At 42.2% G+C, this 72089-nt stretch overlaps 1 long non-coding RNA gene across 2 annotated transcripts; it reads left to right on the forward strand.

Moving 5' to 3' along the window:
• Positions 1 to 11950: 11950 nt before the first annotated feature.
• Positions 11951 to 40393, forward strand: LOC136336363 (uncharacterized). 2 transcript variants are annotated; one of them, XR_010731434.1, is made up of 4 exons: positions 11951 to 12142; positions 34749 to 35147; positions 35811 to 35887; positions 40140 to 40393. It is a non-coding gene; the product is annotated as an uncharacterized lncRNA (long non-coding RNA). The 2 variants fall into 2 exon arrangements; XR_010731435.1 differs by having other exon boundaries at positions 34749 to 35068.
• Positions 40394 to 72089: the final 31696 nt, after the last annotated feature.

Here is a 72089-nt window from a genome sequence, read left to right on the forward strand (position 1 = left end):
ACCCACTTACTCATCAGGCATGGCTCCAAATATATTTGGACAGTCTTTCAAATCCAAACATACCCTCAAAGCATGAAAAATCACTGTTAACATTCTTTTGAATGTTTAGGAACTAAGGAAAACGCCTGATAAGGCCACCCTAACGATGAAGCCAGGATACTAGAGCCAGCCTTCACCAGATTGGTATTGATTATGCAAGAAGGACATTTCAAAGCTAATCAAGATACCCTCTCCCTTACACACACACACACACACACACACACACACACACACACACACACAAGTCAAGGCCCTCCAAACATGAATACTGTCCTATGGTAGAAGCTAGTAGAAAAGGGGGGAAAATCCCCAAAGTCAGTTCTTTGGTGGGAAATTATTTGACTTTCCAATTTGCTTTTCATTCTCTAATGGCTGTAATTCCAAGCCCCACAAATGTTAAAAAGTGTGTGCCTTCTTTTTACATCTTATTCCTGGATCTTTACACAGACCAATCGCCCAAATGATGAGAAATCTATCCACAGCCCTTTCTAATTTTCTCTTGTGCATATGGTGTTATTTCAGGAACAAGAGTGTAAGGAATGTTCCTGTTAATTAAAAAAAAGAATGTTTCATGCCATCTAGCTTATGGATTCTGCAACAGATCGAGGAATCTATTTCAAATGGTTGGGTTTTTGCTCCCATTAACAAATGATAAGGTGATGCCCTGTAGATTCTTCAGCATGAGGAATCACAGTCCAGAGGGAAAATAAAGGGCAGGATATATGAACCTTGACTCTTGAATGAGCTGAGGTGCTGGAGTCACCGACACCCTGGACCGTGGAGTTGAAGAATGGTATTTCTTAGGTAATTATGATCTCAGCCAGGTCTAATGGAGCGATAATAGTTTGGCAGATCCTGTGGGTGGTGTGCATTTCAGAGCCCTCACAAGTTCCAAAGAAAGTTATTCTTTTTCCTCAGGAAAAATAGAATAATTGACCTATTGGGATGAAGGAGAAAATTGACTACAGTTCCTTTGGCACTAGGGTCCCTAGTCATTTAGAAAATAGTGATTGGATTATAGAGTGGATTAGCATAATTTAGTGGCAAAAGCACTTGTAACCATTTATCTTCTGGACAAATGGCTACTGATATTTTCTACAAATATCAGTACAATATCAGCTACAAATATTTCTTCAATTCCTTCCCTTCTACCTAAGTGTAGTAGAAATTTAATGGGATGGGAGACTAAGGGAGGATATAATGTAACTCTAAAACACTAAAAACATCAAACCACCTAGAACAGTAAACGTCACACTGTGAGTGAAGATGGCAAGTGAGGCGTATAGTATTATTAGAAACAAAAAGTAGAAATGGAAGTGTTAGAATTGCAATTAAGCAAGACTTGTGGAGACAAAATACCTCGGCAAGGCAATTTTTAGTAACTTCTACAGAAGGTTGTGCTGCCACTAGCGAAAGCTGGCCAGCGAGCACACAGGTAGGGGGGTGGGTTCTGTTTCTATTCCTAAAGCAGGCCCTCGGCTGGGTTTTGCCTCATTGGCTGCGGTGTTGACTGTACAATCTTACTCTTTCCCGATTGGCTAATTTAAATGGCCACATGAGTGGGGAAATGGAGAGGTGGGGATAGTGTTAACTTCATGAAACTGAATGAGGGTTTTGGGGAATGGTGGGAAAAACCAGATGAAGGGGGTTGAGGAATGGTTGAAGGAAAGAACATGAAATAAACAAGTTGTTTTTCCTTCAAAAGCACTTATTGGATCTATGGCTTTTATATAGCAAAGGGTAGTCATTTTGTGGTGTGTGTTTTTTGGGGGGTTTTTTGGTTTATTTATTTATTTATTTATTTTCCTGAAGTGAGAAACAGGGGGCAGCAGACAGGCTCCCACATGTGCCCTACCTGGATCCACCTGGCATGCCCACTAGGGGGCGATGCTCTGCCCATCTGGGCCATTGCTGCACTGCAACTGGAGGCATTCTAGCACCTGAGGCAGAGGTCACAGAACCATCCTCTGTGCCCTAGCCAACTTTGCTCCAGTGGAGCCTTGGCTGCGGGAGGGGAAGAGAGAGACAAGAGAAAGGAGAGGGGGAAGGGTGGAGCAGATGGGCACTTCTCCTGTGTGCCCTGGTCAGGAATCGAACCCCGGACTTCCACACACCGAGCCAACACTGTACTGCTGAGCCAACTAGCCAGGGCCTAAGAGTAGTCATTTTGAATAATTATGATTCTGTCCATTGAACTAATTTAATAAACTTTTAAAGGAACTAAAATTCTGTCATCTTGAAACTGTTTTTTGGGATATTGAATTAAGCTGTTTATTAAGAAACAAGATTCAGAAAAAAACTTTGACACCCCCTCCCCTTTCCTGCCCAAGAGATTCAGATGGAAACCTGATTAAGGAAGGAGATTCTAGGATGCTGTTGCAGTCTAATTTGAATTGAGTACAGTATGGTAAATAGAGTGCTTCAGGCCACAGCCTGATAGCTATACACCCGTTGTGGCTCACTGTTTCTGATTCACCTAGCCCTGTGCATTCTGCTCTTCCTCAACTACCTATAAATCACAGGTCCTCACTTCTGAAATCTAATATCCCATTCTTCCACCTTTCTCCTTTGTCAAAAAGGCCCTTATACACCCACTGTTGCTTTACTGTCTAGAATTTTCACGGATTTATCATGTCTATGTGAACTCCCCATGTGCATATATTAAACTTTGGTTTTCTCCTGTTAATCTGTCTCTATTAATTTGGTTATTAGCTCAGCCACAAGAACTTACAATAGTGATTTTTTCAACTGATGCTGCAAGAATTTTTAAAACATGCAATATCTGACTATTTAGTCAGGGTCACTGGCCTCTTTTTTCTCAATTGTCAAATAAAAAAATGACAACAGCCAACACAATAGCCATTGGTCTGAATAAATCAAAATGATACCTATTTTTTTGTCAGAATGGCAAAAACATCTATTTTTTTTGTGTGTCACAGAATTTTAGTAATTAGCTAATGTGTGCCATGAGATGAAAAAATTTGAAAATTGCTGACTTAGAAGATGAGAGGAAAAGTGTTAATATTTGTTTAGCCCCATGTTTTTTATATGTTAGAATTTTACTGAGTCCTTTCTTTAAAAAGCATAGTAACACATAAACATTGCTTAATACTGTCAAATACTAGAGAATAAGTTTTAAATTTTTAAAAGTTGTCCTTATCCCCATTTCTTTCCACCCCAGGGTCCTACTTCCCAGAGACAATGACCTAAATAAATATGTTAAACAAACATTATTGATTTTCTAGGGACATTCTCTTTCAGTTTGAAGGTGAGAATTTAGCTAGGTGAAGACTGAAAACCAACCAAAGTGTTTGGGTAAATATGACATGCAAAATAGTGTCCACCGCAGAGCTAAGGAGGGTACCAGGATTACACTTCTTTCTTTATAGGTCCAAAGTCATGACTTTTGTGCCATCAAAAAAAGATCAAGTGCACGGAGTACTCAGCCAAATGAACGACCTTTTGTTAAAAATCATTAAGTACCAGAAATCATTTCATATTTGAGTTTGTTTCTTATTTGGACCATTTTCTCTTGTAACACCTCTGTTGTTTTTGTTTTTGCTATATTCTTTCCTGGGAAAGAATTTTTAAAGGGAAAATTTTTAAAAAACTCACGTACTTCTTTATCCATAAAACATCACCTTCTCTGTGAAGTCTTCTTGTCTCCCCCTTGTGAGGTCAGTAATTCCCACCTTTCAGCTCCTATAGCATATAATTTCATCATAGTTCTAATTTAGTCAAAGACTGTCTAGAAACAAGGTGCTTATTTTATTGTATTCTAATTATACATTAGGTCTATGTCTACTGGAATAGGCTATAAGTTCTTGAAAAAGAAAAATACATTATTACTTTTCACACTCTACCTCTTGCACACAGCCCAGCACATAGTAGGTATTCATTGCCTTTGTTGTATGATTAAGTGAACATGGTCTGTAAATAAATTTCTCTCAAGGGACTAATGCCCACTCAGCCTGAAGAAAATGTTTAACTCAGGCTCTTTTCTTTAACTATTTCCCAATCCCCTTCATTCGGATTCCTCCGACTGGGGAATAAAATGAGAAATAGCTAACTCATTTACCAATTCTCCCTGCCCCCTATGTCTGGTCATCCAACCATTCCTCAACCCCCTTACCTAGTTAATGATATCCCCATCTGTCCCTCCCACCTTGATACAGCCATTTAAACTAGCCTATTGGGAAAAAATAAAATTGTACAGTCAACACTCCAACCAATGGAGTAAGACCCAGCATCCTAGGGCCTGCATTAGGGATAAAAACAGAACTTGTCCTCTGCCCTTGCAATTTGCTGACTGTTTTTTGTTTGTTTGTTTGTTTTGTGGCAGAGACAGAGAGAGTCAGAGAGAGAGACAGATAGGGACAGACAGATAGGAAGGGGGAGAGATGAGAAACATCAATTATTCGTTGTGGTTCCTTAGTTGTTCATTGATTGATTCTTATATGTGCCTTGACCAGGGGGCTACAGCAGAGCAAGTGACCCCTTGCTTGAGCCAGCAACCTTGGGTCCAAGCTGGTGAGCTTCTGCTTAAACCAGATGAGCCCGCGCTCAAGCTGGCAACCTCAGGGTCCCGAACCTGGATCCTCCGCATCTCAGTTTGATGCTCTACCCACTGCACCACCGCCTGGTCAGGCTGCTGGCTGGCTTTGAAGAGCAGCAGCACAGCCTTCTGCAGAAGTTATTAAAGTTGCCTTGCCAAGGTATTTTGTCTCCATGAGTCTTGCTTAATTTCATCTCTAACAACCTCAACCTCTATTTCCATCCTCCTTTTTTCTAGGTTCATTTAGGAACATCTAAAATTAGAAAACAATGTAAGTTTTAAGTTGTTTTCTTAAAAATTCTGGAAAAGTATAGCTATATGTTATCCTTTGACCTTAAAAATAAAACAAGAACCATTCCAAAGATGTTGGCATTCTCCAGCTTTTGACCCTCTGTTATGTTTTGTTTTTTCAATACAATTTAACCCTGGCCAGGTAACTCAGTTAGTTAGAGTGTTGTCCCAACACACCAAGGTTGTGGGTTTGATCCCTGGTCAGGGCACATACAAGAGTCAACAATTGAATGCATAAATAAGTGAAACAACAAATCAGTCTCTCTCTCTCCCTCCCTTCCTTCCTCTCTTAAATCAGTAAGTGAAAAAAAATTTTAATACAGTATATTAGGAACTTGAAGACAGAAAGCATCAAAAATATTTGAACTCATCTAAGTTATTTTCTATTGCATTTAAAGCCCATTTATAAAATACATGTAATATAAATATAAAATATAGAAACTTAAATATATAGACTATGAAAATGTAAAGACACAGACCAACTCCTATGCTAGGTAAATGGGATTGATTGCTTCTTTGCCATGACAATCACGTTTCTCTAAAAATAACCTGTGATTACAAATTTCCAAGGGGTTTTCTAAAAATTTGTCTTATCCCATGTTATCACAATATTTCCTGCGATGGCAGAACATTTTAGGATAATAGTCACAAAGCTTATATTATTAGACTTTGAAAATGTCCTCACATTTGTTGGAAGTGGTTTGGTTTTTAGTTTCCGGCTAAATGTCAATTAGAGGTCAGATCATTTTGAGCTACTATCAATCATCTTGGCAGAAGTTTGACAACAGCAAAAGCATCTTAACTTCAGCCACCCACATCCAGAATATCAGTTCCTTTTAGCTGACATATCACCTTGACAGTGAGAGTTTCCTGACCCCCTATGATAGAATTCACACACTCTTTGTAGCCCCTCTAAATCCTCTCCAGACCATCAGAGTATCAGAGTACGTGCTATGCCTGGTTACATTCATTTTCTTTTTTTCTTTTTTTACATCTTAATCATCCCCATCTGAGCCTTAAAGGGATGGCTGTGGTTTATATCCCAGAGCCACAGCACAGTAGGCATCAAATATATATCTGCAGAATAAAGTAAGAAATCTTTCATAGATAATTCTCTTTTAAAATAGTTACCGAAAAAAAATTCCTTATACAAAATCTCAAAGTTATTGCTTTTGGGCCCTAATTCTTTGCCTTTAATTACACAATTACTTCTATTAATAATTTTTTAACAACTCAAAGTATGAGATTTCACAGAGTTGGGGAGATGGCAAGACTAAGAGCCCCCCCTGCCTCATGCTGGCCTTCAGACGTGTCTGGATTGTTTGATGGATGGCAAAAGCAGAGCAAGTGAAGCTTGCTGGGGTTATACTGAGGACGAAAACATGATCCCAGGAGAAAAAGAAACATTTAAACTTGCCTCCTAGAAATGTGTTTTATTAAAGAAAGAGAGAGAGAGAGAAAGAAAAGGAAAGAGACAGAAGTTGTAGGTAAACACTGACAAAACTGTTTCTCTAAACCTCACAGCTCTGAGGATCCTCTTACAAATTGACACAGGAGAAGAAGCAAGCCGTTCCTCTTAGTGCGCAGCCGCCAACGACTGCCCAATCCTGGCCCCGTGCTCGGAGCGTGCAGTGCGGCAGTCTCTGTGATCAGTAATGCCACTGGCAGGGAACAGGGTGCTTGATAGAGGAGCAGGGGCCACCACGGAGCCTGGAGTTGAAGAGCAGCACAAAGTGGTAATGCAACTGCCAGAAGTCAAGATGTCCAACAGAGCTCTGGCATTGTCAGCTAAAAAAGCATGTTTGTGGTCATGTGTGAAATGAACCTGACTCCCAACTATACTTGGGGAGAGTTAATTTTTAGAAGATGAGTCAGTCATCAGTGAAATTTGGACGATATTCAGTCAAGCACTATTTGTTGAGTACTGACTATGTTCTAGGCATTGTGCTGGGCACGGGTTATTGCTGGTAAAGTGCCTCCATCTGCACCCCCAGATGGGATGGTCTGAGAAAATCTGGTTGCAATAAAATTTAGAGTGGCTGCTCACAACAGCAAAAGATTACACTGAAGTGGGAAAAATATAACCGCTATGCATATGAAGATATGCGGATTCAAACAATAGGATATAGAGCTTTTTTTCTCATCCAGTTGGCAAAAATTTTAAACCTCAATAACATCACGTCTTGACAAAAGGGAAATATGTGCTCTCATGCAATCAATATAGGCTTGAAATGAAAATGATTCCAGCTTTTTGAATGCAAGTTGGCAATATATATTATATCATATTGTGGTAAACAATTAGTCATGAGCAGAGCAAGGACTATAGGGCAGGCCCAGAGGCCACTAGGGCAAAAGCCCCAGGTGCCTAGCAATGGGAAAAACTGGGAAAATAAGGACCTCACCCCCCAGAGTGACATTTCCTCCCTTAGCTGGTCATGCAACTTAGACTCCCTGATTCCATACTTCTGTCCATGGAATTTGAACCCTCCCCTCACCTTTCCTCCACGGCATATCGCTAGTCATGTGGTTTTAGACCCCCTTAGAGAAGGGACAAACAAGAAAGCTGGAGGATAGCACTTAAGCATTAACCCCTAGAGATAACATCTAGGCCTCAGTTGTGTTTCAGCTCCAAAGCCAGAAAAGCAGCAAAACCAGACAAAAGAAAGCCACAGCTGACATCAGGATGAGCTACACTGACTAATGACCCTCTGCTCTGGCACCAGTCAATCAGTGGAGAATGAAACCCCAAAAGAACATACCTGGAAAGCTGATGAATATTCTATTGAGATCCTCCCCTGGGGCCTCCCCTAAAAATCCCCGCCTTTGAAATCCGTTAGGACAGAGGTTTCAGTGTACTCTTCCCTCCAGAAGTATTCCCATACTTTTCCCTCCTCGTCCTCCTCTTCTTTCTTGCCCCTCTCTTTCTCCTAAGCTCTAAGAGACCCCATGAAACTTGCAAACAGGGGAGCAATGAGCAGCAGCAGCTCATCCTGGGTTAATCCCCTGAACCTGTCTCCAAGGTCCCCTTTTCTCTAACTTTCTTCTTGTATGGCCAATAAATTTTTTCTTTACTTGCTGCATTCTGTCCCTTGATTGAATTATTTCTCTCAAGAAGACAGGAATCGAGGTCAGTCACTCCCCCTGTCGTGTCAGTGCAAAAATTCCCAGTTCTTTTCTCTGTCTCTGAGCAATACATACACTCATGAAAATATATACATTCAAGACTTGGCTTTGCAGCAAATATTTATTGGTGAAAAGCAGTAACAACCAAAAATGTTGAACAGCGAGGAATAAATAAAATATGGCCCATCCATGAAAAGGAGCACTGTAATATATAACAATTAAGTAGCGGAATATACCATTCTAAAATATGTTCTGGTTTAAGGATTCTTTTGAGGTGAGTATATGGAGCAATAGGAGAAGCTTTGAAAACAGTAAAAGTTAGTTACCCTTTTGTGAGGGACATTTACATTTATAAAGGAAATCTCTACTTGTACGCAGAGAAATTACTCTAAATCATGAGAAAATTTTATCATTGGGAAAGGCACCTACTTAAATTCACATAACAAACCTTACCCTTGTTTTATTCTGGTAACATCCCCTAACTGCCCCTACACACACCCCAGGCACACACCTTTATTTTGTCTTTAGCTAAAGATGGCATATAAGCTAGTGGCAACCTGAGAGTTATCCATTTTTCCATGGGTATCTGCCATGTATACATGATATACACACATTAATAATCTGTTTGCTGTGGCCAAAGCACCCAAGTGTCAGAGCAGCTGGACTCAATAAAACATTGAATCATGTTCCTTGTCGAGTAATAGAATTAATGATTTCTGGATAAAAACAATAAGACTATGACTTAGAATATATCTCCAGGGTAATTGTTGGGCAGATAAGATATATATTGCTCACCCTGTTAAAGATGCTGCTGCCCACATGGGGCAGCTTGATTGCCTTTTTCCTTTGGAAGGGGCGTGGTTGTGCTAATGTGTGTTGAGGGAGGGCTTTAGTGCCAAAAAGGTTTTAAATGGTGGAACTAGGAGGCCATTTTGGAGGAGAGTGATTACATTATTGTAGAGAGGAAGAGCCCAGGGTGTAGCAGGGCAGGGAAGCCATGTGGAGGAGGCAGCCAAAATGGCAGAATGGGAGAAGCCAGTTCGTGGAGGAGGAGATAGGGGACAGAGGTGAATAAGACTCGTGAGGTAGAAGCTTTTGATTCTAGGAAAGTCGGATGAGTCAGTGGCTTTGTGAGCACTGAATGAGCGGGTTTTGGAGCCCAGTGTGTTTGTTTTTACTCACTTGCCCAGTGTGAGTCTAGAATAAAGGAAAATGAACCACCAGTTTGGGGCTCTGTTGATTCCTTACCGTCGGTCTGAATCAAATGCGAACTTGCGTTGGCCAGGCGGCTATGATGGTGGCTGCAGATACTAGCCATACAGTAATCCAAAAACTTCCATAAATTATTCAGAAGGAAAGTGTCTCTCCCTCCCTCTCTCTCTTTCTCTCTCTCTCTTACTTTCTCCTTTCTTTCTGTAGAACACTGGAGCTCTGTAAAGCTCTGTATCAATATTAAACATTAAACACTAAATGCAAGCTCATAATCTTAGTTTCTGTTGAAGGAGTGACATTAGCTCCTTGCCACCCCCTTGGCTTGACAGCAACATGCCTCCAGGAAATAAGCCCAACCTCTGGAGGGAAAAGCAGCTTTTAGCACCAACTGCCATCTCAGCCTCCGTGAGGCTCAGGCAAATGGCATAATAAGAACAGATAAACAGAATATCAAAACCAAACTTGGGAAAATGTATCCTGGAAGGAGTTAGAGGCAGAGTGCGCGATGGTGCCCTCGGACTTGAGCTCCAGCCGAGACAAGTGGAGGAATAATGCAGGGCAGGTGGAGACGCCTCACGAAGAAGCCTCACGCTGGGCATCACTAAGCAGACTTCTTAGCCCGCACTCCCTGGCACTCAAGCTCCTAGACTGCCTGCCCTGAGCGACCCATTCAGTCCACCCCAACATGTGCCTCTGTGGTATGCAGATTGTTTTAAGCTAAAGACCACCTCACACACAGGCTCAAGAGAGAAACATCTGCCCCTCCCTTTCACTACCTAGAACTCGAGTCAGGGGCCTAGCTCATAATATATAAGAGGTTATCAGCGATAACCTCTTTTGCCCTACCTATAGGGCAAGACCAGCTTGTATTTACTAAATGTCTGTTCTTATCATCCCACAATGACCCTTGAAAGCCCACCATCCAGGTGTATCATTAACTCATTCCTAGCTTAGGAGGTCTTATATTCTCAATCCCCTCTTTCTGTCTCTGAACCTCTCCTGCATGTGGGGTCTCTGACTCTCTCATGTATGGGTTCCTATACACAGTATGTATTAAATTGGGCTATGTTCTCTTGCTTATCTGGCTCGTGTGGATTTGGTTACTAGACCAGCCGGAAGAAGCTTGAGGGCAGAGGGAAGTGTGTTCCTCCCCCTCAGCTCCGTATTCCCTGGCTGGCTCTACCCTTCTCAAGGTACCTTGTACCCTCTTGACCAATTTCAGGGAAGCAAAACAATCCTGCCAATAAAAGATCTCCCCAAACCAATACCCTGTTTCCCCGAAAATAAGACAGAGTCTTATATTAATTTTTGCTCCTAAAGATGAGCTAGGTCCTATTTTCAGGGGAGGTCTAATATTTCTAAGCTTGAAAAAAAAAAATTGCACTAGGTCTTATTTTCAGAGGATGTCTTATTTTGGGGGAAACAGGGTAGAGACAAGAAAGAATTCAGTTTATTCTTGAGAAGGTATTACAGACTCACACGCGTGAAAACGCACAGAGTCAGGACAGAATTTCATATCAGTTTATACAGAAAGGTAGAACAATTAAAATGTTCTTTCCTGAGATCAGCTCCTCAGGGACTACTATGAGGAACTTCTAAATTAATCCTAGAGGCCTGTGTTTACAGTTCTAAGTGTCAGAAGACCCACAACCCAGCATTGCAAAATCAAAGCCTGAGCCTACCTAAAAATAGGGCCTATTATGAGTTCAAGGAGACACCCTAAGGAGGAGAGGGTGGGGAGAGACAGCTGTCTCCTTCCTCTTATGAAACACAAAGAGCTTGATCATTTCACTTTACAATTTGAAAGCTCACCTTACAACACAAAGGGGAAAATCCTGATTCATGTGTCAAAACCTTAGATGATTCACTATTTTGGGGACTTTTCTTGTCAAATGCAATTTCAGGGCTTTGTCTGTAATATCAAACAAAAGCTTGCCTTTTGGGATGGGAAGATGAGAACTGTCTTCATTCTTTTCCTGGATGTGACTGAGTGGGCAAAGAAATGGAGTTTATTATCAGGCTACTTGGAGAGGGGGTCACCTGCCTTCAAGGTCAAACCCCTGGCTCCTGAGAGGCTCACAACAGCCCTCTCTGCCTCTATCATTCTGGAGTTTGGAAGGTAGGAATTGCACAGGCCAGCACCTGGGAGGTGTTTTCCACTCCCTGCTCCTCCCTCCAGACCCATTCCTCCTCACTCACTCGTGGCCACCAAGCCCCCTCCACTTCTGTCACTGTTTCAATTACCCACCCTTCTTAAGGCAGAGCAGAGGTTTGGGATTTTAAGTGAAACAATCTTAAGAACCATCCCTGACTCCTAAGAGAATGTGATAATAGCCCAGTCCATCTAACCCTGGCATTCATACCCAGTTTGTCAACTCCTTGCGTTAGCAGGCAACAGAGCTGTCTCGGAGGCCTGCCAGAGAATCGGAGGCTGCCAGAGAAAACAGCTCCCAATATTAAAGGTTTATAATGAGGCTTCAAAACCACAGCCCCCAGGCCTGGTCCACCACATCCTGGACACCCACACATGAAATATCCCTTTGCTCTTTTCTGTGGACTGGCACATTTTTAAAAATCCGATTTTTCCCCAATCTGGACAGTATTCTTCTGCCAATGCAGGGCAGGCCCCCGACGACTGGACTGTGACAAGCAGATTACAAAGCTGGTTTATCCGGCCATTGTGTTTCTGCAGCTCTTTCTGCCGCCAAAGCCGCCGCGACAGCAGGGAGCACTAATTGCTCATTTGCGGCGGTGACCTTTTCAACTGGACGGCGCCTCGGATCTGGTTCCACGTTGATGTCTCTCTTCTTTAATTACGGTGTGCTGGCCGGGAAAGAGGCAGCTGGTGGCACCGAGTACAGTCGTATCTAGTGTCCAGACCCATCTCACTCAACTTCTCACAGCAAGAACTGAGGAGCAGAGGTATCTGTTTTACTCACTTTGTTTTTACACTTGGGTTCCGACGGGAATGTAAGCCACTGGGATCAGAGGCGCATTAGGAAATAACGTCAAGACATTTATCTGGGAGTCATTTGTTTTCCAAAGAAAACCGGACAAATTGCCATCAGGCAGCCAGTGGGAGAGATTCTGGGAGATCTGTTTTGAATTTGACTCCCCAGACCTCACAGTTTCAGTTGAGGTCAGTATCTGTGGCTGCAACCTATTTGACTGCACGTCCGCTAACAATTTATGTTCATTGACTCACTGTCTCTTGTGTATGCAAATCTATAATAGTCATTTGATGCAGACAAGGTGGTACCTGTATCGTCAACAAAATGTTCTGGGAAGATTAGTGGATTGTGGCACTTATACAAAAGACTTTGCAGGACCAGCATGAGCTTGACAAAAAGGAAAGAGAAAAAGCTGAGTGGAACATTAGTTGAACTGATTGTCAGAACCCTGTACCGTCTGCAGGTTGGGGAGAAAGCAGCCACGCAACACAGTGAACGGACAGCAAAATGAGAACTGTCATGTGTACCGTCTGTCTTGGTTCAGGTTTTCTAGTTCGTCACTTTATTGAAATATGTGCCATCTGAGATGTGACAGAGTGGCGAGAAGAGGAAACGCTTATCTGAGCCCATCATCCAACCACATTCTAATGGAAAATTGACCAAACACTCATAAAAAAAAAAATGAAAATATACCAAGGGGAGAAATAGAAAAAAATTCTTAAAAAGGGATAAAGCAATATTAATAATGATAAAAGTTCAACAACAGGACAGCCAGCTCCATCTCAACAACATTTCTCAATGATTGTCTACATCAATTTCATTTTTCTCTTTGCATTTCACTAATACTTAGCACTAAACCCGAGGCATCAAATAAATAGTCCCAGCTGGGATCTTACCTATTCTTTATCAATCCCACTGCCTCAAAAATATGTTTATTTTTTTTTAAACTCATTGTAAGGTATGAATGTGTTGGACAATATTTAAATATATATTATATATCATGTGAAATAATAAGACCTATTAAAAGAAAACAATGAAAACTTAAAAGAAAATTTTAACCTAACTATACTTTGAGGAAGATAAAGAGACATTTAACTTGAATAACTATAATTTGAGGCTGATAACCAATAATGTTACATAAGATTATCTATACGGCTGGCGCCACCCCCGTGTGAAGGTTGCTACCGCGCCTGCGCGACGGGGCAAGGCCGGAGGAGGAAGGCCTTTGCCCATGTTTAGACCACAGATCAGGAGCCTGGGGCTGGCTCTGGATTTCTCCAACAACCCTTCCTGTGTTTGAGTGTTTTCTTTCTTCCATGGGAATAACATTTGAATTTCAGCTACCATGTTCATTCCAACATTAACACTATGCAAAACTGCTCAAAATGAAGTAAAGGGTATTATTTTTAAATTCCTATTAGGCAGTTCATGATGATATTAAGTAACCAGAACTCGATGATAGAATGAAGTTCTTAAGAGACATTTTGGGAATAAAAAAAAAAAAGCACATTTCCCTGTGGAATTCTATGAGTGAGCCAGTTCAATCCATCCTTACTGACAAATTGGTGGCTGCCATGATACTAATGTGATGATGCACTTAAAAGAAAAATTGTAAAAAGGTACATAATTTCCTCATACGTGTCATTTAAACGAATCCTGAATTGCTCTGCTAAACATTAATTCCATTGTCTTTCCTTAAAGAGGCATATTCTAAGGTCTGTTCTCAGCCTAAACCCCCCACTGATTTCAGAGGGAGATTTTCCTGACCACAGATGACAGGATACAATTCCATGTAGGCCGAGTGACTGTCTGTCATTTTTATTACTTGGGACTGAAAATGTTTTCCAGCAGTCCAAACCCCAAGGGACCACATGGTGCCTATATTATCCATCTGTACTGCTATTTGGATCCCTGTCCATCTGACTCCTCTAGGGACCAGAGTCACTCACCTGCTATTGACCACAAACACAAAGATTATATTCAGAAGAAGAAGAAACACTGGCATCCAGGTAGAGCTAACTGATCTTTACCAAGGTGAAGTGTATATTTGTACACCCAAAACTATACTGAGAAACAATTCATTGAGTCCTGAAAGTCTTTTCAGTGCCAATCTCAATTATTGTTGAGGGTGGGTGGGCAGTGAGAAATACAAAAAGGGAGGTGGAATGGTGAACTACATTTTGTTAATATTCTGGCTTTTTTCAAAATAACAAAATATTTTACATTTAGATTTTTATTAAATCATATTCTTTACTAAAGTCCACATCTCAAATAATTTTTGAGATGTTATTTTGATGCCATATTCTAACTACTGTACTCTATGGAATCACAGGAATAATAGTAACAAAAGAAAAAAAAACTCCAACAATTTCAATAACTAGGTATTTGGCTTCTTTCTGTATGGTCCCCTCACCAAGGAACTTGAAACTTGGAATGGAAATTTTTTTCTCTGCTGTGAAACAGACAGGAAAAATGTAAAAGCCCATTTTAAGGGAGAATAGCTACCAAAAAGCCAACCAGCAGACAACTATAACATATTCTTTTTCTTTTCCTTTTTCCTAACATTGATTTGATTCTTTATCTTTATGTACTTAAAAAAAAAATCAAAACAAAGAACATGACAGAGAAACAAATGCCCTTCTATTGTTTACGTTTGAGGTTTACAACGGGAGCAATCAGCAGATTTTCTGTAAGATCCATCTATCTGTCACTGTGTTTTATTGGATACGGCTGCAGTTGAATCAAAAAGAGGAAGAAGAAAAGAAGTGAAAGTGACAAAAATGGTTATAAAAATAGGGGGAAAAAAAGTGAAATTTCTGGAGTGTAAGAGTGGTCCAAATACAGCTGTAAGCAATATTCTCTGTGTTTCTATAACATGGGAACATGCACCTTTGCCACATGAGAAACAAATTATGAAGACCAAGCATGAAAGAACAGATTCAGATATTGTATTCAGATGAGATTCACGATGAATTTTGTCAGATACATTTCATGTTATGTACAATCGGCACTGTACTACACAGCAGTTAGGTAAGCACCACCATTCTCTCTCTTCCCACCCTCCACAAATGCAAAATTAAGTGTCAATCAGTTCTCCTTGTCCATAGATGACAGTCAAAACTCAGTTTGCCATTTAATAACTCCTATATTCTGGCCCCAACATTTTTCTATAACCAAATTCTCCTTCCTTTCTATCTGGACCAACAAAAATAGTCCTTGTACCAGTAATTTCCATTTTCTCTTCCACCACTGTGATCAAGCTGTATGGAACATCTCACTTCCATCACCCTCCATCCTTCTAAGCCTTGCCATCAGTCAAGGTCTTCTTTACCACTTACGCAACATCTTTCCCACTGCCAAACAGTAATTATATCTCAGATGTAGACATTGCCACAGAAAATTGGAATGAAAACACAAAATGTTATTGGCAGGAACCAATAGAATACTATTTGTAGCCACAAACTTAGTAACTTCAAAGAAGTATAATTATTTTATCTTTTCTCTTTTTCTGTGGGACATGAATTCAACTGAGTGGTTTCTGAGCCAAGGTCTCTCATTTGGTGAAAATGAAACAATGGATGGCTGAATTATCCAGATCCAAAGTCAGTCAGTCTCTCTGTCTATCTGTCTCTGCCTCTGTCTTTCCCCAGTTTCATGGCTTCTCCATGTATTCCATGTATTTTCTCTCTAGACTGACTTGTAAGTCCTCACAATAGGAACCCTTACTTAGAGGCTGAAAGCTTAAGCAAGTCTACCAGCAAACAAGACAGAATTTAAATCACCTTGTATGATCTAGCCTCCAAATCCATCTAGAATCACTTCTATCATATTCCATTGGTTGAAACAGTCATTAAAAGCCCGCCTAGCCTGACCAGGCAGTGGCACAGTGGATAGAGCGTTGGACTGGGATGCAAAAGGACCCAGGTTCGAGACCCCGAGGTCGCCAGCTTGAGCGCGGGCTCATCTGGCTTGAGCAAAAAAAAAAACCCAAAAAACAAAAAACAAACAAACAAAAAAAACTCACCAGCTTGGACCCAGGGTCACTGGCTCAAGCAAGGGGTTATGCGATCTGCTGAAGGCCCGCAGTTAAGGCACATATGAGAGAGCAGTCAGTGAACAGCTAAGGTGTCGCAACGAAAAACTAATGATGCTTCTCATCTCTCTCCGTTCCTGCCTGTCTATCCCTATCTATCCCTCTCTCTGACTTTCTCTGTCTCTGTAAAAAAAAAAAAAAAAAGCCTGCTTAATGCCAAAAGGAAGCAACATAGACTTTAATTTTTGTTGGAGAGAATATCAAAATCACATTGTAAAAGCATGTGAGAGTGAAGCTACTACTTATACAGTCAGATCCAGGCTGGCTACTTCCAGCAAAAAACAGTCTGCAAATCAAAAGGTGTTTTTGAAATAACTCACATTAGAAACTTGGACTTCTCTAACACCTCAAAGAAGATATGTAGTCCATAGCTGGATTTCTAAATAATTCTGATTTTCTTTTTCATTCACTTTGCTGATACCCTCTGACACTCCCAGGGTCCCTTCTCTAAAATCTGAAAATCCTTCTGACTTAAAACAAATCTGTCTTATCATCCTATCCTACCTTCTTTCCTTCATATTTGTTACCATTACACTGGTAACAGCATAACCCCTTCCCCATCAGAACTGTCTTCAACATGAACACTCAATATTAATATTCCTTTCCCGAGGCATTCTTTCAAGGTTAAGTGTGACAAGCAGTCTTCATGTCACCATGGTATTTTCCATTATCAAGAAAGAGTCCATAATTCAAGTCCATAATGGGTAAGTATTGAAGGCCAGAGCAGTACTTCTCAGCAGCTCAAACGTATACGAATCCCCTGGGAATCTCATGTCCTGACCCAGGGGGTATAGGCTCAGCCTGAAACTCTGCATTTCCAACCACTGCCAGGTGATGTTGATGCTGCTGCTCTTTGACCCACATTTGGATTAGCCGGCGACTATTTTTAATGTTTTTGGTTATTTAGATTTTTTTTTTTTTTTTTTGCATTTTTCTGAAGCTGGAAACAGGGAGAGACAGACAGACTCCTGCATGCGCCCGACCGGGATCCACCCGGCACGCCCACCATGGGGCGAAGCTCTGCCCACCAGGGGGCGATGCTCTGCCCATCCTGGGTGTCGCCATGTTGTGACCAGAGCCACTCTAGTGCCTGAGGCAGAGGCCACAGAGCCATCCCCAGCGCCCGGGCCATCTTTGCTCCAATGGAGCCTTGGCTGCGGGAGGGGAAGAGAGAGACAGAGAGGAAAGTGCGGTGGAGGGGTGGAGAAGCAAATGGGCGTTTCTCCTGTGTGCCTGGCCGGGAATCGAACCCTGGTCCTCTGCACGCTAGGCCGATGCTCTACCGCTGAGCCAACCGGCCAGGGCGGTTATTTAGATTTTTAATTGCTTGTTTTGAACTCTCCATTTTCTTAAGGCTTTGGAATATATGAGATAAACAAAGACAAGACAGAAAGTCCAGTGACCTCAGTCAACAAAAGCAATGTCCGCAGTGGCAATGGGAGTGACAAGGTGACGATGCACCGATGACCTGCCCATTCCACTGGACACTCCACTATCCTGAGTTCTGATTTTCACACCTAAGAGCAGTCTCTCTGTGCGTCGTCATCCACTCAGAGGTGAATTATTCTCAGGACTGAGCACAGTCAGAAGCAGCAAATGGAGAACAGGAACTGAACAGATGCTAAGGGTTGGCTGGAGTGTGTGCGTGTTTATTCGGAAGGCAGGGAGCCAGGAGAGAGGAGGGTATTGACGGCATTGTCAAGAAGGAAGGGAAAAGCACCCACCACGAAACATGAAAGATGCCAAAAGCAAACTTCCTGATTTGGCTCAGGGCTGGGCCCTGGGTACATTTCTTTCCTTTATAATTAATTTTAGTGACGAGAGCATAAGATGTGTATTTAAATCTCAGTGGGTTGCTTAGGTGTGTTTAGAATTTACTTAGAATCCCAGATTAGGTCATTTCCTTTTTGAAACTGTACATGAACTCTAGCGTAAGAGAGCCTTTAGCAGATTGCCATCAAGGACGCAGGGTGTAAGGAGAATTTTGTTTTCAAATTAAACAATGTGCCCCGTCTAACGTGACTAAAGAGAAACCCATGTATTCACAATCAACCTCTAAAACTATTGTGGTTTCTCAATTTATTTGTCTGAGCCTCACAAAAACTCTGTGTTCTAAGCCACTGGAGATGTAAACAGAATAGAGCTGCTTATCACATTTCTTCTATCCACACCTCGGTTCTGCATTGTTTCCACTTGCCCTTCTGTGGAAGGGATTAATGGATTTTAGCAGGACCTTCTGTGGGCCCCAGAGGAGGTGGGGCCTTGCTTGATTTGCTCTGTGTGTGTGTTGTAAAAGCACTTTGACTAGATAACCTGGCCTTGTCAGTAACAGACCCTCCTCACACCACGGGTGTCTAGAGCCAGGACCCCTGACGCCTTCCACTGGGTCTCATGAGGTTAGTGGAACAAGAGAGTATTTTCTGGTGAAACCCTAATCTAATAACTCGTGGCCCAGAGCCCACAATAAAATCAGGGTTAACCATTATAAACATTAAAACATTAGTCCTTTTTAGATAGGGCCTGATGAGAACAAGGATAATTGCAGTAATAACCTGAAGTGTAGACGCTGCCCTGCGTTCATGTCTCTGACCATGGCGGGACCCATGGCATGCAGCTCTGTGACTGTGCCATACATGTGTCGAACTGTTTACCATGGGCACTTGTGTCACATGAGCTGCTTTTCACTAAAGAGCTAAAAGGTAAAAAGAAAAAAAAACCTATTTCAGGCAGCTACTATAATTTAACCGCTTTTCAAACACTAAGCCATTTTAAAACAATCCTTTTTAATAATTCCCATTCCCAAGTTTATTTTTGTTCTAGATTTTTAACTAAACACATCAGTGAGATGAAATATTTTAATTTTTACTCATCATGGGGTGTATATTTATGTAATATTTATGCTGGCTACCATGGGCACTTGGGCTATAAGATTTCATTTTGCTACCTTAAAAATGTACATAACAGAGATTTTTTTAAAAAATTAACTTGTTACAGGAATGAAAGTTCCCAGAGCATGAAGATTCACCATATTTCTCTCTCCGTCCCCCCTGTTCTACCTCCTACCCCGCCACCAGACCCTGGATTTTGAAGGAGATGAATCTGTGCGTTCTGGCTCAGTGCCTAGACCTTTGTTTATTTGGGAAAGCAAACAAAGATAATGAATAAAATGAAGAGAAAATGGAAAACACTTTTTCCCTATTCTGGATGAGATTGACGGCCCTGCGTGTCCTAAAATGGTCCTGTTTTGTTTATTCATGGCTCCTCCATCATGGACGAGAAGGGTCTCAGTCACTAGGACAGGACCCAGTTTTGTTTTCTTCACAGCGATCAATGTCATTATCACAGTTAGTTTGTTTACTAGAAAACCTAATTCCCTGAAATCAAGGACTTTGGTATCCATACACCTTTGAATGCCCACCTAGAACAGTGTCTGCCCAGAGTAAACATATAATCAACATTTCTATTGCAGTAGTTTCTTAACTGGTCAAACCACGTCAGATCCTGTCCTTCCCCGGTCATCTCCGCTCAGCATCGCAGTGTCCTTGGCCTGCTTAGAGCCCAGGGCCAAGAACCCAGCAGTGAGAGATTCACAAGGAAACTGAGCATTGCTGACCCCGATGTCCAGAAAGTGAGAGAAAGCTCAGCAAAGTTTTCATATCTGTGCCTCTCTAAAAAAGTGGAGTTACATGCTACAATGTCTTATTATATGGCTAAATAAATATACCAGCTTAGGAAACATTTTATCAGCTTCAGAAAAAGTATGAAAGGAATTACATACAATTATTAAAACATATCTGGAAATTATTTGTATTTAAAGTAAAATGTAATGTTTTCTTATCTGAGATTTTTTTCTGAGTATATATCTAAAGAAATTTAATTTCAAATGAAACTTATTCTACTTTTTTCAATATTATTTAATTTATTATGAAAGCTGTCTAACATACTTAAAATGACACAGAATAACTTAAAATTTTATATAGACACAACTTAGATTTAACTAATATTAATACTTTTCCCAAACATTTTAATCTAAAAATAAAGTTGAATGTCTTGACATTTTTTTTTTTTCTCTTTAGTGAGAGAGAGAGGGACAGACAGGGACAGATAGGAAGGGAGAGAGATGAGAAGCATTATCTCATAGTTGCTTAGTTGTTAATTGATTGCTTTCTCATATATGCCTTGACCAGGGGGCTCCAGCAGAGCAAGTGACCCCCTTGCTCAAGCCAGCAACCATGGGGTTATGTCTATGATCCCACCTTCAATCCAGCGACCTCAGGGTTTCAAACCTGAGTCCTCTGTGTCTTAGGCCAACACTCCAGCCACTGTGCCATCACCTGGTCAGGCAAAGTTGAATGTTTTCATAGTTGAAATGAATAAAAAAGATTTTGGCCACCAAAATTAACCATTTGAATATTACTATCACACCACCAAGGTTGGAAGGATTTCTGTCAAACAATTTTAAATGATACTAAATCAAATTGATATCAGTGCCTTGTAAATAAAACAAATGTCAAAATGCCTTCATTAAAAATACCTAAATCTTGGCCCTGGCCGGTTGGCTCAGCGGTAGAGCGTCGGTCTGGCGTGCGGGGGACCCGGGTTCGATTCCCGGCCAGGGCACATAGGAGAAGTGCCCATTTGCTTCTCCACCCCCACCCCCTCCTTCCTCTCTGTCTCTCTCTTCCCCTCCCACAGCCAAGGCTCCATTGGAGCAAAAGATGGCCCGGGCGCTGGGGATGGCTCCTTGGCCTCTGCCCCAGGCGCTAGAGTGGCTCTGGTCACGGCAGAGCGACGCCCCAGAGAGGCAGAGCATTGCCCCCTGGTGGGCAGAGCGTCGCCCCTGGTGGGCGTGCCAGGTGGATCCTGGTCGGGCGCATGCGGGAGTCTGTCTGACTGTCTCTCCCCGTTTCCAGCATCAGAAAAATACAAAAAAAAAAAACCCCCCAAAAAACCCTAAATCTTTTTTATCTTTTTTGTTGTTGTTAATAACATTACATTGTTATCAAGGTTAATATGCAGCTGGAAATCATACATCTAGGAGGTGACGCTGAGGTTTTCTTATCTCTTAATAGTGCATTTTGAAATAAAAATAAATTATGTCCTCTTTCCCCAAAATAGCAATTCTCCCCATTTCTCCTATTTGTGTGTTTTATTATGTGGGCATGTGGGTAGAATAGGTGGTAAAACTGGAGTTTCCTAGTTGGGAGAAATTTTTAACTGAAGATAAAAGAATTTTTAAAAAGAAGAGAGAGAAAGTCAAAGACCATTCATATCTTAATTGAAGAACTAAGGTAGTAAAAAACCTTTTGATTATTTTCTTCTCTACCCTTACAAATACATATTTGAATCATTATTATTCGAATCATATCTGTACTGGGAACAGAAAATACCTGATGTACAAGATTCCTTTTTCTATAAAACATGTCAGAAACAGAACTGAATAAAGGGCAGACCAGGCAGGCTGTTGCCTAGGGCACCATTCTCTAAGAGATACTAAGAGAGTGTGAAACTGTCACAAGATGGAGAAACTTGTATTTACCACATTGCTTCTTACGGAAAGAGAAGTAATGTGTTAGGACAAAACACTTGAGCTGGGGCTGAGAGCCAAGAGGCATGATTTGAGCCTGACTTCCCAGAAGAGTGGGCCAGGCGGCTGTAAGTGCAGTTTGAGTGCATTTTTCAAGTCTGGCAGAGCGGACTAGCTTGAGACACGGAAGGAGGCACTGAGAGACCCCCATGGCCTCCCCCAACCTTTCTCCTATACAGAGTTCAGACTCTTCAAAATCAATGTACAAGTCTTTAAAGATTTTAATTTTAAGACAACTAAATTATTACAGAATACCACAGACTGGGTGGCTAATGAACAAAATTAATTTATTTATATTTTTTGTCCTGGAAGCTGGGATGTCCAAGATCAAGGTACCAGCACTGTTGTACTTGGTGAGGGACCTCCTCATGGGTCATAAACAGTGCTTTCTCTTTGATGTCCTAGGTCCCTACATGTTGGAAGGACCTAGGGATTTCTCTGGAGCCTCTTTGAGAAGGGAACTAATTTTGTTCACGAGAGCTTCACCTTCATGACCTAAGATTTCCCAAAGACTGCACCTTCTAATACTATCATATAAGGCATTAGAATTTTTTTATTCTTTTATTTTTATTTTTTTAGAAAGAGGCAGGGAACGAGAGAAACAGGAACATCAAGCTGCTCCTGCATGTGCCTTGACCAGAGAATCAAACTGGCAACCTCTGTGCTTCAGGACAATACTTCTACCAACCAAGCTATCTGGCCAGGGCAAGGCATTAGAATTTCAAATGAATTTTGCATGGACACAAACATTTAGACCATAACAGTCACCATTTAGGTCTGGTTACAAAATCACTATAATAACAGCAAAGCTGTTCATCTGCCTGTCCATTTGTGGAGATGACTAGGTCCTTCAGCGAGCTTCGCTTTTATGGTACTCAGTATAATGCGATGTTAGGTGATCATCCCATTCTCCATAGATAAAAAGTGTAGTTAATAATTTGTTAATGCGTGAACTGGTTGTTAGCAAACCAGAAAATGCTTTTAATTCAGCTGTTTCCTTCTCTGCCTCTTCATCTCGTTAGTTCTCAGTGTCTGTCTCATAGCATTGTTGATCTCAGCTTCCCTGGGCATGAATGATGGTCATGAAGTCCCTGGGTTTGGAGGGCCTTGTCCCAGCCCTTGTATACTTTCCTTACTAGGAAAAAAAGAAAGTGCATACAATTGGCTTTGAGAATACATTTTCAGAATTTTTTTCATTACCTCCTACTCAAAAAAAAATAGCCATCAGCTTCAGATAAAGAAATTGCTAAAGGAGATTTTAGTCTGAGAAACCATCACCAGTGAGAATAGCATGTTGTCTTTTTTGCAATTCTATGACTATATCAGAGCATTGGCCTCTCATTATTTGTGTATGATGATTGTGGAGTTAAGCAGTAGAAAATGCAGGAAATTTCAAATCAGCTGTTTCTGATTATTTCCCTATTTGTGAATTGGAAGCAATGACAGAAAATAGAAATATGTTGAAGGTTGAATGAGAAAACATGACAGCTCATTCTTGTAAGCTGTAAATTGTTCTTGTAAGCTATATTGTTGGACATGAATGAGTTGACCCATTTTGGGGTAAAAGTTGCAAGCTTTGTTCCTATTCTACGTAAAATTACCAATTATGAAAGAAGGTGCTTTGTTAAGTCCTGTTTCACTCTAAGGATGTGGTTAAGTTGGTTGTTTTGGGGATTTTTGTGGTTTTTTTTGTTGTAAACCCTAGGTTGTTTTTGGCTAGGATCTTATCAAAGGAAATAGATGAGGACTGTTGTAATATAGAGTAAGATATAGGATGAGGGCTCAAGCCTAAATTTTCCTCAACATTATTACTATCCCAACGGCAGGTGGAATGAGGATTCTTTACTGTAATTTGGAGTTTGGCTACAAGAGTGGCCCACGTCATCTTTGCTGTCAATGCAGGCTCTACCAGAATTGCATCATTTCAGCCAGCTTTTACCAAATTAAATCAAGCAAGATGGAGCTACAATCTATGAAACAAAAATGGGTTGAGTTATTTTAGATTAGCTATTGGTTTTAAGGAAATACATGAGGTTCCATAGTAAAATCATCTTTAAAAAAGGGTTGCTCTGATATGATCAACATCTTAAAACCATAAATTTTATAACATCTTTATATTTGGTCTTTAATATATCACATGAGCTCATTGGGTTTAATGGTCCGGCTGGTTGAGATTTTTAAATTAGAAGTAGGCTTTTTACTGACCCTGATTTTTTTAGGTTAATAGTAGTTTTTATGAGGGCTGGTCACCTGATACTTTGTGGGGACAAATGAATTCATTCACCTGGGATTCTGCCACTTGACACCGGTCACTCTTTACAAAGGATAATTTTCACTTTGATTTTTCTCCAAAATGATATAAGAGCCATAGCTCTAACTCTGCGTGCATCTAATATGCAGGTGTGTTCAATTTAAATATCATTTAATATAAAAAGACATTTCCTTTCTGCCTTAGAAATACATACTTCTTCTTTGCGATCACTGCCTAAATATTTATTACCCCAGCAGATTTCTTCTGATTAGACTGAGTGTATGCATTGATTAATCTCACTTGAATTACTTTATAAAAAGAAATCACAAAGTACTAAAGCACATTTCATTCAGTCTATAATGCTGAATGTCTGTTTTATGACTTTTACAAAAACCTATTCACAGTGAACGAAAAGAGGTGAAGATGCTCATTCATCTCTAATTTCAGGCTATGCTGTGCCCTAAATTCTTAAAGATGCCATAGGCACAATGTTTGTACATCAAATAAATGTTTGTGTCATTCATTTTCTTACAGCAAGCTAAATACTATATTCTATAGAATAGTGAATATTTATTTAAATACTAGTAAAGGACTTTCTACATTTATCAATCTCCCAATATTTTATATCAGTTTGGTTCAGCTTTACTTTATACTGTCTAGTTATTTTTGCCTCTGGGATCATGATATGATATGCCAAACAACAAAATATTCAGAATTTATTGCAATCAATTGGCAAGATTTTATTGAGCACCTACCATGCAAACATTTAAGAAATATTATGAAATATAAAACAATTTTTTCTAAGAGCATCCAGAATGCTTTGTAATCTTTTGCCTGCCAAAAAATAATTAACATCTATGAAGTTTAACAAATTGTAAACTCAAAGAGAAATGAAGATTTCAGGCCTTTCCAAAGTCTCTTTGAACTCTAGGTAATTAGATTTTATTTCCATGGCTTCTAATCACAAAGCTGAGTATCCCGGGCTTGCCTGGTCAAGGCACATATGGGAGTTGATGCCTCCTACTCCTCTCCTTCTCTCTCTCCCCCCTCTCTAAAATGAATAAAAGCAAAAAATATATGTGTGTGTGTGTGTGTGTATGCTCATTCATCTATAATTTCAGGCTATGACTGAAAAAATATATATATATTTAAAGCTGGGTATTAAGTCTATATATAGATTCAAGTTCTTGGATAGTAGACCCAATGCCAAGGTCATCCTGCCTAGCAAAGTGCCAGGATTCTGCTAGAGTAAACATGTTCTCATATCAAAAGAAGTAAACCTAGGGTGTAATCAGATAACAGGATGGTGACAGGTTGGTGACAAGACTGGCATAATTTAGTGAGGAAACACCTAAAAATAGATGATGCCACTTTTCCACTGCAAATCTAACCAGAGGTTGTTTTAACTGCATATTTCACACTGGTTCACCTAAAATGTATCCCTAATAATCTTAAGAACCACTGGCATGGCATTATTTACGAAGATGATGTCAGTGAATCGGCAATGGTTCTGGGGAGGAGGAGAACGAGGCACTAACACCCTCTGCAGAGGACCGGTCCAGGTCCTTCTCCTCCAGTGCTATAAGGCATGGGGGACAGGGTGTGAAATCCTGAGGGGAGCGGCAGGCTTACTGATTAAGAGTTTTTGGAGAAGCAGAATAAGGGAGTGATGAAGATCAGGCTGTAATGACCTAGTGTTAATGCCAGCCACTGAGGCTCCTCAGTAGATTGTGAGCACTGCACAGTAGAATGCTTTCGAACAAAGAGTGTGCAACATGAATCTTCCACACAGAGAGGCATTTGAAGCTTTAAAAAAATACCCAAATATACAATGGCCTCTTGTTTAATTATAGTAATTATTCATCAGGCTCCAGATGTTAAGGGAGAAAAAAAAAGCTTTATCTTTTTATGATTGGAAGCATGAATCCTTTCAAATGTGTTTGTCACTGAAATGGAATGTATCTAATAATCATCTTGCAGCTGAGAGTGCGGAGTAAATAACTGAAGCCATTCCAGATCCTTATGAAAAGAATCGGTTTCCAAAAGGAGAGAGAAATACCTTCCATTCAGAAGAAATCAGCCCTTAATTACAGGCCTACAAAACAAGTCAAAAGTACTAGGGGCATTCTGGCAGCATCAGGACTTATTTCACAATGTTTCGTCAAATTTTTGTCCAAAAACTGATGGCTATAGACTTACTGTGAGGCTGCTACATTCTTGCAAAGGTGATTGAGAGGCTGGGAATCAAGGCTCCCACTAGTGATGCATGTTTGCAATGGGAGGAAAGGGCAAACTTGGAGCTTCATAGCTGAGGACTAACCCCTTAGACCTTACCAAATGCCATGAAATGCAAGAGAAGACAATACACTTGTTTTTCCATTGGGGTATCCAAGACATGACTGGATAATAATTACTGGGGTATGGTAGCCAGCCTCTAGAATGGACCCAATGATTCTCACTTCCTGATATCCAGGCTCTGTGCAGTCCAATAGTCCACTTCCGCATTGAATAGGGTCTACTGTGTAACCAATAGAATATTGTGGAAATGACACTGTACATCTTCCCAGGCCAAATTATAAAACACATTACCACTTCCTTTCTTCTTTCTCATCATTCACTCAGGGAGAAAGCCAACCACAGTGTCAGTAAACAATCAAGGTGTCCAGTGGAGAAGACCACATGAGTGAGGAACTAAGGACCCTTGCCCACCAGTAGCATTTATTTGCCATGTGAGTCTCCTTGATCAGACCCTCCAGCCTCAGTTTTTTGTTCAATGACTGCAATCTCATCAGACACCCTGAGCCAGAACCACCCAGCTTAGCCATTCTCAGATTGCTGTTTTAAACCACTACACTTTGGGTGAATTTGTTACATAGCATAAATAACTATTGCATAGGGTAATCTTAAACTGCTTGATGGATCCTTTCATCTTGGAGCCTCTCCAGTAGTAAAGTCTAGCATTACATTTCAGACCCCAATAATTGTGTGTGTGTGTGTGTGTGTGTGTGTGTGTGTGTGTGTGTGTGTGTTGGGGGAACCCATTCTGCTGTAAGTTTCTTCTACTCCAAAAAGCAGACCACAAGACATGCCATATTTATTCATTTATGTTACAAAATTAAAATATATACTCTATACTTTATGTATTTTTCTGTCTGCATTTAAAAAATAAAGTTGTAGCTTCACAAATGATTAAACTTAATTTATACAATATATCTAGAAACCACTATGTTCAAGGTAATGTACCAAGTGTGGAAGATATTAACAGACCTGGAGCATTCACAGTCCCTACCGTCAAAGAAATTAGACTAGGGAAAAATGCAAGTAAGCATGTCTGCAAAATAACACTTCTTTTATAAACATATAATGAATATGTACAGGGTGGGACAAAAGTAGGTTTACAGTTGTTGATATGCAAAACAGAGTTTATTCTTGTTATTTATTAATTTACAGTTTTCATATGCAAAACAGAGTTTATTCTTGTATTATTTATTAATTATTGTATTATTTTCCATACAAACAACTGTCAATTAACTTTTATCATACCCTTTATATAGGTGACCAGGGACAACCAAGAGATATGATTCAAAATTTGGTTAAATATAGGTAGGACCTCAAATAGGCAAAAGAGGAGGTGAATAGGCTATTTCAAAAGGAGGAAGCAGCAGAAACTGGGGCAGCCCCAGAGTCTATGGTCAATGAAACTTCAGAATGGACTAAGAAAGAACAACAGGCTTTGGATGCTAGGAGAAGGGACTGATATTCAACTGAGGAGCCAGCAAGAGAGTTGGAAGTGGTGTGCAAACTGTAGTGACCACATATCAAAACTGCACTTCAGGGCCCTGGCTGGTTGGCTCAGTGGTAGAGTGTCGGCCTGGCATGCAGAAGTCCCGGGTTTGATTCCCGGCCAGGGCACACAGGAGAAGCGCCCATCTGCCTCTCCACCCCTCCCCCTCTCCTTCCTCTCTGTCTCTCTCTTCCCCTCCTGCAGCCAAGGCTCCATTGGAGCAAAGATGGTCCGGGCGCTGGGGATGGCTCCTTGGCCTCTGCCCCAGGCGCTAGAGTGGCTCTGGTCGCAACAGAGCAACGCCCCAGAAGGGCAGAGCATCACTCCCTGGTGGGCAAAGCGTCGCCCCCTGGTGGGCGTGCCGGGTGGATCCTGGTCAGGCGCATGCGGGAGTCTGTCTGACTGTCTCTCCCCGTTTCCAGCTTCAGAAAAATACAAAAAAAATTTAAATAAATAAATAAATAAACTGCACTTCAGGACAAAAACTGAATATATAGAGAATAAACTAGAAAAGGGAGAGGCTGAAGGCAGCAGCACCAGGAAGCTGTGGTCATCCTCTAGACATGGACTAGGGAGGGCAGTGAGAATGGGAAGCCGGGGCCTGTGTGCGGTGTGGAAGTGACGAAGTCTCTAGATCCCCCACTTCATCCAGGATAGCACTGAAGCCAGGAAAGATAGGAAAGGCTAGAGCAGACAAATCAAATAGAAATGTTTCAGCTGGGCATAGGAACAAGGGTTTTAACAGAATGAGGAACAAAGGCTGCTGGGTAGGAAGAGCAGGGAAGTGGTGGGACATGGTCATTCAAATACAGATATACATTCAAACTCTAGCCTTCTACTAGGTCATCCACAGACCGTAGGTGAGTGCCTTTTGCAAGTACAAATACTTTGATTTGCATTGGAAACTGCTGACTGGACTTGCAAATAAAGTATAAAACCATTCTATATGCAAGTGCAAATATTCTTTGCATCCATAGATAGCACTATTGAAAAGCTCCAAATTAGACATCACATAAAACCTGCCTTTGCGTGTTTTTTTGACAGTTGACTTTCCTAAACAACCCCCATCTGACCTGCACCCCTGCCTTGCAATATGTTTCTATACAAACTCTTTTCTTGGCCATACTTTTATAAAATGGCTCAAGAATACCATTACCTAACCTTGTATTTTAAACCCCACCTTCTCAGCAACTCAAGAAGGAAAAATCAAAACCTCTCTAACTCATTGGCAATCAACTAATTATGTGAAGTGCCAAGCTCCCTCTGATTTAAATGCATAGCTTCCCTTGTGTAATCTCAAAGCTATGTGCTTAGCTTGAAAATGTTTCCAGATCTCAAAAACAGTGGTCTTGTACCAATGCCGAGGCTTTTCTGAAAAGCTAGGTTTGTACTCAGATTTTCAAGTTGGGCTACTGGGTTTTAAATTTTTTTATATATTACATGAAGCAAATGTTTACTAAATATGTATGGTATATACATATGTATAATATATTTATATATAATATTATATATATGTATATACAGTAATATATAGGTATTACAAACTAGAACTGGTCCTGGCTAGAGTGGAATATAAAATTATTAACTCAGTTTTTTGTTGTTGTTGTTTGGGTTTTTTTTGTATTTTTCTGAAGCTGGAAACGGGGAGGCAGTCAGACAGACTCCCGCATGCGCCCGACCAGGATCCACCCGGCACGCCCACCAGGGGGCGATGCTCTGCTCATCTGGGGCATTGCTCTGTTGCAACCAGAGCCATTCTAGTGCCTGAGGCAGAGGCCACAGAGCCATCCTCAGCACCCGGGCCAACTTTGCTCCAATGGAGCCTTGGCTGCGGGAGGGGAAGAGAGAGACAGAGAGGAAGGAGAGGGGGAGGGGTGGAGAAGCAGATGGGCACTTCACCTGTGTGCCCTGGCCGGGAATCGAACCCAGAACTTCTGCACGCCAGGCCGACGCTCTACCACTGAGCCATCCGACCAAGGCTATTAACTCAGTTTTTATAATAACTCTACAAGAGGCTCAATTTAACATTCCGAGAGCCAAGATTTGAACACAGACAGCCTCAGAGCCTGGGTTCAACACTGGGCCTAAATAGAGGAATTTGCCACAGACATTTCTGTAGTCATCACTGTATTAGTTTTCTATTGCTGAACAACTCACCACAAACCTATTTGCTAAAATGACACAATATTGCATATCTCTGGTTCCCCTTCCCTAGTCACATCTCTCTCTGACTTGGATCTCTTCTGCTTCCTCTTCCACTTCTTGGAACCCTTGTGATTACATAGGCTCACCAGGGTAATCTCCCTATCTTCAGGTCAGCTAATTAGCAGCCTTAATTTCTCTTCGCCATGTAACCTGACATAGTCACAGGTTTCAGGAATTAGGACACGGACATCTTTGGGAAACCGTTATTCTGTCTACCATACCCACTAATGCCTTAAGTAAAGAACCTAAAAATTTAAGCTGATTTAAAGCATTAGAATTCAGAGTGACATATAAGAAAAGAGAGATGAGTGAGTGGATGAGATCATTGTTGATAAGATCTATTCTGTGTGGATAAGTGAAGGTAGGATCTGAGACCCCAATTCCTCCGGACTCCTGATGTTTGCCCATCCCCCCCCCAGTGTGTCATCAGTCAGTCACTGAGAGTGACTACAACAAACTCAAGCTTTATAAGACCATCTTATTGGCAGCGCAACTAGGAAAATTAAAGCCTGCATTGCTCTTAGTACCTTTCGCAAGCATTGTTTGGTTAACCTGCATGCGGTGACTAAACTCTTTGCAAAGCATGCTCTCTGTGGCTACTTCAGCCTGGGAGACGGTGATGGCATCTACCAGTAAAGCACTTTGGGTCATCCAGGCTGGATGAGATAGAGGGGAAGGTGGACCAGGAAGAGGAAACCAATCGCTGTAGGACCTGGAGGTGGAAAGGAACATGAGCTGGTTTCCCTAAACACTAGTGTCCCGCAAGTTGGAGCAGGGAAGCGTAGGAGACAGGCTCCAGGAGCCAACGGGATCATATCTCACAGGCCTTGGGGTACCAGGTAAGAATCCTAAACTTGAATGCTTGAACTTGAGATATAAGACTCAGACCCTGTTGGCCAAGGAATGAGCATTACATTGATAGTGAAGGTGTTAGCATCCTTTCTCTGACAACTCTGTCTAGGATAGGAGCTAGACAACTACTGAGAGAAAAGGGGCTGGAACTCGCCCTCTCTCCCATGGAGATGCAAAGATAATAAAGCAGAACCTACTCGGTGTCAGCCAAACTGCAAAAGCTAGAGAGCAGTTTCCACCCAATGTAGCCCTCACTTCTGACATCAAATGCAAGCTTTGGCAATTCCTAAATTACCCTTATGTTCAATAACTCACTAGAAGGGCTCACAGAACCACTGAGGGCTGTTACACTCGTGGTTACATTTATTATGGGGAAGAGATACAGGTGAAAAGCAGCCAAGGGAAGAAGCACATAGAGGAGATTATGGGGAGCTTTCAGAACCGAAGCTTCTGTGTCTGCTCTCTGTGAAATCGTAATGCATTACCCTCCTGACATCAACATGTAGCAATAAGCACAGACTATTGCCAACCAAGAAAAATCAGCTCACTCAAGCTTTGGTGTGTTTTTATCGGGGCTCCGTTATGCAGGTTTGATTGATTGATTGCCCACATGGTGACCTCAGTCTCCAACAAATGGCCAACTAATGCCACATGACCCAAAGCCCCAACCCTAAATCACATGGTTGACCTTACTGGTATGGCCAGCACCCACCTTGTGTCTGCTGGGTGAGGCTGGCCTCACTCTAACATCCATTGTGATCAGCTCCTGCCCTAAGCCAACCACTCCTGTCAGCTATAATATAGATTACCTCCCAGAAATGGAGGGCAAAGGCTAGATCTCTCTTTGGGCAAAGCCACGTTGTTTATTACACAGATTCCATGAGACTAACAGAAGCCAATAAGCCATAAAAATGAACAAGCTTCCACCACCTCCTACCATTGGATGGCCAGACTGTTGAGATCCACTGAGAACAAGACTAAGTCATCAGTGGGGAGAACTGGTTTCTAACATGGAGTTGAGCAGCACTCGGCCCAAGCGCCCTACAGCATGTGTGTCAGGGAGGATTTTGGCCTGGGAAGCTGAGATACATTCTCCAGAGGTTTATGTATAGGAGAGTTTTTTCACTATGGAGTGAATGTCAGAGGGCAGGGGTAAGAAACAAGGGGGAAACATAGAAGCTATTACATAAATGGGGGAGAGTCATGGAACAGAAAATGCCCACTAGTAAAGGCATAAAATACATAAATCCTAGAGGATACATGATCAGGGAGGATGAGTGTGGTCTTAGATACTGAGTTAGATGGTACTTTTCAGAATGAATGAAAATTCTATTTATTATTGTAACAGGGCAACAAGTGTAAATCAGATTCTTCCAGACACCCCAGCAGGCAGGCTCATTACGTTTTAGGTGATAAGAATGACAATAATCAGTAGTTGGTGATCAATATCTAAATTTGGCATCATTTATTCTGGTTCCTGAGCTGGCCCTGTATCCTGGACCGTATTTGGCCTGATATCAACAAGAGCTGAAATCATACTGGGTTGGAACACGCTGGTCCTGGCAGTGTCTGTCCAATGGGTGAATGTCAAGGAGGGTTGGGGTCTCAGGAGGGGCTTTCTAGAAAGTGCAGAGCAGTACAGAGGGCCTTGGTCTAGCCTCCGTGGGAATCTGCCCACAGCCTGTGCGCCTGGTTCTCACCTGTCTTCCTGTACATAATAGTTAAAGAGTTACAAATTTAACATTACCCTTTTTGAATATGGTTCTCCAGGGAAGGTAGTTGATTGTACTCTGAAAGGGTACAATCTCTATAGCGTTAGCCTAGCAGTGGTCGGCAAACTCATTAGGCAACAGAGTCAAATATTGAAATTTGTACAACGATTGAAATTTCTTCTGAAAGCCATACTTTTTAAACTTAAACTATATAGGTAGGTACATTCCTGATCAAGGTAGCGTCCACACATGGTATTTTGTGGAAGAGCCACACTCAAGGGGCCAAAGAGCCGCATGTGGCTTGTGAGCCGCAGTTTGCTGACCAGGGGAAACGTTAGCATAAATTGAATTAAAGAGGTAATAGCTGTGACAGCCGGCCCTGGCTGGTTGGCTCAGCGGTAGAGCGTCGGCCTGGCATGCAGGGGACCTGGGTTCGATTCCCGGCCAGGGCACATAGGAGAAGCGCCCATTTACTTCTCCACCCCCCCTCCTTCCTCTCTGTCTCTCTCTTCCCCTCCCGCAGCCGAGGCTCCATTGGAGCAAAGATGGCCTGGGCGCTGGGGATGGCTCCTTGGCCTCTGCCCCAGGCGCTAGAGTGGCTCTGGTCACGGCAGAGCGATGCCCCGGAGGGGCAGAGCATCGCCCCCTGGTGGACAGAGCGTCGCCCCTGGTGGGCATGCCGGGTGGATCCCGGTCGGGCGCATGCGGGAGTCTGTCTGACTGTCTCTCCCCGTTTCCAGCTTCAGAAAAAAAAAAAAATAGCTGTGACAGCCAAATAAACATAGAGAGACAGAAAAGTGTGTATGGCACTGCATACATAGTACTGATGCAGAAATCATGAGATTAGCACAAGGAAAAATGCTTTTGAACCATGTCTATGGAATCTTGTAGTAAAGGCAGGAAAATTGAGAGAAATTTGGAATAAAAGAGAATTGTGGAAAGAACCTCGGATAGGAGTTGAATTTTAGCCTTGGTTAATTTGCCATGAAATGTTCAAAACAACAATAATAATAGCAAACATTATTAAGCACTTATTATTAAACTATTTAATCTTTTACAAAACCCTAAGAAGTAGATACTCCCCTTTATCCCCATTTCACCAAAGAGAAAACTGACACAGAGAAGTTAAGTGATCTGAGCAAGGTCACACAGCAATTTTGTGCCAGCTTCTGAGTTTGTGCTCTTACTTTAACACAGTGGTTCTCAACCTTTCTAATGCTGTGACCCTGCAATACAGTTCCTCATATTGCAGTGACCCCAAATCAAAAAATAATTTTGGTGGCTTTTTCATAACTGTAATTTTGCTACAGTTATGATTCGGAATGTAAATACCTGATATGCATTATGTATTTTCCGATGGCTTTAGGCAATCCCGCCGGGGTCGCGACCCACAGGTTGAGAACCACTGCTTTAATGTGTTTGTTTGTAAAAATCAGGCAATTAGATTAAATGATGTCTAGGCTCTTTTCCTCTCTTACAGTCTATGTCTCTCTGGATAGACTGTAATTTAATATGTATTTTCACTTAAGTTAGAAGAGGGATCTAATCTTTGTGGCTATATTTACATGTAATATTTCAGATAAAAACTAGATTTATAACACATACATTTCTCAAAATTCATTTTACAAGAAGCTAAAGAAAGCCAAGAAGTTTAGCTGTTGAAAACTGATTTTTAGTAGTCTCCAATGGTCACCGCCCTAGAGTCAAGTGTAGACAAAAACAAAACAAAACACCCCACAACACTCTAGTGGTATAGAGTCATATAAAACACACATAAACACTTTCCATAATATTTTTAAAAATCAGGTTAATATAAACCTCTAGTTCAACCAAGAAAACAACTTTTCCAGCCAAAAATTGAGCTAATGGTAATGTCTTATTTTTCATTCTGTCTCTTTTCTTCAAATGAAGGCAGGAAAGGGAAGGATATCGCAACACCTCTGCAGAATAGGCCCATGTACCTTCCACAGGTCCAACTTTCTCCTGGACCGCTTTCCTTCAGCAAAGCCCTGGGGCCTCTTTCACACATCCAGTCGCAACACCCGACATGCTTTCCTTACTTTTCTTTCAGCTGCTGCCCTTTCCTCCTGCAGGTGACGAATGCCCAGGAATGCTCAAAGCATTGCCGCTCCAGGCAACATTCCCACCAGGACCATGGCACTAAACCAAGCTCTGGGTGGAATTCCAACTATCAACCAATGGCAGAGGCACTGAGTATCCTGGGGAAGCAGAGCAGGGGTACCTGTGTTTCTCTGGAGAAGGGAGGGACCAGAAGAGGCTCCCAGGACGAGGTGATCCCTAAGCTGAGCATCGGTGCATGAGCAGGAGCACGGGCAGCAGCAGTGGTGGAGGAGGGCATGCCGGCCGAAAGGACAGCCCCTACTAAGGCCAAGAAGCTAAAACTATCCTCCTGGTATCCCCCGGGCAGCTGTGCTGTAGGGTGGTATCGACAGGAGATGCAGTGGTGAGGGTGGGTGGAGCCCAAACGTAAGGTGTGTTTGCCTTTTATCCTGCATACATAGGAAGCTATTGAGGAATTTTATAGAGAATGGAAGAGTTGCACTCAAAGTCATTTGGCTTAAAATGGTGGATCTGACAGTTCCCAAACCAGAAGCTGGTTAACAGACACTGAATAGGAGGTCACAGCTTCTATAACTTTTTAGGATATAAAATAAGGAGAATTTGCAATGTGGAAGACGGAAGTGGAAAAACAAACAAAACACCCAAGGATGGCCCTAGGGTTTCCTCTTGGGTGAAAAGACTGTCAGATATCTGCTCAGACCTCCAGCCTCCTGCAATGTCCCTAGTACCCCTCTCCAAGTCCCCAGGGGCTCACCTGCGCTCAGGGAGGTCTGACCCTCTGGTATCTATATCAGTATACACATCTATATATGTTTCATATACGTGTATTTTTTTATTGCTTTACAATGATGATATATTGCTTTGTAATTAAAAAAAAACATATTTACATTGAAAATATATTTGCAATAATTGTCTGTGGAGAGTCCTAACCCTCCACAGCCAGTGCCGTATCTATGGATCACAGAAAGTCATGACAAAAGAAAGAATGTGCGCAGTAGATACTGGGACAGTTTAAAATAAGCAGACTTGATATAGCATACTATATTTTGAGGCAATTTTTCTTATAATTGCAGATATCATGAATAAAAAAAGTCAGCTTGAGGATGTTTCAACTGCCCAACAAATGTTTCTGCACCATTTTCGAACATAGGTAAGTCCTTAGCACTAGGACTAGTCCGTGGGGAGATAAACGGCTTACAATAAAATAAACTGTATTTGGTAATTAAGATGAAGTGCATTGATTCCTAGCACTTATCTTTTGAGACATCCTTCTAAGGAAGATCAGAAAATCACACTGCTGAGCTGTCAAAAAGGTGTGGAGGGCATGGAGGGAGGGCAGCAGGAACAGGATGAGAGGTGCTCTTTTAAGGGGTGCTAAAATTAATGGCACTATTTCCACGCTTGTAAAGTAGACAGTGTCATTATAGTGCAATGCAGGTTTCTTCCCCTCCCCAGAGACCAGGGCTTTCCTAGCTACTGGTTAAGCAAAGGTACCGTTTTCTTGGATAGAAGAGTAAATAAAGAGTCTTCTTCAGAATGACTGTGGCCTGATTGATTAAAGGAGGGTGTGCTGTGTGTGGGAGATACCTCCGTCCAGATAGGAGCCTCTCTTACGTGGAAAGGCCCTCCGTCCAGTCCTGCTCACCGCCTGGCCTCTGGGCAACAAGACCAGAGCTGTGCCCAACGTGCCACCTGCTGAGGATGCCAATTCAGCACGGGGCCTTGTGACGTGGGAGGTGAGGAGCTGATTTTTCAGTCCTCTCTTTAACCCCTAACATCTAGATTATCATGCTGTCCAACTCACTGAAGAAAGAATTTGAGGTCTTGTTTAAATTGGAGTTTTGGAGGATATTTAAAAAGACAAAAAAAGGAAACATTAACATCATGGAAACATTACTTTTTAACCACAAGCACAGTTCCCAGAGGGGGGAAAAGAGGGAGTTATGGTAGTTCCGATGCCTGAGTGTCATATCTATTTATATATCTATTTATATTTGGGAGTCCAGAAATGTAAGCACTCTTATGCATGTATTTAAAATATGGATGCTATATACCTAGGAAACAAATATTTTTAAATCTAAGTTGAAGATAAGATGGGATTTATCTTGAAGAGAATAGCAGTGACAAAAACAAACAAACAGAGGGCCAGTGTATATCCACCAGAACTGAACAATTAACTACCTCACGGTGCAAGTACAATTACCTGACTGCCAACAAAACGCTGGGATTATTCTCCCTTAGCCGTTCTTTAACTAATCATCTTCTATAGAAAATATTATCCAAAAGTATGGGGAGAAGCAAAGGCCACCGAATGACGTAGTGAGCGGACACTCCAATCATTGGGCTATGCAGAGTCCGTTTCCTAAATGGATTAAAATGAATGAAATTCAAAAAGAAACTGAAATCCAGAGGGATATTTCTTTCCCCCACCTTCTTAACACCCTCCTGTGCACAGGTGTGGTTTTCTTTCAATTCACTGATCTATGGCTAATAAATTCTTTATTTCAGCAGCCTGCAAAAGGCAGATTCATCTCTTCCACCTTTCTTCCTACACAAAAGTGCCTCTGGGAATGGTGTTTTCTGTGTGAGCTGGTGTATGGGTGGAGACAGAGTGAAGCTGACAGGGTGCTGGGAGGAGACTGGGAGGAGAGTGTGGAGTTTCCAAGACGGCAAATCCAGCTCAATCCACAACGCCTCCTGGTCCCATAGCATCTCAACCCTTATGGTGTGATCCCCGTGTGGTTAATCAGATTGAAAGGTGCTGTGAAACCCCTTTGATTCACCTGTCAAAAAATAATAATAATAATGGGAAGAGTCTAACAGTGCCCCTGGGTTAGTAAGGGAAGCCAATGCAACTGTGCTGTGTGCCCAGGTACCTCCGACCGCCTTCCAGGGGTGGGAGTCAGCCAGCTCATACGGGTTCAGCAGAGCTGATACCTAATTTGTTGTTGAGCTCAGCAAACCGGTTGTTAAAATGGCATTTGTGATCAGGATTCTCTCTAAGGTGGGTGCCTGGGCAGTTGCTCAACGTTGAAATCACAAATTTACATTCCTTACTCTTTTTTAACCTTCCTCTGCGCAATAGTGTATTCTAAGCTGTTCACTCCATCTGCGGGTGGAAAAAATTGCAAGTGAGGACACCAATCAAGAAGCAATATGGAAATATCTTAACAGTTTTATTGTTTTTGGTCAGGTATCAGTTAATATTTTTTTCACTAATATTTAAAAAATTTTTTTATAACAATCTAGTTTTGTGTACTTTCTAATTGTACTTATTTAAGTATGAAGTGCATGAAATAATAAACTACCTTTTGCTATATCATTTTTTTTTATACTTAAAACAGTCATTAGGGCTGAGAACTGGTTGGTAAATTATTTGAATCCCACCACTGCCTCCTCCTACCTGTTGGGGCCTGAAAGATTAGCTGTGGCCCTGGCAGTCCAGAAGTTTTGAGACAATTAGCAAACAAAACCCCACTGAGGGTCTTTGGCCATAGACTGTGTGTCCAAACTGGTTCTCTCGGTGATGTAACTAACTACCATGGGGCAGCTATGAGGGCCTGACTGCCCGGACAAGGGTGCCATCACACAGTGTGATCTGGGCCAGCCTTGTGCTCAGTGCTGTGCATACAGAGAGCAGGGTCTGCTAGTATGTGAACACAGAGGGCACTGAGCCCAAAGTCTCATATACATTAAAAATATAATGGGAGAGATTTTTATCTCTCATGAATATTTCATTCTCCTGCCAGCTAACCATCTGCATATCACAATGCCCCAATGCATGTGTGTGATTTTCTCTGTTGTCTTCTAAAATAAAGCAGACCGCTTCGTGCTTCCTGTGGTTTCAGCCTTGAAAGTTGCTTAAATGTGCATTGATCCCTTTGATCTAATGAGTGTATATTTTAAAACAAAGTCAGCACTGTTGCTCTCATCTATTTGGAGGGAGGAACCAGAACAATGGGGGGAAACCAGGTCAGTTTCCATTGTTTTCCGGTGGCCTGTATCACTGTTCACTGACGTTTTGAATACTATTTAATTTTTGCTGATGTCTTTTTATCTTAGGCTTCATGTGAATTTAAAAAGAGTTCCATTGATATGCAGCCTACTGTGTATTATGATATCCTGCCTGCCCCATTGCACTGTAGAAGCTTGCAGCTGCCTGAAGCTTAATTATGCATGCATGCATGCAAAGCCCAGATGCTTGGCCAAGAGTGTCTCAACTGACTACAGTTTCTCCCTTGTTTTGTTTGAATTATAATTGGGCAGATCTATATTTCTCAACCCATTTTGTAGCTTGAGCATGCTCCTCTTTGCTTCTATTGCTACTTCTGCTCGAATCAGCTGCTGCCAGAAGGAGCCCTTTGCCAATCTAAAGTCCCTCTGAAATCCGAGAAGGGTCACTCATGGGTTTGACAAATCCTTTTACCTACATGGCAGTTTTAAAAGGTACAGAAATGACCCTAGACCCAACCAGTTTTCCTCCAGATGGTTGATAGCTGGGGGGTGGGGGTGGGGGGAGTTAACTAGAAGCTGGCATCTGGGTGAAAACAAAGAAGGTTTAGAGCCAGGCATCTACATTGGAAAGGAATAGGAGGCATAAAGCTTTACACCTGCTGAAAGAAGGTAATAGAGACTAGCAAAAGCAGGTTTGTTAAGCAGGCACATTCTCTATTCAGAGCCTTTTGTAAATGGTATTCCAGTGTATCTAAAGGATCTTGGTCTTCAAGAACAAAGCCTCATCTGAGAGTATGAAACTGAGTATAGCATTGTACTGTATCTACCCATATTAGTGTTATCCTGAGTTGTCCTTCATCAAGAGATGGGCATAGTAATAAGTTAGGAAAATTCCTTGGCAAGTTGAATGGGAAAACTGAGACAGATGGCTGATTCAAACCGGCCTTATCTAGCACCTTTACTCACCTGCCTCCTCCTTTGCTCAGTTATTCTCTTAAGCAGTAAGCCCTCAGGACAACGAGGTTCTGATCAGCATCAAACAATCTTAGGAACAAAGACTCAGGTCTGTTGACCACAGAGACGGAATTTTGGTCTAGAGTTAACATCTAGGTCTCAGTTGTGTTTCAGTCTGGGCCCAAAAATAGCAACAAAACCAGACAAAGTGATATAATGGCTGACATCAGGACCACAGGCAATGACCAGTGACCCCCTTTCCTGGTGCTGCCCAATTAGGAGAGAACACAATGCTGAAAGGACATACCTGTAAAGCTGATGAATATTCTATTGAGATCCACTCCTTAGACCTCTCCTAAAATTCCACCTTTGGAAAACAGTTAAAAACTCAAGATAAAGAACCTAGTGTACACACTCTCTCTCTGGAGCATGCCCACACCTTTCCCTACCTCACTCCCTTATTTTCTAAGGTGTGTATCTTTTCTTTCTCCTAGGCTCAAAAGGTTCCCGGGAGACATTCAACCAGGGAAGCAGCTCATCCCAGGCTAACGCCTTGAACCCGTCTTCCAGGACCCTTATTTCGCCTCTGCAACTTGTTTCCTGAGCCCACACAGCCCAGCTGGCTCACTTCTTCTGCCTTTCTTTTTTTTCTAAAGAGTCAAGGCATTTATCTAAGCAGCCCACTTGATTCTTCCTTTCAAGCGTACTTTCACTTTGCTTAGTAAATAAACTTCCCTTTGCATCTAGAGTTCCTGGCTCTGAATCCTTTCTTTGCCAAACTCAAGAACTGAGATTGCTGAACCAAAGGCCAACATTGCCAATAACAGAGTGACTGCATATAGGACGGTAGCTGCTGGTTCTACCTGTTTCTAAGGAACTGTCAGAGACAGAAATAATGCTTTTTAAATGGAACATTAAATACTTTTGGTCTAGAGTTAACATCTAGGCCTCAGTTGTGTTTCAGTCTGGGCCCAAAAATAGCAACAAAACCAGACAAAGTGATATAATGGCTGACATCAGGACCAGAGGCAATGACCAGTGACCCCCTTTCCTGGTGCTGCCCAATTAGGAGAGAACACAATGCTGAAAGGACATACCTGGAAAGCTGATTGAGCCTGGCTGCTTGGCTCAATGGTAGCGCATCAGCCCAGCGTGTGGATGTCCCAGGTTTGATTCCTGGTCAGGGCACACAGGGGAAGTGCCCACTGGCTTCTCCACTCTTCCCCCTCTTAGTTTCTTTCTCTCCTACATCCATGGCTCTATTGGAGCGAGTTGGCCCCAGGTGCTGAGGATGGCTCCGTGGCCTCTGCCTCAGGCTCTGAGAAGAGCTCGGTTGCAGCTGTGGAGCAATGGAGCAACACTCGAGATGGGCAGAGCATTGCCCCTTAGTGGGCTTGCCTGGTGGGTCCCAGCTGGGAAGCATGCAGGAGTCTGTCTCTACCTCCATTCCTCTCACTGAATTAAAAAAAAGGAAGTATTAAATACCCAGATTAATCTCATTGAAAGGATTAACAACAACAACAAAAGACAACAGGCCCCAAACCAAGATCTAACACCTAATCTCACTGCAGTTTCAACCTTATAGGAAGGTAATCTTAACCAATTCATCTGGAACTTTGTGATTCACACTAGCTAGGCAATCTGCCTAATACCCCCCACTGTCCCCTTGCCTGAAGGTGACCTTGCCTGAAACAATTCACTCTTTGCTTAGAATAACCTCCTTGCCCTGCTGCCTATAAAACTTTCCCATTTTGTAAAGCTGGGAGCTCCTCTCTGTTTGCTAGATGGGATGCTGTCCAATTCACAAACTGCTGAATAAAGCCAGTTAGTTAGATATTTACATTTGCTCAGCTGAATTTTTTTTTTTAACAAAAGTCATGGAATATTTTATGCTTTTGAACCTTAAAAAGCGTTATGGAAATATACTGAAGCTTCAAAAATAAGCAAGAATAAGATAATTAACCATGACACTTTTAAGCCATACAAATCACTGGGTGAGCATTTGGCGTTCAATTAGATGATTTCTATTTGAAGAACAATTCTTTCTTTTTTTAATTTTATTAATTTTTTAAATGTTTTATTTATTTATTTATTCATTTTTAGAGAGGAAAGAGAGAGGGCTAGAGACAGAGAGGGAGAGAGAGGTGAGAGAGACAGAGAGAGAGAAGGGGGGGGAGGAGCTAGAAGCATCAACTCCCATATGTGCCTTGACCAGGCAAGCCCAGGGTTTCGAACCGGCGACCTCAGCATTTCCAGGTCGACGCTTTATCCACTGCGCCACCACAGGTCAGGCCTGAAGAACAATTCTTAACAACTAACATTTTCATCCAGGACACCCTACTAAGCATACTACTATCGTTCCCATTCTACAAAAAACATATGGAGACCTAGAGAGGTAAGGAGGTTTTCCCACAACAGATAGCTTTGATGAGGCAGAGATGAGATTTGAACATAGTTGTCTCAGTCCAAACCCACACTCCTAATAGCTACTATAGTACATATAATTTTGCTTACCTAAGAACATTTGACTCAGATATTCTTTTCAACTTATAAACTCTGTTTCTCAATTATAATTATAATGACATTTGTTACATATACACCCAGTGGCAAACATGATTATCAGCTCTTTACAACTATCCTACGAAGTGGGTATAATTTTTAACTTATTTTTGAGATGAGGTCTCCACACAGTAGTTCTCAAACTTCAGCAAGTTTCAGAATCATCTGCAGGGCTTGTTAAATGATACTTTGCTGAGCTTTACCCCCAATGTTGCTGATTCCGTAAGTTTGGGTTGGGCCCCAAGAATCTGCCTTTTTAACATGTGTCACTGATGCAAGCCAGCCTGGGGACCACACTTTGAGAACCACTGCATAAGGCTGTACTAATATTACTTATAAATAATGGTAGGCTTTATTATCCCAGATCTTTCACATGCATGTTATATATTTTTAATCCTCAGAAAGCAGGTATTATCCCCATTTCATAGTTGAGAGAAATTAGATTCTGAAAAGTTAGGTAACTTACATAAGATCACACTGATGGTCAACAGCAGAACCAGGACCCAAATGCCCAAGCTTCTCTCAATAACCCACCCATCCTTCCAGACCAAGTGGTCTATCAAACTGACTAGGAACAGAGTAACCCCAGGATGTGCCTTATACTAAATGTCAATGCAGTATGATGCACAATAATAATTATGATTCCCTGAGATATATAGAATAATGTTGTCTTAATACCATATTTAGAAAATAAAATTGTTTTGTGTATATTAACAATATGTTTAAAGACCAAGTACGTCATATAGGTAAGAAGAGAATTTTCATGACCAAAGATGCTGTAAGTATTCAGAAGAAAAATTAAGTCAAGACATGAGAATCATCTTTTACTCTACTATTGAACAGTGATGTGGAGAGAAGATGGATAGAAGACCCACAGGGAATGGGTATTTATGGACACATAAACTTTTAAATTTAATTTTCCAAGTTGGATAGATCTAGTACTTAGAAGAAGAGATTAAAAGATTGCATGTTTGTTCACATCTCAATACCAAGTTGGCAGTAATATTTAAATTATAAGCATTATTTCCCCCAACGGTGAGTCTGTGCACTCCAGCCCACAGAGCACCAGGAAATGCATTTGCACAGGGCATCATTCCCTTGTGTTTCATATTAAATAGGAAAATAAGTCAAACTGTCTGAAAGAGATTTTTATCTACCATATTAGCTAACATCTTTTTCCTTCTCCCAGTTGGAATTAAACTCATAAGCGTGACTCTTTATCTGTCTCAAATGTGTCAGTGTAACATAAATGCTAACTCAGGATTCACTAATATTTGAAGCACTTAGTTTGATCTACTTTTTTGAAATTGGAATTTTATGCAACTTTACAGAAAAGAATAAGCAAGTGAACATTAAATTCTTTGTTGTAATAAAGAGAATTTCTTTTTGGCATCAAACCTGCATTGGGGGTTGCAGTGGACAGAACATCTGCCTAGGATGCAGAGGACCCAAGTTCGAAACCCTGAGGTTGCTGGCTTGAGTGCAGGCTCATCTGGCTTGAGTGTGGGCTCATCATCTCAAGCCTGGGATCGCTGGCTTGAGTTTGGGATCATAGACATGACCCATGGTCGCTGGCTTGAACCCAAAGGTCACTGGCTTGAAGCCCAAGGTTGCAGGCTTGAGCAAGGGGTCACCTGCTCTGCTGTAGTCAATGCGTGGGTCAATGTTCCACATCTTCCTTTCCACTCTTCTATTGGGGGTGGGGGAGGGGTTCGAAGTCGGTCTCAGGTTTTACTCATATCAGATGCTGTTCTTTGTAAGGGCAGAAGGAAGGTACTCCAGCTCAGTGGAAAGGAGGTCAGTCAGAGTTAACCAGGTTAGAAACCAACCTGACCGAAAGATCCAGTCACCCTGGATCTGCCAATGCTAGTTTATCCTAGGCTGCCAAGAACTAGCTATTCATAGAGGTGTGAAACAGAACCTAGACTAAATATTATATAAAGTGCTGGGCTCCCCAGTGGTAGGTGAGGTCACTTTTGGATGCCCCTCAAGTGCTGAAGGTCTACTTTTGTCAAGACCAAATTCACTGCCTCTGGAATGAAGATCTACTAGCAGACGTCCAAGGTTAACAGGGCTGCCAGGGTTAGATGCACAGTGTGAGAGACCAGGGTTCCTCGCACCCTGTGAGCAGATCAGCCTAGAGAACATCTGCACTTGACTCATTTCAGAAGCAGGTGTCACAAGCTGCTCTTTTCTGAAAAGTCAATGCAGGCAGAAGTATTATAAACTCGGAATTTATTCATTCAACAAATATTTTTTGGGTGCTGACTCGGTATTTACACTATTCTAGAAGCAAAGGATATAGCAATGAACAATAATACCAAGAAACATATTTTCATGAAGTTCATATTCTGGTGAGATTTTGGTGAGTTTTGAAGAAACACGTACAGAAAAAAAATCTTCAGTTCCCAAGGAGAGAATATCAAACATTTTGATCCATAATTTAGCTAATTGGCGTACTTTTTAAAATGTCAGACCTTGTCTGCCTCATAAATCATGTCCTCCCGACTAACACTTGATGCACATTATTCAGCCTGTTTCAACCACCAGAAGCTCCCTATTTCACTGTGCAGGTTGTTACACTTTAGCCTTTCCCAAATTAATCAGAAAATCCTTGTTTAAAAATAATCAAAGGCCCTGGCCGGTTGGCTCAGCGGTAGAGCGTCGGCCTGGCATGCGGGGGACCCGGGTTCGATTCCTGGACAGGGCACATAGGAGAAGCGCCCATTTGCTTCTCCACCCCCCCCCCCTTCCTCTCTGTCTCTCTCTTCCTCTCCCACAGCCAAGGCTCCATCTGACCAAAGATGGCCTGGGCGCTGGGGATGGCTCCTTGGCCTCTGCCCCAGGCGCTAGAGTGGCTCTGGTCACCGCAGAGCGACGCCCCAGTGGGGCAGAGCATCGCCCCCTGGTGGGCAGAGCATCGCCCCTGGTGGGCGTGCCAGGTGGATCCTGGTCGGGCACATGTGGGAGTCTGACTGTCTCTCCCCGTTTCCAGCTTCAGAAAAATACAAAAAAAAAAAAAAATCATAAACGTTCTCCACCCTAGGTTCCCCCTGTAGCTCCATAGCACTGCTGTATAAGGACGGCCGGAGGTGCGCAGGCTCGCCGTCGGTGGTCAGGTGCTTGCCTTCAGAGGGCCGTTAGACCTCACTGCTGGGGTTTGTGGAGGAAGCCTGTGTGTGTACACTCAGGTGGGCAGTACAGGAGCCCCAGGGCAGCCACATTCTATACACGATACTCTTTTATTTTTCAAGTTTAAATTCCAAAAATCTTGCTAACAAAAGCATGGTTTTGTCTTTCACCCATTCCAGGGATTTTAAAATACTGTAAAGAACCGTAGGGTAGGTCCCCTCCTTCTGTAGGTAGATTTCACACTGTCTTTTCATGGCATCTAAGAGAATCATTTTTTATTGTATAATGTAGTTCATGACAGTTTTGAAATGTAACCATTCAACACTTGTATTTTGGGAGCGTGTATGGTAACAATAAACACACACACACGCATACTGTACAGACAGGGTCGATCAAGATTGAATCTCCCCCCAGGATGAAAGTGAGATATTCGAATGGAAACAGGCAGGTCCCTGCCTCTAATGACTGAACAGTTAGAAGGCTGAGCTTTATCTTTGCTTCAAAAGGCGGCAGTTCATTACAGCATCTGTGTCAGAGACCAATAAAAAAAGCACCAGGGAGAGTGATTATTGCACTCCTCAAACACAAACAAATTTGTTTTCTCACTAAGGATGAGTACAAAGCTTTGTATCCACTAAATTAAGCACATTAACTATGACCCTTTTTCTGGGTCACATTTGAGAATAGAAGAAAGAACAAGAGATTATATATGCTACCTGCATATAATCTATACATATATATATAATAGATATAAATAAAAAAATATATATATATATATATAATATCAGCCACCACACAGTAAGGTTAACTGTTGCTCCTCTGAACACTTAATCTGCAAGCAGTTGATAAATCCCATCCTAAATAGAAATGGCTCGTATTTAGGTCACACAAAGTCATTGCCGTTTTTTAATTTAAACTGTGCACTAGATTAAAACACAAGAGTATTTCAGGAGGACAATTTCGAAGCCGCAGCAATAGGCTGTCATTTGGCGTAAAAAGTTTCCACAGCACACCCCAGGGACATGTTAATCAAAGCTTTTTAATGGATTCAGTCTGATCTGTGACAGGCTTTGTTCCAGAGATGGCATTTGCTGGATCGGGCTGCAAGTTATCAATAAGACACAGTAATTGTGGAGAGTGATTGAGCTGCTTTTCTGGGGCTTCCTCCCATCCAGCTCTTTTTTTTCCTTTTTCTTTTTTTTAATCAGTCGAGGCAGAGATGTCTTGCAGTAGAAGTCAAAAGATGACTTGTTTCTTCCTTTAATCCCCCAACACAGAACAAAGGAAAATTAAGCAATGAGAAAAACTGACATTAATTTATTTTTAAATATTTCACACCATCTCCCTATGTCTCTCCTCCTTGTTAAGTCTTTGTCTTAGACTTGTAAGCCAAGGGCTGGGCAGCAAATCTTTTAACCTGATCAAATAAATCCATTCTAACCAGAGGCAGGCTTGTGAAGCTTTTCTGTGGGCCCAGCGGTTCGGCAGTGGCTTCTTCACTGAGTTCCTTATTATCACCCGGAAATCAAAGCAGCCAGAGGCTAAACTAATGACCGAGGATCACACTGATCACCTGCAGGGACAGTTAGCTTTTCAGATACTTAGGAAGGTTAATGCTCCCCTTCTGATGGGAAATGTCTTGGTACCTGTTCAAAACCAGTAATGTAACAAGAACCTAACAGTTGTTTTCTTTAATAAGTCACAATCCTCACTCTGGAAGATCAAAATCATTCCCTCAGTAAGAGATGTCAAGGTGGATGAGCAGAGGCAGTGGGGAGATAGTTTTTGAGAAGGAACCAGCCTCATCTAACATGCTTTTTCACAACCACATGGCTGTCTTTATTTTTAGCTCCTATGTTCTTGAGCTTAAATGTCATCGCTAAAGTGTCCCAAACCTAGATAGCCAGTGCCGGCAACTTAGAAAGCAAGGAAAGGACAATCAGACGTTTGCAGCTCAGGCTAAGCCAATCTCTTAATGCTTCCTAGTGTGTTCATGTATATGCAGCTGTTACCCCAGTTCCCCAGGCAAGAGGTCGGGTGAATCTATCACCCTTAACCCCCTCAGCTCTGACTCTGCTCAGACACAGTGTATGCCCTTCCATGTCTTCGGCCGGGAAGGAAAATTACATAGCCATACAAGCATGTGATAGAACACTTCTAACACAATGACTCTTGTTCCCCATTACATGTATCCTAAATAAAGTCCAAACTCTTTAGCGGGCTCTTACAAACCACTTTTGCAGCCTGGTTTCTCCTCAGCCCACACCGTTCTACTTTTGTCGGTGGTATAACACGTCTCGTAATTCCATCCCTCGTGTCTTTGTTTATAACATTCCTTCAGCCTGAAATATCCTTCCCCTCATTCTCCACTTTCCAAATTCTTTCGTAACCCTCAAACCCCACTCCCATGCCATTTAGCGAGTGAGGTTCAGAATTAACTGAGACAAGAGACAGAGCTACAGAAGGTTGGGGCACAAGGGTCATGGTACCAGGGACTTCTGCTGTCATAAGCTTTAAGGAGACAACGTGGCTCCCAGACAAGAAATCATTTGTTCTCAGAACTCCAGTGATAGCCTGTTGCTTCCAAGCAAGAGTGAACCTCTTACACTTACTTAAAAAAAAAAGTTTACAAAGAAATTAACCTGAATTCTACCACTGAACAACAAAGTGTGAAGAACATTCAGGAAGTCATTCAAGAAACCATATGCCTTGTTTTGGGCTAGGCAGCTTGGAATGCTACCCTTTTCAAAACAAGGTCCTTGGGGCACTCACAGCAGAAAAGAACTGTGTGGTAGACAAGGCTTTGCCTCCCAGCATCCATCGGTGAGGGCAGCAGTGCTCAGACTTTAGATCACATGAACCATCTGGAGGGCTTGTCAGCACAGATTGATGGGCACCACCCCCAGCCCTTTCACAAAGTAGGCCTGGGTGGGGCTAGGTAATTTGCATTTCTAACAAGTCCAGGTGATGTGGATACTGCTGATCCCTCCAGAGCCAGAGCGCAGGCTGAGAACTGCTGCTTTAGGCAACCACCTGACTCTACTCTTTTGTCTATCCTGTGAAGTATAGATTTAAGGGCAGCAAGGAGAAGAGGCAAGAAAGCTGCTTAAGAGATGATTGCTCTAGCCCTGGCCGGTTGGCTCAGTGGTAGAGCGTCGGCCTGGAGTGCAGAAGTCCCAGGTTTGATTCCCGGCCAGGGCACACAGAAGTGCCCATCTGCTTCTCCATCCCTCCCCCTCTCCTTCCTCTCTGTCTCTCTCTTCCCCTCCTGCAGCGAGGCGAGGTTCCATTGGAGCAAAGATGGCCCGGGCGCTGGGGATGGCTCCTTGGCCTCTGCCCCGGGCACTAGAGTGGCTCTGGTCGCAACTGAGCGACTCCCCGGAGGGGCAGAGCATTGCCCCCTGGTGGGCATGCCGGGTGGATCCCAGTCGGGTGCATGCGGGAGTCTGTCTGACTGTCTCTCCCCGTTTCCAGCTTTAGAAAAATACAAAAAAAAAAAAGAGAGAGAGATGATTGCTCTAATTAGAGATGATGAGGGCCCAAAGTAAGGAAGTGGCTGGAGGAATAGAGAGAAAGAAGAGAGAACGGGCTTTCACTGACTAGCTAGATGGGGAAGTGTGAGAGACAGAAGAATCTAGGATGCTCCTATATCTCAGGCTCAAGGCTTAGAGACTTGTGTTCAAGAGAGGGTCTCTTTCTTCAGAAGAAGGGACTTGTGCTTGATAACTGGTGAGAGGAGGAAGACAGTGAAGCTGAAAAACTGGTACAGGAGCCAAAGGAATAATGACAGAGAAAGTTCTGTTAAGGACACAGGAGCAAGTGATGGGATAAAGATGTGGCCCAGAAGCAGGAAGGGGGCAAAGACAGAGAGCCAAAGATCATTTTGTGGGTGGGAAGTTAAGAAGTTTGGGGAGTTTATACTCAATATTTTCTTTGAAAAATAAAAGACATGTCCGGAGTTGGGCAGATAAAATATATTACGCTCACTTTGTTAAAGATGGCACTGCCCACGTGGAAGCCCGTCACCCAGGTGATAATATTCATTGCCCTTCTTGCTTGGGAGGGGCATGATTATGTTAATATGTGTTGGGGCAGGGCTTTCGCATCAAAAGGTTTTAAAAGGAAGAGAGATCACGTTGTTCCTGGAAAAGAGTGATTACGTTCTAGGAGAAGCCCATACTGTAGGAGAGCAGAGAAAGGCCACGTGGATGAGGCCAGGAGAAGCAGCCAAGATGGCGGAGTGCTGAGGGAGAAGCCAGTTTGTGCAGAGAGAAGAAGATGGGTAACAGAGGTGAATAGGGCTGGTGAGCTAGAAACTTTGATTCTAGGAAACTTGGATAAGTCAGTGGCTTTGGGAACCCTGAATGGAAAGGGAAGTGTTTTCCCACTGAGGGTATTTCTTGCCCACCGGGTGCAAGCTAAGATGAAAACTAATGGCCCACCTGTTCTTAGCTTCGTTGTTTCATTACTGTTGGTCTGAATCAAATGCGAACCTGCACGGGCCAGGCAGCTGTAATGGTGGCCATGGCTACTGGCTTTACATCCAGGATTAGATATTTGGGAAGAGAAGCTGGTAAGGAAAGCAGAAGAGTGAACTGACCATGGACAAATAATGTTGCTGAGAAGCACTGGTAGACTCACATGGCATCCCCAAATTTGATTTCCCAGTCTGTGAGGCTCATTTAAGCTTTACAACAACCCTACAAGCTTCCAGGTGAATTTGAGCTCAAGGTCTCCAGGTGAATTTGAGCTCAGGGTTTCACACCTATTAAATGGGTGAGTCCGATTCTGAATACATGTCGATTGATTTTCACAACAGTTAAATTTGTATGAGATCAAGCTGGCTGTTACCCAAGATGGAGACCATGCTTTTCTGGTAGAAAGGGAGAGGATTTGGACTCTGTCCTGCCCTCACTTCTCACAGATGCTCAGAGGCTGCTGTGGTCTGAATGTTTATGTCCCCACAAAATTTGTATGTTGAAATCCTAACACCCAAAGGTGATGGCATTAGGACTTGGGGTCTTTAGGAGGTGAACTGGTCTTAAGGGTAGAGCCCTGATGAATAGGATTAATACCCTTATAAAAGAGACCTCACAGATCCTCTAGCCCCTTCTGCCACATAGGGATACAACGAGAAGTCTATGAAGAGGGGGTTGTCCTCCCTCACCTAATCATCATGGCATCCTGATCTCAAACTTCTAGCATCCAAAACTGTGAGAATTAAACTTCTTCTGCTGTTTAAAAGCCACCAGGTCTGTGATGTTTTCTTTTCTTCTCCTTCTTCTTCTTTTTCTTCTTCTTCTTCTTTTTTTTTAAGTGAAATAGATTCTCACATGCACCTTGACCAGGATCCACCCAGCGACCCCTGTCTGAAGCAGATGCTCAAATCAGTCAAGCCACTGGTTGTGAGATGTGGAGAGAGAGAAGGGGGAGAAGGAAGAAGAGGGAAACAGATGATTGCTTCTCACGTGTCCCTTCACTGGATATCGAATCCAGGATGTCCATATGCTGGGCCAACAGTCTATTCACTCAGCCAGCCAGCCAGGGCTGTGATATTTTCTTAAAGCAGTCCAATGGACTAAAACAGATTCCAGGTGCAAAAGCATTTCCACCGATATTTCTTGCAGCCCATTGCGTGTACAGCTCCCCTTTCAGTAGAGGCGTTAGCTGTGGCCTCAGAGCCTAAATAATGAACAACCCACCCCAGGGTGCTGCCAGTTCTGTCAATGCATAGCATGAAAGTCTCCAAACAGAATCTATTTTAGCTAACATTTAATGTATAAGCAACAGAGCCTCTCTGTGAAACCCTTTCCTTTCCCTAAAGGTAAAAGGCTTGCTCTAGTCCATTTTAGATTCATATGGATCTCATTTCAAAGCTACTTCTCATAAGAGCTGCTGTATCACATAAAGACCCCTCACAGCACACATGCTCTGAGGAGGTAGCGTTGCCTGCCGTAGTGGAGAGTATGAGAACACTTTCAGAGTAGGGTTACTCAGGCCTGGTATAGAAGAGCTTCCTGAACAGGTAACCCGAGTAGATGACACGGTTAGAAATATTCGCCCAGGCTCAGGACGAAGTGGATCTGTCTGGTTTGTGCACAGGCGGAAAGAACTTATGCTGGGAACACGTGTTTTTGTTTTCCCCAAATGAAAATGATTATCCCTCACCCCCACCCAGCTACCCACACTTCCACACAGATGTGCAAATACTTATACATCCTTCCACACACACATTCTCATAAAACTAATCTAAGAGTGGTTAGAAAAATGTCAAAAAATATTTAAAAGCAATGTCAGTCAGTTTGCCACAACTAAGTGTGATTTCCTTTCTATAAAAAAACAGTATGGAAATAACTATTTTGAGGCGTTTCTCCCTGATATCTTCAATATATATAGCATCACATTGGCCTCCTTTGGAGCAGGGGACATTTTCAATGACAGTTGCTGGAAGTACAATGTCTCCTCAGCATGCTACCTTACTGCACAAAGACCTGTGGGCTCAGCCTCCTCCTTGCTCAGAGTATGTTACAAACAGACAGGCTCCAAACCCCACTTGGTGTCTATTTCATTTTGCAAGTAGCAATTCCAGCAGTCTAACATAATGAAAGAAAGAACAGTCAGTTCTTCCTTATAAGAGCAACTCCCATGTAATGCAACTATCAGCATTGGACTAGCAGATTCTTACCTCTAATGCAATCTCTAAGCTTTAAGTTCACAGGAATATCCTTAAACTGGACAGTTTAAGGAGACTTCCAGCAACTGAAGACTGCAGGAGAAAACCTTGCAAGCAAACACACCGGTCATATTCTAAATTCAGGTTCTCAGACCTCAGCAGGGACTCCATACAGCCAGCAAGCCTGTTCTATTCCTTCAGTGGACACTTTCCCACTCCCTGAGATGTCTATTCCATACCTCCCCAGGCCTCGTACCTCCCACACCCTTTGCCCTCACTCTCAGCTGACAGCTTCACCTCATACTTCATTAAGAAAATAGAAATTGCCTGACCAGGTGGTGGCGCAGTGGATAGAGCGTCGGACTGGGATGCAGATGACCCAGGTTCGAGACTCTGAGGTCGCCAGCTTGAGCGTGGGCTCATCTGGTTTGACCAAAAGCTCACCAGCTTGAACCCAAGGTCACTGGCTCCAGCAAGGGGTTACTCGGTCTGCTGAAGGCCCGCGGTCAAGGCACGTATGAGAAAGCAATCAATGAACAACTAAGGTGTTGCAACGTGCAATGAAAAACTAATGATGGATGCTTCTCATCTCTCTCTGTTCCTGTCTGTCTGTCCCTGTTTATCCCTCTCTCTGACTCACTCTCTGTCTCTGTAAAAAAATAAAAATAAAAAAAATAGAAATTAAACACAAAACCTCCACCCTACCACCCCAAGCCCACAATCCCACTTTATTATTCTTCCTTCCTGGGCATCAAAGACCTCTCACGTTTGCTCTGGGCTCCTACCCATCACTTCTCCAGGCTTCCCCTCCTCCAGTCATTTTCTATACACACACCCCACTGTGTCATCAGCTGCCCACTTTCCAGTGGAAAATGCCCATTCTGGTCGCTCCCTTGGAAATGAAACAAACAAAACCCCTCCTCCCCATGTGTCTGCCCAGCCCCTCCACAGCCCTTCCAAGTAAACCCTTTTGAGTTGTCTACAGTTCTGTCTCCAGATCCTCAACCTAAAAAGACTCTCAACACACCACTTGTCCTCTTAACCCCATCCCACTGAAACTGTCCTTGTCGAGGTGGCCGATGATCTGCGTGTCACCAAACCCAATGGATGCCTTTCTAGACCTCCAGCAGCACTCCCAGGATCAATGTTGACTCCCTCATTCCTGCCTTCCTTTGCCTTATTCTCTCCAGATTGGTTTCCTTCCTTCCACACCAGAAGCTGCTTCTCAGTCTTTTTTATTGATTTCAGATTGGGGGGGGGGGGGGGGGGGAGAAAGAGAGAGAAGCAGTAACTCGTTGTTCCACTTAGTTGTATACTCGTTGATTGCCTCTTGTACCTTCCCTGACCAGAGAGGTGATGCTGTGACCTCAGTGTGCCAGGACACTTTATCCACTGAGCCACCCAGCCAGGATCTCAGCCTCTTTTCTTTCTCTGGCTGAGCTCAGAAATTAGCTCTGGATCTTTCCTCTCTCCCCTAGCTAATATTTATTTACTTGGGTTTCAAGTTCATCTTTATACTTATGACTTGCACTTTTATATCTTCAGAACCAGACCTCTCCTCTGAGCTGCATACTTGTGATTCCCCTTGTCTGATTGACGCTCCCCTTGTATTCACAACAGATAGTAACTATGTCAGTAACAGGCCACTTGATAGTTTCCCTCAAAACTATGCCTTACTCCTCTAACCCCTTCCCAGTCTTCCTGTTTCCCTAATAACAATAGTTAACATACATTCAATGTATACTATGTGCCAGTGAGCAACTCAGGTACTGTATAACCTTATCTAATGCCTCCAACATTCCTATGGATCATTTTTATTATTCCTTCTTTATAGAGGAGAAAATTAAGGCACAGAGAAGTTAACTTTGCCACAGTCAAACAGCTAGTAAGAATCTCAGATGGCCCTGACCAGGTGATGGTGCAGTGGATAGAGCATCGGACTGGGATGCAGAAGACCCAGGTTCAAAACCTCGAGGTTGCCAGCTTGAGTGCGAGCTCATCTGGTTTGAGCAAGGCTCACTGAACCCAATGTTGCTGGCTTTAGCAAGGAGTCCCTCGCTCTGTTGTAGCCCACGGGTCAAGATACATATGAGAAAGCAGTCAATGAACAACTAAGGTGCCACAATGAAGAATTAATGCTTCTCATCTCTCTCCATTCCTGTCTGTCTCTATCTGTCCCTCTCTCTGACTCTCTGTCCCTGTCAAAAAAAAAAAAAAAAAAAAGGAATCTTAGATGGGATCAGGGCCCAGGCATTCTAGCTTACCCAAACATTACAGGGTGTTCTTCCCAGAAACTTAAGAGTTTTATTGATGATTCTATTCCCCACACTCCCTACATCTAAAATCATCAGCAGATCTGGTTAATCCCAGCACTAAAATACATCATGAAGCTACCTACTTCTCTGCATGTCCTCTAACACCATTTTGGTCTCGTGTAGCCCACAGTTACACCTCCTAAGTGACTGACCCTCAGCCACTTTTTCTACTTCTGAGCCACTCGTCATGGATGGACAAAAGTACCTGAAAATAGGGACGATATTATATCACCCTCCAGTTTAGAAACTGCCAAAGGCTCCCCACTGCAGTTAAATGAAAGTCAAACGTCCTCACCATGCCCTGCGGCATCCTGCATTTCTCTCCAACTTCCTCACCACAAGCACACTTCCCTCACCCACAGCTCCTGACCTGTCGGCCACCTCCCACTGCCCCCCACCCCATGCACCCAGCCTTCTTCCCTCACCTGGCCTGTTCCCTGTCTGGAATGCCCCTCCCCTCATGACTGCTTCCTGTCCGCCCTCCAGAAGGCTCACCCCTCAAAGAGTTCCCTCAAACATGCTCCCAAAATTAATGCCCCTGTGAACGCACTACTTTGTACAACTTACAATTCTTTCCATTTATTTTCAATTTTTCTGTATTTTTTAAAATATATATGTTCTCTCCCAAAAAGCTCCATAAGAACTAAACCAGGTCTTTCTTGTTCTTTAAAATTTTGCCAGTGTATAGGATAGTACTTAGCACAGTTTAGCCCCTCGATAAGTCTTAATTAATTAATGTACTCATTCTTGTTTTCTTAAATATCTTAAATGGAGCAGAGCCCTGGCCAGTGGTGCAGTGGATTGAGCAACGCCTGGGAATGCCAAGGTCGCCAGCTAGATCCTGAGGGTGCTGGCTCAACGTGAGGTTGCTGGTTTCAGCCCAGTAAGGGCTCAATCCGTGGGTGCCAGCTCCACCCCAACGTCGCCAGTTCAAGCCCTGGTTAGGGCACATATGAGAAGCAATCAATGGCACAAGTGGAACAAGTTTATGCCTCTTTCTCTCTCTCTCCCCCCCTTTCTCTCTCAAAAAAGAGGGGGCATGAATCTCCAAATTTAAGGTTCAGTTATTCCTAAAAGGAAAACTGATTTTTCTGAATCACAAACAATTTAGATGTACTTAATCTTGAAAGAGCTCAAAGTAAAGCGGGGTCAGGGCAAAGAATTTCCCTGGGTAAACAGAAATGTGAATTGTTGAGAAAAGCTTAGCTTGGCAGAAAAGAAACCGAATTTATGGTCAGCTGCACAGGGCATACCAGATCTTTCAGATCTGTAGACTAAATTTTTTAAAAGTTTAATTTAATAAAAATACTAAAAATCTAGGTCCAAAATCCAAGATCATAAACTCTATAATATAAGAACAGCATGGAGAAATAATAGTTTAGTATCAAAAAAATAACTGCATCATCTAATCTGATAGACTTTCTCAAAAAAAAAAAAAAAAAAAAAAAAAAAAAAGGAAGAAAGAAAGAAAATCGACTTTATCCCTGATGTTTCTGAGATTCTCCCCGAAAACAAAAGTATTTGTTGCCACTTACCAAAAACTCCAGCTTATATCCTAATAGGCAGCAAGGATGACACTCTGGGAATGCTGGGTTCAGCAATGACTTTGTCCAGGGTCAACCTGGGGCCAGTAAATCCTGCAGAGACAGCATAAAACATGTCTTGATGCTCTGTCATAGGACTCCATACACCTCAGCTGCCTTATCTGTTTGCTGTGTTCCAGCCTCTTGGTTCTGAGGCTGTTCTACATACTGCACACCCCAAACCCCCCACTCACTCATTCGTTCACTCATTTGTGGATTCAACAGATATATCTTGAGAGTCTCAACTCTGTCAAGCACTGTGCCAGGAGCTGCAGCTAGAGCAGAGAAGAGAACAGACAGGCCCCGCTCGTCAGTATGGTAACAACTCCAAAACCCACGAGGTACGTAAAGGAAATACAACGGGTTACAAAAGAAAGGAGTGAGTGGAGCCCCGTGGGGTAAAAATGGGGAGCTGAACTGCCAAACTGGGGTGGACAGAGGAGGTCTCCCCAAAAAGGTGATGATTTTCTGAGGGAAAACCATGCCAGGCGGCGTATAGCACCAACCAAGATTCAAACCTTAATCAGGCTCCTGAGCATTCTCCTATTAGGCCCATCTGTGTACTGCCTTGTAAAATCCAACTTTAGCAGGAACCCTGCTAAGTCAGTGTTCCCAGAACCCGCACCCTCAATCCCGATTGGTTCCTCATCCTCTGGCATCCCCCAGCTGGAGTCTGATCATCCTGGCCTGTCTTCATTGAGCATCTTACTAGGGTGGTTTAGCCAGGATTCCCAGACCCCTGATGTTTTGTCTCAGTAATTTTCCATCAGCTGACTCCCTCCCCCACCCTGCTCCTTGGTTATAAATTCCCACTCGCCCATGGTATATTCAGAGTTTAGCCCAATCTATAACAGCACGAATAGCCAATGTTCCCAAGTCACTGGGGCTGAGCATAGTGAGTGGTGTGCAGGGGCAGCAGGAAGGCTGGTACAGGCCAGACCATGGGGTATGTGGGGTACGCAGAGAACATAATTAAGAGGGACTGGTCCAGATCCTTGCGCTTGGGCTTCTGTTTGGGTTAAGCCACTGGCCCCACCTCCCCTACCTTGCAGAGAGCAGAGGGTGGGAGTTGACTGAGGGCCACAGGACAGGCTGTGACTCTCCACTGAAGGTCAAAGCTCCCATCGGTTCTCTCTCTGGGTTCCTGTAACTGCTCCTTCCACTTTGCCCCTTGGGCGTGGGGCAGTCATAGTTCTGCACGCTAATGTCCCGTGGAGATGCTGCACCTTTCTTAGTTGCTTTTTCAAAATTCTGTCCAGGACCTCTTAGAAATCCCCGTCAGTCAGCCAGCCAGCCTGAGAATGACATTCCTGCAAGGACCTCGACTGATAGATTCTAAACTACAAACACTACACCAGCCACCTTCCCACTGTCAGAAGTTACCTTTGCTTCCTCCTCAGTCTTGGTAAGCCACTTGTTAGAAGTTAGTTTCCGTAAGTGGCTCGTAACTCCACAGAAGATTACCTTCAGAATTTTCAGACGTTTCCGGGTTGATTAAATGTCATTCAGCTCCTCTGGTTCCCTTTCTTTGCACAAAGCTTTCCCGAGATCAGAGCACTCCTCAGGGTAACGCAAGTCATACCAATAACATTTTGAACCTGAACGTCAGTGTGCATCAAAAGAGCGCTGGATTTGTAGTTCAAGTTTGACTGTGAGACTCTTGGCACATTGATTTCCTCATTTAATATGGTAACGATAATTATGTACAGTAATCAACTTATTCATCAACACTTAGTGTAAGAATAGTGAATGGTAATTGGGCCATGGCGAGTAACTCCACTCCATTCTGAGGAAGAACCAGTCCATCATAGCAGATCAATCTGGCATAAAATTCTTCACCTCATTGATTGAGATGCTAAATATAAAAATCCAGGAACTGCATGAGGTCCTGGGTTCAATCCCCAGCATCTCCACAAAAAAAAAAAAAAAATCCAGGAAGACTCATGTTCTTGTCACTCCAAAAAATTAACTTCCCCTACAAATGTTAGAATATGTAGGTCGTTATATTAGTCAGGTTAGGCTGCCAAAACAAAATACCACAGACTGGGTGCTTAAAGAACTGACATTTACTTCTCACTGTTCTGGAAACTAGAAATCCAAGAACAAAGTGTTAGCTAGCTCAGTTCCTGGTGCGAGTTCTCTTCCTGGCCGGCAGAAGGGCTGCCTTTCGCTAAGTTCTCATGTGGCCGAGAGAGAGAGAGAGAAAGAGCTCTGATTTCTCTTCCTCTTGTTATAAGGGCACCAGTCCTTTCAGAGGAGGACCCCACAGCTATGTCCTCATTTAACCTTTATCATCTCCTCACTGTCCGTCTCCAAACACGGTCCCATTGGGGGTAAGGGTTTCAACACGTGAATTTTAGCAGATGACAGAGACATTCAGTCTATAGCAGTTATCTAAACCAACTGCATGACCCAAATATTACCTATTGCTCTCAGGAACAGGTACACAGGCATGATTTGGAATTTCATTAGAGTTAAAGTGCTTTTCCTCTATAAAACATAATGATGCATGCTGAAGACTGTAATAAAAATATTAAGTTGAGTCTAATAAAAATTTATGTAAGTAATTGCTTCTTTAGAATATATGTGCAAAACTGGCCCTGGCCGGTTGGCTCAGCGGTAGAGCGTCGGCCTGGCGTGCGGGGGACCCGGGTTCGATTCCCGGCCAGGGCACATAGGAGAAGCACCCATTTGCTTCTCGACCCCCACCCCCTCCTTCCTCTCTGTCTCTCTCTTCCCCTCCCGCAGCCAAGGCTCCATTGTAGCAAAGATGGCCCGGGCGCTGGGGATGGCTCCTTGGCCTCTGTCCCAGGCGCTAGAGTGGCTCTGGTCGCGGCAGAGCGATGCCCCGGAGGGGCAGAGCATCGCCTCCTGGTGGGCAGAGCATCGCCCCTGGTGGGCGTGCGGGGTGGATCCCGGTTGGGGGCATGCGGGAGTCTGTCTGACTGTCTCTCCCCATTTCCAGCTTCAGAAAAATACAAAAAATATATATATATGTGCAAAACTAAACCAGAAAGCCGGTCTCCAGTTTATGTAACTACATGGTGTCTGAGAACTTAAATATCAAGGATTGCCATGGCTTTGCTAAAATTTCAACCAAAAATCTTGGAGCATTCTGAGAAATATTTTTGCCTTGTTTTTCTGTCATACGCATTCATAGTTCAGTAAGGAATCGAAAATGTTTACCTAACAGGAAAAGAAACTTGAGAATTTCTAAATTCACCAGATCTACATGTTTCAACATGATTAAATCTCAGAAGCAAATATGGAATAAAAAAAAGGTAGGGAGGATTCCAAAGAAATATATCTGTACTTCCTTTCCCTTCACTTTTTTTTTCTCTCCTTGAAGAGTTTGAGGCGTAAGATCAGACAAAAGTTACAACTTAACCTCTGTTAAATCTAAATGGGAAATTCATGGAGCTTGCTACATTCCTTTCTAAACTTCTTTGAATTTTTTAAATATTCAAAATTAAAATGAAATATTTTAAGAATAACAAAAGTAATACAAATCAATAATCAAGATAATACTGTACATTATTACCACAATAAGATATGTGACTAAAAAATTATACTTGGGGAAAATTTAACATATTTCCTCAGTGCACCATTTCTCAAGGAATATTAATCAGAATGCCAGACCTTCACCTAATAAATTTGGATAAAGAAGAGTGAACTGAGCTTAATATATTTCTTTCTTAGTGTCTCCAGTATGATAATGTGCTTTTTGTAACTTTAAGGATGAGAAGGAATTGAGGATGAATATGGGGCAAAATAAACTATAACATTTCTTGCCCTGGCTGGATAGCTCAGTTGGTTAGAGCAGTGGTCCCCAACCCCCGGGCCGTGACCGGTACCGGTCCGTGGGCTATTTGGTACCAGTCCGCAGAGAAAGAATAAATAACTTACATTATTTCCGTTTTATTTATATTTAAGTCTGAATGATCTTTTATTTTTAAAAAATGACCAGATTCCCTCTGTTACATCCGTCTAAGACTCACTCTTGACACTTGTCTCGGTCACGTGATACATTTATCCATCCCACCCTAAAGGCCAGTCCATGAAAATATTTTCTGACATTAAACCGGTCCATGGCCCAAAAAAAGTTGGGGACCACTGGGTTAAAGCATCATCCTGATATGCCAAGGTTGCAGGTTCGGACCTTGGTCAGGGCATATACAGGAAAAGATTGATGTTTCTCTCTCTCTCTCTCTCTCTCTCTCTCTCTCTCTCTCCTCCTTCCTGTCTGACTAAAATCAATAAATAAAATTTTAGAAGAAAAAAGAAGAGTACGACATTTCTCAATTCACATGCATTCTAGGAATGAATGCCTTTGCCCAGGATGGCTCAGAAAACCATGGGCTAAGACCATGAAGTGGAAATTATACCAGCAAACTCAAATATTTGTTTTGACTGTTTCAATTATTTGTAGGAAACTATCTAGCATAGCAGTTTTAAATCTTTTTAGTCTCAAGAATCCTATATACTGAAAATATTATTGAAGACACCAAGAGCTTTTGCTTACATAAGTTATACCTGTCGATATTTACCCCTATTGATAACGAAATAACTTATTATGATACAATAACAGTAATATATCTATTAAAAGTCAACAAATACTTCAAGTGAAAATGAACACATTTTCAAAAATAGTGTGAAGAATGGCATTGCTTTACATTTTTGCAAATCTCTTTCATGTCTGGTTTAATGGAAGACAGCTGTAGTCTCGTGTCTGTCTCTGCTTCAGTCTGTTGCAATATGATTGTTTGGTTGAAGTATTTAAAGAAGACTGAGCCTCACACAGCTATGTAGATAGAAGAGGGAGGAGTATTTTGGTGGCCTTTTCAGATAATTGTAAAATTCTTTAATACTACACCAAAACTCAACAAATGGTAGTGCTTACAAATTAATTGCAATAAGGAATCTGAAACTATATTAATGAACTTTCACACTGTTTCATTAATATCCATTGGTCTACCTTGTACTTTGAATGGATCCTTAACTCATGCATAGTTTTGTATTATGCATTGATCCTCTGGGCAATTTTTGTTTCTTAAGTAATGCAAATCTTCCAAAGGCTGACATATTTCATTATTCAATATCAAGTAATCGCATTTGTTAATACCACCATTTAGCCTGACCAGGCAGTGGCGCAGTGGACAGAGCATCGGACTGGGATGCGGAAGACCCAAAAGTCACCAGCTTGAGCGCGGGTTCATCTGGTTTGAGCAAAGCTCACCAGCTTGGACCCAAGGTTGCTGGCTTGAGCAAGGGGTTACTTGGTTAGCTGTAGCCCCATGGTTAAGGCACATATGAGAAAGCAATCAATGAACAACTAAAGTACCACAACAAAAAATTGATGCTTCTCATCTCTCTCCCTTCCTGTCTTTCTGTCCCTATCTATCCCTCTCACTGACTCTCTGTCTCTGTCAAAAAATATATACACACACACACACACACACACACACACATCACCATTTATTTTATCAAAATCCCCTGTAAGTACGGGGAATTGTCAAGCCCATGGTGGCAAATACACATTTTCAAATTATGATTTTTCTTGAAAGCTCACATTTTATCACTGGCAACAAACACTGGCAGTTGTTTTTCCTGAAGTAACACGCTCATTTTGTTCATTTTCGAGAAAACATCTGCCAAAAGCCCATGTTGGAAAAACTGTAGTTCGTCTGCCAGTCATTCTCTCAAGTAAAAATGCTGCTCCAGGAAAAAGCAGACAGTTCAGCTCACAGCTCAAACAGTATGCCGGGGCTTTTCCTCCTGACAACCACTGTACTTCCATCTCCAGCAAAAGTGCTCTATGTGTACTTCTGGGACTCAGAACACTAAAAGAAAAGTAATAATTATACTGCTGCATCAAGAGCATTCTCAAGAGAAACTCAGGCCTGATAGAGATAGAGAGAAAATAATAATAATAATAATTATTATTATTATTATTATTATATAATTATTATTATTATTATATAAATAACGATTAGTAGTTTGCAGTGAAGAACAGAACAGCTGGGTGCTGCTGTCATGATTTGTACTACAGCACTTTTATCTGCCAGTGCTTTCCTAGCATCAGGACAAATGTCAATATGGTGAAAAAGGCAAAGTATTAGTTTCACTATAAAAACAGCTTTGCGGCCCTGGCCGGTTGGTTCAGTGGTAGAGCATCGGCCTGGCGTGTGGAGGTCCCGGGATTGATTCCCGGCCAGGGCACACAGAAGAAGTGCCCATCTGCTTCTCCACCCCTCCCCCTCTCCTTCCTCTCTGTCTCTCTCTTCCCCTCCCGCAGCCGAGGCTCCATTGGAGCAAGGATGGCCCGGGCGCTGGGGATGGCTCCTTGGCCTCTGCCCCAGGCGCTGGGGTGGCTCTGGTCTCGATGGAGCGACGCCCCGGAGGGGCAGAGCATCGCCCCCTGGTGGGCAGAGCGTTGCCCCTGGTGGGCGTGCCGGGTGGATCCCGGTCGGGCGCATGCGGGAGTCTGTCTGACTGTCTCTCCCCGTTTCCAGCTTCAGAAAAATAAAAAAAAAACAACAACAAACAGCTTTGTGCTCACAGACCTCCTGAAAGAGTCTTGGGAACTCCCAGGAAGCTGAAGACCTCACTTGGAGAAGCCCTGACACTGCAGAGATAAATAACTTAGGCAGTCTTTAATTATTTGAAAAATTAAACAAAGGCCTATGCCTTTGGCTACTGCAAACTCCTTTTTAAAAAGAAGGAAAGAAAGAAATGCACTCACATGCTTCTGCCTTTCTGAATCAAAAGGAAATCAGAACAAAATAAATATGTGTCCTCAACTGCCTTGTTGGTCTATGACCACATAGCTTCATTTAGACTTTTACATATTTTCCTGTTCCTTGCCTTTCAAGGCTAAAGAGAGTAACATTCAATATTTAGGATGTTCATTATAGACACCTGCCAGAGATGTAAAAAGAATATCATGCAACTTTTACAACAGAAAATTTTCCATTTAATCTGTTTTGTGCAGAAGGCTTTGTAATCTATTTTCAACTAACATTTATCTAATACTAGCTATGTGTCAGACATAATAATATGTGCTTTTACAACAACTCATCAGATATTGGCACATTTTATAGCTAAGAAGGTTAAGACACACATATCCAAAAATTGTTTTTTAGGAAGTCTACAGATCTGGAATCATCACATAAGTCTTATGTCTGAAATAGTCTGTTTGCTAAACCCCTCAGAGATGCTATTAAGACAGTAGGTAATCCAGGTCCTTGGGAATGCCTCATAAAGCAGCCTCTTTCCCCTGCCCAGTTTTTCTATGGTCCCCAGCAGAGTGCCACTGCCCACGAGGTGGAGCAGCCCATGAAGCTAGGGCCTCAGAGTGACATTCAACTACCGAGCCAACAGACACTCAACAATTATTCGCCTGTATCCAGAAACACTTACTTGTCCAAGAGTAGTGGCATATGAATGCTACATCATTAGTTAGGTAGAACAATAATAATAAAAGCAACTTTGAATGTTTGCTGGGGAAGAGTCTCAACACTTACAGATCTCTGAAGCAAAGAATGTTCCACTACCCATCAGAAGGAAAAGTGGATGCAAAGCCTGCCAACTCATATCCTACATCAGTCCTCAGCTTAATGCTCGTTATTTGCCTTATAAAAGGTCTTCGCCTAGATTAAAAAAAAAAAAAAAGTGATTCTTAACACTCAAACTGCATCTTCCAAAACAGAAGATCAAAGAGCTTTCTGGCACATTCAGTCCTGGGAAATTCTTTCTTGCATTTGTAGATTTTGCATCAAAACAGATGCAGTTAGAAAAGCCACATCTTAACGTGTTTGGGACTTTATGAAGGTAGACAACTCTGGTTGTGTGGAGGTATTGCAGATGTCTCCCTTGTCATGGAGAATAACCTGTCTGCCCAGGTAGGTGGAGCCCAGTCATGGCAGAGGATGAGATATGGAAAGCATTTTTCTAAAAGAAGGAGAACTAATTCACCCTGTCACCTTTCTTCCGTTGAAGAGGGCTGGCAATTTGAGAACCTATGTCTAGATCCATTTTCTATGTGAAAACGAAGCCTTTTGCAATAAACAGGCATTTTGTCATCTTTTAACAAGATGTCTATTTTATTTTTGGAAACACACAAAAGATAAGTGAAGACAGGAGAACTTCTAACAGATCCTCTTCTGTTCAGTGAAGCCAGAAAATAAGAAACAAAATTATATCAGTTACACATTGGTCCCCTGTAGTTAAAAATACATGTGGTTATTCTTGAGGCTTTTGAAAAACAGCATCAAGCAGATATTTAGTATAAGACTTAGGTATAGGGAGCTTTCATATATATATATATATATATATATATATATATATATATATATTTAATCCAACACCTATTGGAGAAGCATTTATTGTGATCGCTATATGCAACAGCTTGGTTTAATTCACTTATCCCATTTTAAAGGCCACAGGAATATCTCAGAAATGGGAAAATCATGACAAAGTTATTTACTTTATTCTAAATGTAACTAGACCTAGGGAGGCTTTGCTAATTACTGGTATCATAGCAAAGCAGAAATCTGTTCATGTCTCATTCAAGCAGTGGATTAGATAAAACATTAGTTCCGTGAAGCTGATCACTCTGGAGGTTTGCTTGTTGGCACACCAGGCCTCCTGGAGTATCCCGAAGCCAGCCTAATAACACATCTGCTGTATTTATTTTTGAATGTAAATGGCACTCAGAAGGATGCTTTGAAAATTAATTTCAGCTGGAAAACAATTAACATTAATAAATACAGAGTTTGTTGCTGCTAACAATTACTTTATGAAATTGTTAGATGTGGTAGAAAGCGCTAGTTTACAAATACAGTTTGTTGCAATTAAACCCCTTCTGGACCAAACTACTCCAAACTGGAGGGAATCCTGTCAGATGCTGTGCGGGGTATCAATAATAGACTTGCGTGGATTTCATGACTTCGTTACATGTGCATAGAGAAAAGAGGCATGCATTAGGTCGGGCTGTGGTGGCCCACAGGACATTGATTTCTAACAATTGGCTGAAGACAAAAGAACAGTTACTCAATCCTTTTATGAAAATGCATTCTTAGGTGATGTGGACAATGAAAACAACAAAAAAGGGCACTTTCCTACTCCTACGTTCTAAATCTGTTTTAAGCAGAGCAACGCAAGCAAAAGGATGCTTTGTCGGGAGACGCGGAACCTAAGCTGCAAGCCTCCATCGCGGCGCTCGGGCCTGCCCTACGAATCAGAGACGTCCGCTCGCCCGCATGGCCGAAGCAGACACATTGAAGCATTCAGCGGCTTCTCTGAACCACGGGCCATCTGTTTACGTCCTGTAGTAAAATCACAGTGTTGGCAATTGCACAAATATCCCTAGCACGGCCTGCAAATAATCACTCCTGGAATGTTCAGTTCCATCCAGTCCTTGAGGACAAAAAAAAAAAAAAAAAAAAAAAAATGCTGTTGGTCTGAACATCCAGAGACCTCAGTTTCTTTGTATCTGCTGTTTACCTTGGACCTTTCATCCTGGCTTTTTGTAACTCAGCTTTGCACCAGCAATGGAGCGACTATTTCACCTTATCTCCCTTGGTGGTGCTCATCGTGCCTCTGTTAAGCCTCTGTGCCCTTAAAGGGTGATTGCAAAATTGAAATAGCAATATAAGCAGAAACAGGGAAAAGGTATATGCAGAGGAAATAAAAAAAAATGGCTCTCCTCTAAACCAACTAAACAAGTTTCTGAGAAAAGACTGTGACCTTTTTAGTAACAGGACACTGATCCAGAGAAAATTGGATAACCACGTTGTTATATGGCTAACACCGCTGGGTTGCAAGCAACTTGAAAGACTAGGGCAGGTCCTGGTGTCTTTGTGTTCCTTGGTGGTAACCAGAGCAAGTAACAGATGCTCAGTGCATATCCATGGACTGGAACATGGCTAAATTAACATTTTAAAGGCAAAGTTAAAAACAATTGCATTTATTAAAGTGACACGATATTTGTGACCTTAGAAAGTTTTGAAGGATTCAGGGAACATCAGTTGACGAATGGTGAGTTAAAATGCTCGTCCCTGCCCTTATCGTGGGGACAGATGTGCAGTGTTGGGCAGAGAGGCGCAGAGCAGTGCCCAGGGGCCCTGTCTGGTCAGAACAGGGAGGACCCAGGGACATAGGACCCTCAGCTTCTCTGATCCACTCGAATTTGCTACATTTTATATGTAGTTTATTCACACTTCTGATAAGCAAATATAAAATTATGGGGTGAGTTTTCTGTTTTTATCCCAAGAAAAGTGATATCTATTTGGGGGGGGGGGTACCACATGAAAACAGGAGGTCAAGCAAGAAAACCAGAAAAGCCACAAACTGCTTTCTCTGATTTCATTCCTATCACTCACCTACAGAGTTTAAAGAGAAGGGTAAGAAAAAGTTTCCTCTTGCATTGGTCATTTATAGTTCTCAGCAGTCTTGTCTTGGTTCCAGGTCATATTGCTGGGTCAAGCCCAAGATCAGAATGCCCAATATGGTGTCAGTTTCTGTTTCAGAAAGTGGTTTGTTAATGACATCCTAATGTCGATCATCATATAGCAGAAACCATATTAATATTTTTTCTTTTCCTCTTAGGCACTGTTACACAGATGTCAGCTCTAATCCCTATAGAAGGCTGCGACAAGTCGGTCTTCATGGAAATACATTAGTGCTGCCTGTGAAGTTTCTAGAAATATAAGAGGTGTGAAAATTAGAATTTGAAATAAAGAAACCTTGAAAAAAAATTAAGCTTAGCTTCAGATATGTAAAAGTATGTTGCTTTGAGGGCAATAACTGGCCTGCAAATTTTTCACGCCTATATTAGCCTAATGTAAACTAATAAAACATATAGTAAAATCATTCAAATTATCTAAATATGTCAACTTCTTTATTACAAATCAAGCACTTGAAAGCTTTCTGCTTTAGCTGAAAGAGATGCCCGGCACTAATATTTCACAATTATAATGAAAGGAATAAAAAAATCAGTTTGTAAAATGTTATTGATGTTTTTCTTTCAACCTAACCTTTATGCTGTGCTCAGAAAGGGAGAAGACAGATGTTGCCCAACTTGTGGGGCTGAGGCAAGCCGGCCTTTTAAGAGCTCCACTGTAAACCAATGAAAGGTGTGTAAACAGATGACAAGGGCAATTACAATGTGGAATTGATTAGGCTCTCAATTACAAAAAGCACACAGCCTTTTCTTTCTATGCCACTCTTTGATGACAAAAAAATAAAATAAACAAACAAAAGAAATGTGATTCAAATGTGAATCAAGATGACAATGTTTGTATTTTGAGTGTCTCTCAGGAAGGGAGCATCTACAAGGACAGTTGGAGCTGTAGACAGAGGGTGAGCTGGCACCAATATGTACAGGAAAAGGAATTTTAATAATTCCACCCGCTGCAGGTCAGTCGCCTTTTAAATTCTTCTCAGTGCCAGTGAGAGTACGCCAGGCTCCTAGACAAAGGGGCAGCCACGGAGTCAGAGCGGAGCAAGCGGGGAAGAGGCGGTGGGAAAGCCTAGTAGGGACCTATGCATATTAAGTTAGAAATAGAAGTATGAACTGGGGCAGAATCTGTAAATCTGTGATTACTCATCAAGGGTTGATTAATTGTATCTGCTGAATACATACATGTAACACCTATATCTAATGATATTTCTTCTCTCTATACAGTCTCTGTCTTTCAGCTTGTCTTGTAGATATTGAAGAATCTCTCAAAATTATAAAAGTTGAGGTTTTAGTAATAAATATTTCATGTGGGGCTAAATTCAATGTAGGAGTCTCAGGACCCCCAGAATGGAACAGAACTCTTGGGGTTCACTTCCGCCAACCACATGGCAGACCAGCATTCTCAACCGCCTTGCCATTCCCGGACTCTGGGCCTTAGCCGGGCTGGACTCTCAAGGCTCTAACTGGAAAGCAGCCCAATGTTAAGGTCACAAAGGAAGGTTGTCATTCCTTAAGTTGGCCACTCGTCTTAAAAAGATCTCTGTTAGTTGTTTTTGTGTGTAGGGTTTTTTTTTGTTTTTGTTTTTGAAAGGCAACAAAAACAACTAGCCTGTGACCGATACCAGAACTGTTAAAACAGAAGGATTAATTCTAGACTTGGCCTCAAGTGCTGGCAGATGTTTTTGAGAATGGAGTTGGGGGTCTGTTTAAGAACACTGAGAACTCATGCTTATAATGTGCAGATGTGGTGAAACTGGAGTCAGTTCAGAGAAGTGACAAAGATGATTAAAGGAATAAAGAATGGTTTCTCAGGGAAGGCTAAAGGGATTCTTTTTTGCCTTTATCCCAAGAAATGAGAAAATAATGATTATTAACTTCAAAGTCTGTTTGCTCTTCATGTCTGCAACAAACCTAATGCATGAAAATGGGCTTGAGTGAAAAGCAGGAGAGAATTTGGTGAAAGAAACATTTATTTGAATCCTAAAGAGGTCAAGGAGTCCACGTTTGTGTGTAGTTATTACCTACGCGATATACCACACATTTTTAAAAATCTAAATACACTGACTGTTTTTTTATGTGTCTTTTTTTTTCTTGGTAATCTAGACTTTAAGGAGTAAAAACTGGATGTATGGACATGTTTCATTTCCCCACCCCACTCCGTTTCTCCAAGCCCCCAGAGTCATGTCTTATGAACGTATAATAAAAGGAAATTCATGGCTAAATCTCAGTTTTCAGCGACACTATTTTTCTTGATATTTAGTATTTTCGGCACTTTGCAGAACACATATGGGGGAAAGGAAATGAAGGATTACAGCTAGTCGGGGAGGCTTAAAGCAAAGAGAAAGAGGCGAGGTCTGGAAGAGAGCATATGTCATTGATCTTGTCCGCCAGCTAATTGAGAACATTCCCAGCTTCACAGGGCAGTACTATTTCTAGACTCAGGATTTAAGAAGCACTCAATAATACTTCGACATAAGGTAGTGCGTACCCTGGATATGGAGTCTGGTTAAGTAATAACTTAATCTTGTTTCTGTGTGCCCCCTCCCACCCCAATGCAGAAAAACTTAAGGAAGTTATCCTTCTATTTAGAGACACTTCCATCCCTACTATTAAAATGATAAAAAATAATAATAAAAAATGATAAAAATAATAATAAAGAAAAAAGTGTGGGGCTTCGTTCTAAACAACATTGTGCAAACTGACTCCTCTGTTTTTCTATCCAGCCCAAATTTTCTCTTTCCTAAATCTCCTTCTTATGCAACCAGTCTATCCCTGGGGACCACATGAGACTCCAACTACATGTAAAAAGAGCAAAAGCCTCCACTGGTGACCTTCAAGCTGGCTAAAGACCCAGCCAAAGCTTGTCACCATATGGAGTTTCCTTTTCCCTGTGAGTAACCACAGGGGTGCATGCGTGGGTGACATGAATGGAGGTGCTCGGTTGTAAAATGCTATTCACATGCAAGAGATCATTGTTATTGTTTCCTGTAATTATGCTGCCTAATAACAAAAGGAAAATAACTGATTTTGACACCCAAGTTTCTCTGTAAATAGGCAGAATGTTGTCATGAATATGCAAAATATTATGATCATTGCCCTACCTAACTAATTGCATTTGAAACATGCTGGCCATAAAATAATTAATTAGCAGTGCAGAAAGGCATCATGATACTAGCTATAAATACTAAACCTAACTAATTATTTCTGTCATAAAATGGTCCTGCCAAGTAATTTATAACAAAACCAGCAAAGCCCAGAGTTCGCCCAGAGCACGGCATTCAAGGACCGTGTCACCCAAGGCTTTCTATTTTTGTGATACTGTTGGGAGGAGTGGATACCAATTTGACGATAAACTAAAATGAAACTAATCTAGGATTTTTAGTGTTCTTTGAGCTGTTGGGTGATTGTTGTGTAAAATTCAGGCAGATCCCTTTTGTTGTTGACATCAAAAGTGGTAGGTGACTCTGGACCCGCGCAGTACATTCTGAGCTCAAGCAAAAATTGATTTCCTTTTTTAAAAAGCAGCTGGCGTTACAATGAATAGCCTTCTTTCGATTTTTCTTCTCCGGTGAAGCATTCAGTGAATGCAGCAGGCATAATAGGCTGAAGTAAACAGTGTCAGGTTCTGTTATATCAGGAGCTCTTTTAAACCAAGCAGACAAGCTCTCATCACTGCCCGAAACCCTGACAATCATGGCAGAGACAGAAAATGAGTTTGTTTCCTGACCAGTGTGTTGATGACATTTTGAAGAATGGGAGGAGGCGCTTTGCTAATCACTCTGGCTGCCGCATGCTCCATTATGATGCCATCTCGATAATGAGCAAAAATAACATGCCTAGATGAGGAGGTAATAGAATTAAAGCCTCTGTGAGCTGGACTCAGGAACCTTCTTGAACATCCTCTGATTTGGCGTGAAATGTGTGAGCAAACCTTAGGACACATGCCTTAGACTTGTTTGTCAGAATCCCTTGGCCTCATTTTTTCCCAGTGGTTTGAAACTGAGAAATTGGCCTAGTCCCTTGCCCTAGTTCTCGGTCCTTAGGGTGAAGACCTCATGACCAACCCAAAGACAGCATGTCTGGGTTGTGGCTTTTTTGGTTCTGCTTTTGTTTTCTCTCCCAAGTGACTCTGAGAGAAATGGTTGTAAACTAGGCTTTGGGTAATGGAAATGTTAAAATGCATTCATTTGTGTCATAGGAAAATCAGGATGGCAAAGATTCCATTGCATAGGAAGGAGCCCAAGGAGTCCAGCATGAATAGTGTTCTGAAAAATAGTTCTATATTAAGTACACAGCCTTCTCACCCACAAACCTGTAACATCAATGCTACAGACCGTTGAACCCACCTTCGTTCAGTCCTGGGGCCAGGAAGGGAACTAAATGCCTTCAGAGAGCCCCAAGACTTCAAGGCAAGTGCTATTCACATCTGACCCCTGAAGCGAGCCTTGCTAATGTGAATTCTCTGCCCAGACTCGGGATGAGAGGCAGCCGCTGGGATGAAGGGACTTCTGAGGCACCCAGAGGATGAGTAAGTGCCCAAGGGTGAGCAGGGAAAAGAAATACTTGCCGCTTGCTGCTGGGGACCCTTTCTTCCTCATCCCTGCTGGAATCAACCACTTCCTAGCGGGGAGGGTGTTCCTAAGCAATCGCACCTCTAAATAGAATGTAATTACAGAGGAAATTAACTTCACAGCTGAAGATTGTGTTGTCATGATAATTTAGAAGAGTGGGAAGGATGTTTTCTGAGCAATCCCTACTCTTTTTTTTCTTCTTCTCTCTTTTTGGTTATCACTTAATGGTATTCATTAAAACCGATAACAGAAATTGCTTCTCTTTAAATTTCCTTCTGCATCTCGATTTAGTTGAGTTAGACTTTTCTTGAAACAATACATTAATGTCATGCCCAATTGACTTCTGTTGTACAAGAAATAAATCTCCCATGTGACTTTGTTGCTCGCATCTGGAAATGGTTAAAAATATGCACTCTGTCAGCCCATTGTTTAAAGATCAACGAACAACATGGGTTTCTCTGTTCCGCAATCTGAGTGCACGTCACTGCTCTCCCTTACGCAGATGAACTTATGATAGCCCTCCTCTAAGCTCAAAGCAGTCTTTACCTTTGGAGATAATGCAGTGTGTCCATAAAGTCATGGTGCACTTTTGACCGGTCACAGGAAAGCAATAAAAGACGATAGAAATGTGAAATCTGCACCAAATAAAAGAAAAACCCTCCCAGTTTCTGTAGGATGATGTGGCAGCATGTGTGCATGCGCAGATGATGACATAACACCGTGTATACAGTGGAGCAGCCCGCAGCCATGCTAGTCAACATGTGGACAGTACAAAGTTCAGTGTGTTCTGTGGCTCGCTAAATTCGAATCTGTGATCAAAGTGCAACCTGACTATTGGTGCGTTTATAATGAAGCACCACCACATAGGAATAACATTACTCGGTGGGATAAGCAGTTGAAGGAAACTGGCAGTTTGGTGGGGAAACCCTGTTCTGGTAGGCCATCAGTCTTACTTTTGGGGTTATGTGAAGCAACATGTGTACATTGAACGTATCAAAGATATTAATCGCTTAAAACAGAGAATCACAGATGTTATTCACTCTGTTACACCAGACGTCCTTACCCGTGTGTGGCAAGAACTTCACTATCATTTGGATGTGTGTAGGGCAACAAATGGAGCCTACATCGAACTGCACTGAATAGGTATGA

Source organism: Saccopteryx bilineata, chromosome 4 (genome assembly GCF_036850765.1).
Source record: "Saccopteryx bilineata isolate mSacBil1 chromosome 4, mSacBil1_pri_phased_curated, whole genome shotgun sequence".
Classification (NCBI taxonomy): domain Eukaryota; kingdom Metazoa; phylum Chordata; class Mammalia; order Chiroptera; family Emballonuridae; genus Saccopteryx; species Saccopteryx bilineata.